We start from the raw sequence: 71,813 nt of genomic DNA, 5'->3' as shown, positions 1-71,813 counted from the left end.
TCCCCTGTATTGTACTAATGTGTGCCCTATGTACGGCGCTGCCCCGGGTAGTACACGGACACCTCCTCTGCTTCCCTACATCCCAGCTGTATTGTGTACTGAGCATTGTGCTGCTGTTACCTGTGCTGTTGTAGTGTCTCAGTCACTGTAATGTTTTGTTTCCCTTGTATTGTAGTAATGTGTGCCCTATGTATGGCGCTACCCCTGGTAGTACACGGACACCTCCTCTACTTCCCAGCTGTATTGTGTACTGAGCATTGTGCTGCTGTTACCTGTGCTGTTGTAGTGTCTCAGTCACTGTAATGTTCTGTGTCCCCTGTATTGTACTAATGTGTGCCATATGTACAGCGCTGCCCCTGGTAGTACACGGACACCTCCTCTGCTTCCCTACTTCCCAGCTGTATTGTGTACTGAGCATTGTGCTGCTGTTACCTGTGCTGTTGTAGTGTCTCAGTCACTGTAATGTTCTGTGTCCCCTGTATTGTACTAATGTGTGTCCTATGTATGGCGCTGTCCCTGGTAGTACACGGACACCTCCTCTGCTTCCCTACATTCCAGCTGTATTGTGTACTGAGCATTGTGCTGCTGTTACCTGTGCTGTTGTAGTGTCTCAGTCACTGTAAAGTTCTGTGTCCCCTGTATTGTACTAATGTGTGCCCTATGTATGGCGCTGCCCCTGGTAGTACACGGACACGTCCTCTGCTTCCCTATATCCCAGCTGTATTGTGTACTGAGCATTGTGCTGCTGTTACCTGTGCTGTTGTAGTGTCTCAGTCACTGTAATGTTCTGTGTCCCCTGTATTGTACTAATGTGTGCCATATGTACAGCGCTGCCCCTGGTAGTACACGGACACCTCCTCTGCTTCCCTACTTCCCAGCTGTATTGTGTACTAAGCATTGTGCTGCTGTTACCTGTGCTGTTGTAGTGTCTCAGTCACTGTAATGTTCTGTGTCCCCTGTATTGTACTAATGTGTGTCCTATGTATGGCGCTGTCCCTGGTAGTACACAGACACCTCCTCTGCTTCCCTACATCCCAGCTGTATTGTGTACTGAGAATTGTGCTGCTGTTACCTGTGCTGTTGTAGTGTCTCAGTCACTGTAATGTTCTGTGTCCCCTGTATTGTACTAATGTGTGTCCTATGTATGGCGCTGTCCCTGGTAGTACACAGACACCTCCTCTGCTTCCCTACATCCCAGCTGTATTGTGTACTGAGAATTGTGCTGCTGTTACCTGTGCTGTTGTAGTGTCTCAGTCACTGTAATGTTCTGTGTCCCCTGTATTGTACTAATGTGTGCCCTATGTACAGCGCTGCCCCTGGTAGTACACGGACACCTCCTCTGCTTCCCTACATCCCAGCTGTATTGTGTACTGAGCATTGTGCTGCTGTTACCTGTGCTGTTGTAGTGTCTCAGTCACTGTAATGTTCTGTGTCCCCTGTATTGTACTAATGTGTGTCCTATGTATGGCGCTGTCCCTGGTAGTACACAGACACCTCCTCTGCTTCCCTACATCCCAGCTGTATTGTGTACTGAGAATTGTGCTGCTGTTACCTGTGCTGTTGTAGTGTCTCAGTCACTGTAATGTTCTGTGTCCCCTGTATTGTACTAATGTGTGCCCTATGTACAGCGCTGCCCCTGGTAGTACACTGACACCTCCTCTACTTCCCTACATCCCAGCTGTATTGTGTACTGAGCATTGTGCTGCTGTTACCTGTGCTGTTGTAGTGCCTCAGTCACTGTAATGTTCTGTGTCCCCTGTATTGTACTAATGTGTGCCCTATGTACGGTGCTGCCCCTGGTAGTACACGGACACCTCCTCTGCTTCCCTACATCCCAGCTGTATTGTGTACTGAGCATTGTGCTGCTGTTACCTGTGCTGTTGTAGTGTATCAGTCACTGTAATGTTCTGTGTCCCTTGTATTGTAGTAATGTGTGCCCTATGTATGGCGCTGCCCCTGGTAGTACACGGACACCTCCTCTACTTCCCTACATCCCAGCTGTATTGTGTACTGAGCATTGTGCTGCTGTTACCTGTGCGGTCATAGTGTCTCAGTCACTGTAATGTTTTGTTTCCCTTGTATTGTAGTAATGTGTGCCCTTTGTACAGCACCGTCAACATGTGGCTCCTTCTACATAAAGTGTAATAACGATAATCTGGCACACAACAGAAATACATTTTTATATAAAACTTTGCCATAAGCAATTTCCTTAGAAAGTAATATATAGCAGTGGTTGCCAAACTGGGTGTTGATTGGTGATTCAGGACATAATCAAATAATTTACGTCACAAACCAGTGCGGTTAGCTGGCGATGAATCATAAGCAGAGTCCTGTCCACCACATAACTGCCCCTATGGCTCACTGGTAAACACAACTTTCTTCACTTCATCATTTGTGGTTCATTTCTCAAACCTTTGGCTGAGCAGTGCTGTAAATAAAATGCTGATTATCAGGGGTGTTGTCATGTAAGACAGATTGGGAACCACTGAAATATAGGCCACATACGGTCTCTCCAATGAATCATGTATCTTATGTCACATTAAGCATCATACTGTAGTTCATAAGAAATATGGACCCACCTCCACCGCCATAAGAGAAGGGTCCCAGGCTGCCACTGTATTTTCCACTGGGTGGGTTGTAGATCTGTCTGGAGTCCCTCTTTGGTCCAGCAATAGGCTTTTTCGGAGGGGAACTGGATGAAGTGTCTTCACTTGATCTCTTTTGTCTGAAATGAATTATTTTCACAGGTCAAAACTCGTAATGGGGTTACACAAACACTTGCACATCAGGACTTGACAAAAAAAAAAAAAAATGGTCGCCATGGCAATTAAACTTTAACCCTGGCAAACAAAATTTAAAAGGGCCGGTAACAAAGTGCACCAGTGCAGTGAGAGTAGGTCTGCCTGGCAGCCACATTCATACCGTGTGGCTCCTCCCTTTTGCCCACAAGAGGCCACCGAACGGGTTTGCTTGGAGTCCAACTCAGGCCTTTCGCCCTGCAGTTGCCAATCATGAGGCGGGTATTCCACGAGTGTCAGCAGCGAGTACACCAAATGGGCTCTTAACCCCAGTGCAGCTGGTGATTAACCATATTTATTTGTAGGGCTTCATACTATATAATCAGTTGGGGCACTCCAACCTATAACAGAACAGACGCTGCCACAGTTCAAGGTCACACTTACCCAACTTCTGTTTTCTGGACTGGCTTCCAGGACAGCGTGACCGTGCTTTTGTACGATGGAGGATTGTGAAACAAATCCTAAAAATACCAGTAAGACCGTTTTTAAAACAAGTAAAAAGGACCAGAATAATCATGGAACCCCAAAAATAAAATGCCAGTGAGAATACATATTACACACACACAGACACCTGACATTCTTTTTACTAGAATTGTGTGTCGTTACTTTTTGTTGGTCATATTGGTGGGGCACTCATTCCCTGATGATCTATTTAATGTTTTTCAATGTCTTCCCACTTTCGGAAATGGTCCAAAAAGTCGGAAAAGAAGTGGATTGGCGAATCAAGTTTTTAGGTGAGTAAGGAAGCTAATTCGCAAATTTAATGGCGGATTACGCAAAAGCGTATATATATATATTTTTAAAGAGTACCGGGAATGAATAGGTGCTGGCCAATATTTCCGAGTACCAGAAATATTGCCCAAGATTGAATACCCTCCTTAGCAGCTAAAAATGTTCCCTGTGGTCTGGAATTAATGTAGTCTGCATAACGTCACTCATCACGGCATTCTGGGAAAGTCTTCATACATTATACAACCAGATTAAACAAGGGAAAGTAAACATTGTATAAAAGGCACAGAATATAACCTAACCATTTGTAAAATGTTTAATTTGAGAGTCTGATGATTGGAAGCATAACAAAGTCTACTATCCGCAATGTGAAAGTAAGCAGGTATCAAGTCATCAGCTAAACCAGGGCTCGACAAATACCGGTCGCCAGGTCGCCACGGCGACCAGATTCTGCTTCCTGGCGACCAGATTTTTAGCAGGGAGGGAGGAAGCAGAATCTGGTCGTCGGCAGCCCGACCACCCTCCTCCTCCGTCCTGTCAGGCCAGCAGCAGCGCGAGCGCGGTCCCTGATCCACACCCCCCTCCCCGTGTTCGCAGCAGCGGCAGCACAACACAGTTTAAAGTCCTGACTCCTGCCGCAGCCAATAGAAGTCCCCAGCGCCGCTGAGACCTCTGACCTTCCTTCCCTGTATAGTGCGTCATCCTGCGCCGGGCACCGAGTCCCCACAGAGCGCTACGCCTCCTGATTCTCCCGCTGTGTGGATCAGCGAGGGAGACCGCGCTACTACCACTAAGCCAGGCAGGGGGGAGGACGCTGCCGCCGTCTGCTGCTACTGGTACCCGCCATGTGCTAGTAGCTGCTAGTGCTACTGCCGCACTGCTGTTTTGTACTGAGCGTACCTGCCGCCCTGAGATGGTGCCGACTCCCATCCCATTGCGGCTGTGCCCCCCCCCCCAGCCTCACTCAGTTTGCCCCCTGTAATTACCCCTTTCTGCTGTTCAAGTCGCCGATGACAGCAGTATTTTATACAAACTGCCAGTCCACCCCCTACTCGCACAGACATCAAGTGGCTGCGCTCCCTGCCAAACACCCGCCGCTTTGGCACATGAAGGCTGGCCCTCCCCAGCGGCTGTGTTCTTTGGCAACTCCCCAACCCCCCTGCTGAGGCACCCGGCGCATATCTTCCCACAAGCGCAGGCACCCAGGGGCCCCCCTGCACCCTTCTCATCAGTCAACTATATGCCAGGCATCCGACAGCTTTCTGTGTGTCATCATCTGTCCATGTGTTTTATATGTGTTAGCATCTATCTTGGTGTCTGTGTCAGCATTTGTGTCAGTGCCAAGTGTCAGCATTTGTGTGTCAGCTTCTATGTGTGTGTCAGTGGTATATGGCTATGTGTTAGCATCATGTGTGTGTGGGGGGGGGGGGGGGGGCAGAAACTTTTTTGGCAAGGGTGCAATATTTTTCGTTACGCCACTGGGCCCGTCGCCGTGCACTATGACCCGCGGGATGTAGCGTCATCATCCCGCAGGTCTGCAGCAGCAGCTGCTGCTAGTATTAGCCGCGGCCCGACCACTTGTTCTGTTGTGAGCCTGAGGGAGAGACAGAGACTCTCCACGTTGTGCTGCCGCTGCATGCTCTGATGTTAGAGTGAGGACCCCTGAAAAAGCATAATCTAATATATCTGGTGAGTTGGGCAATATATTATTACTGTATTTTTCTGCATGTGTGAGTCGTATAATGTGTAATGGCAGACACTGAGGTGGGTCGCATAATGTGTAATGGCCACTGTGTTGTGTTGCATAATGTGTAATGGTGGGCACTGAGGTCTGTTGCATAATGTGTAATGGCCACTGCGTTGTGTTGCGTAATGGGCATTGCATTGTGATGTGTAATGGCGGGCACTGAGGTGGGTCGCATAATGTGGGAGGGGGGGGGGGGGGGCCCATTATAAATTTTGCTATGGGGCCCACAAAGTTCTAGTTACGCCTCTGGCACCACCGCTTCTTGCTGCTGGACAAGGGCATGTTTACCCCTGGGCACAAGGGCATGTTTACCCCTGGGCACAAGGGCATGTTTACCCCTGGGCACAAGGGCATGTTTACCCCTGGGCACAAGGGCATGTTTACCCCTGGGCACAAGGGCATGTTTACCCCTGGGCACAAGGGCATGTTTACCCCTGGGCACAAGGGCATGTTTACCCCTGGGCACAAGGGCATGTTTACCCCTGGGCACAAGGGCATGTTTACCCCTGGGCACAAGGGCATGTTTGCCATGGCATCAAGCATGCAACCTGTAGCAATGAGCATGTAGGTAAGCGGCACTTATGCGACATTATATGTACTAAGCGTTACAGCGTGTGGTATTATATGTAATGGGCATGCCAGTGTTTTGTAGAATGTGTAATGGGCATGCCGGTGTTTTGTAGAATGTGTAATGGGCATTATGGCATGTGGAATAACATGTAATGGGTGTGTGACATGTGTAATAGGCATTGCATTGTAAAAAAAAATATCCACGCCTTCGGCGCGCACTGCCCCGATTTTTAGTTTGTCTGGCTCCTACACTTTCATGCTGGCTCCTAGATTTTAAAAAAATTTGTCAAGCCCTGAGCTAAACAGAGCTTCATCATGAAGAGCTGGGAATTGGAGAGGGCTCAATAAACCAAGCTCCTTATTTCAGCAGCACTAGCAGGGGCCTGGACAAGATTACACTAACATTAGGAGGTACGGTTTGTAAATAAGCCAATTAATGTTCCGGGTTCAGCATACAACAATGGCAGGGAACCATTGTGAAGACTCATGATGAGCAGTCTATACAACACAGGCAATGCCCACACCCAATTTACTTCTTCAGAACTTGTATAGTTTCTCCTTGAAAAAAAAAAAAAAAAAAAAAAAAACACTTACCTTGATCAACACATTAATATTGCTGGTTATTTTTAAGGCTACCACCTTGATTTTGTTCTGAAAGTGGGAAAAAAAAAAACCTCAGTAAAAAACAGGATACGGTGGTATTTTTTTATAAACAGTTTCTTATATAGCGCACACACATCCTGCAGCGCTGTACAGAGAATATTTGAAGACTCACATCAGTTCCTGCCCCAGTGGAGCTCACAATCTATATTCCCTACCACATGTACACGCACACAGACATTCTAGGGTTAATTTTGTTAGGAGCCAAATAACCTACCAGTATATTTTTAGATTGTGGGAGGAAACCGGAGTACCCGGAGGAAACCCACGGAAGTACAGGGAGAATATACAAACTCCGCACAGTTAGGGCCATGGTGGGATCAAACCCATGACCTCAGCGCTGTGAGGCAGTAATGCTATCCATTACACCATCTGTACTGCCCCATAGTATGGTATGTATCGCAGCAAGGGCTGATTACATATGAAGTACAAGAGGAGAACTATGACGGCACATGGCGATGAGATTTTAGGACCCACATCACCGGGCACAATTTGGCGATACGTATGAGCCTATATGCACAATATACAGAGCTGCAATGTTTAGCGTATGGATGTACTTACTTCAGTTACATAGGTGCAATTATACAGAGGAAAGTTTAATTTGAAATTAGGAGAAATTACAGTACAGCAATTGGTACAGTCAACTGTAAGGACCAACAGAAAGCCGTAACCAAGCTCTGCCTGCTAATGAAAGCTGATCTCCTATAGGCTGAGATATTACCGCTATCCAGGTCATTAAACATTACAAGGTCTGTAGCCAGCACAGCATCTTGGGCTTACCTCTTCTGTTTTTAGAGAGTCCCCAGTCTTCCCCTGCAGGGCCAGGCGTAGCTGTCTTATGTAGCCCTGCAGTCCCCTGGCAAAGTACTGTAACCTGCAGAACAGAGTTGTTAGATGTAACCCATGAAATGCACACAGAGGAGCCAATGCACTGCAGCAATGGAAGGTGCTGTCCCGCCTTCCCCAGCTCCTCCCACAGGATGCACCGCCTTCCATCTCAAGCAGGTCCTATCTTTTGCCTCACCTGATTTTGAAGTCTTTCAGCTTCTCCGCATTCACTTTACCAATGAGAAAATCTGGCAGTTTCCTACCAAGCTGGTGGAAGCTGAAGAGTAAACATTCAACGTAGCTGAACTGCAGCTTCGGCTCCTCGCTGGCCGTGTTCTCCCCATTTTCTACTTCCTCCGGTGGTAGCGGCATGTACTCCTGTAGCACAAGGAGGTTAGTTATAGACACCTTCCAATAACAAAAGGAACTTACTAACATTAGACATGGATATACCACCTAGTGTGACTAATAGATGCAGAACTATCCCAGCTCCAGAACCCAACTTTACTGAGGCAGAGACCTCCGAAACATTAACTATTTCAGTGAATCATGAAGATTTGTTATTTCGGTAACCACGATCTCTGCTAAATTCCTGTGAAACATTTACTGAACATATGCAGACAAACCTACCAAGTATCACACCTACAGTACACTATCAGTCAAACATTTTATAACATTCAATAATAAGAAACTCATGCAGTTTAATGTCTCGTATATTAACATATGTGATGAGAAACTCAAAGGGCGGCTCTCCCTTTGCGATCACCGCATGTCACTGCACTTCCAGGTCTGTGAGCAGAGAGTCCCCCTGTGACTCCGCAAAGCGATGCCGCCACCTGCAGGGCATTCTGGGAGGGATCGGTGAAGGAATTCTCTGATAGCGCTGAGGAGAGAAGCCCATAAGTTTCTATGGGGTAATACCAGCTATAGGCTGGTGCTACCCTCCGCAACGGAGACCTGCCTAGTGCATTAGGAAATGCGGTAAAAATCCCCAAAACTGGGTATTTTTCCCTATTTTATTTTGAAATTAGGGAACAGAACAAACATAAATAAAAAACAAAGAAAACTGAATCTACAGTTCTGACTAAAGGTGTGTACACACGGCAGGATATGCCGTGAGATGCGAGTCCCGACGCGATCAGATCGCATCGGGACTCGCATCTCACGGTATGCTAGAGGGGCACAATTTACACTATATAGTGTTGCTTGCCCCCTCTATCTGGCTGCCGATTTGCGCTCACACAGGAGCGCACATCGGGCACACAAGACCTAAAAAAAAAAGACATGCGATTTGGCTTCCGATGTTCCCTATACACACTATAAGATACAGGTTTTTTAGATCTCACCTAAAATGCATTGTCCTTTTAAACATTGGGCTTAAATATGACGGGAAGCGGAGAACTTCTACAAGCCCTTCTGCCAGTATTTCAGTAGAGTCACTGCCATAGCCTCACGGCCCAGGCAAGCCATTATCATTGCTGCAGAACAGATGTAAGTCCCTAATCTTTAACGTGATCCCTGAACAAACTATTTTGGTAACAAACTTTTCACTTTTTTTTTTGCCAATATCCAGTCGTGTCCTCCCTCTACTTTGCCACGATGCGCAGTAACTACATTCGAGCGCGCACAAATAGCCAAGCTTGTAATCGTATTCGGAAGTGCCCATGAAAGGGTACACTAATCACAGAACAAATCATGGGTGTGAATATGAAGGGGGAATAGATCTGTCATTTTGGGTTTGAACCTCATGCAATGTGTATGAGGGACACCCGTTCCCCAACTCCGCTGCCTGGGTGTCACTCGACTCCTCCCTCTCCTTTGCACCCCACATCCAAGCCCTGGCCTATTCTTGCCGGTTCCAGTTACGCAACATTGCTCGCATCAGGCCCTTTTTCTCACAGAGTGCAACTAAGCTGATCATCCACTCATTGGTCATCTCACGGCTCGACTACTGTAATGCTCTTCTCACCGGCCTCGCTCGATCCCAACTGGCTCCTCTCCAATCTGTCCTGAACTCTGCAGCCAGGCTTATCTTCCTCTCCCGCCACTCCCCTTCAACAAAGTCGGCACTGGCTTCCATTCCCCTACAGAATCCTCTTCAAACACCTCACACTCACATACAGGGCCATCTCTAATTCCATTGCTCCATATATCTCTAACCTCATCTCCATTCATACTCCCTCCCGTCCATACTGTCCCACCCGATTACTGCGATCTGTAGATGAAGGACTTAGCAGTACCTAGGATCTCCCGTAATTCATCTGGGGGTCGAGCTTTTAGCCATTCAGCTCCGACTTTATGGAACTCACTTCCCCGCACAGTTTGAGAGACCCCCACTCTAGAATGCTTCAAAAACAGACTCAAGACTTTCCTATTTACTTAAGCGTTTCCTTCAGTCCCTTAAGTATTGTTTCTGAAAAGCTTTTCTGTACTGTATTACATTCATTCTATATGTTAAGCGCCTTGAGTCCTATTGGAGAAAGAGCGCTATATAAATAAAATTATTATTATTGACTGTCGTCTCTCCTCCACCCAGATCACTGCTTCCCATGCTAGAGTACAGGACTTTGCCTGTGCTGCACCCCTTCAGTGGAACGCACTCCCTCGCTCCATTAGACTCTACCGGACCTTGCAAAGCTTCAAACGGGCACTGAAAACTCACCTATTCATTAAAGTGTACCCTTCCGCTGCATAAACTAGCTGGTTCTCCGACCCCCCTTGTCTGTTTATATCCTTCTATCAAGCCACCACCCACTTGCTTGCACCTCTTGTAATCTGTCTGTCTCCCCTTCCTACTAGATTGTAAGCTCCTCCGAGCAGGTCCCTCTTCCCTCCTGTTGTCAAAGCCCACTTCTCTTCACATGTCACTCACAGCTCTCCTATACTCACTCAGTGACTATCTTCGTCCACATACTCATCTCCATCATTGGCCTCAAGCCTCTAGTTGTATGTTGATTGAGTCCTCACTACTTATGTTTAAGCTGTAATGTGTATTGAACTGTGGCGCTCTTTATTTGTACTCTATTTTTGTTATTTATTCAATGTTATGCCAAGTTTTGTCTCCCTGTATTGTTCCTTTGTACGGTGTTGCGAAACACTTGTGGCGCCTAATAAATAAAATAATAATGTGTACTGCTGACCTTTGTACCATCTCAGGTTATTTCGGAGCATTTTGGATAAGGGTTACTCAACCTGTAACAATTTTATTTATATAGCACTCTCTCTCCAATAGGACCCAAGGCGCTTTACAGATAGAATGAATGTAATAAAGCTTTTCATAAATAATACTTAAGAGAATGAAGGAAACGCTTGAGTAAACCGGAAAGTCTGGAGTCTGTTTTTGAAGCATTCTAGAGTGGGGGACTCGCACTGTGCAGGGGGAAATTACTTCCAGAGTCTGAGCTGAATGGCTAAAAGCTCGACCCCCAGATGTATTACGGGAGAGCATAGGTGCTGCTTAAAGTCCTTCATCTACAGATCGCAGTAATCGGCTGGGACAGTATGGAATCGGAAGCTGCTTCAGGTACCTTGGGCCTCGGAACTCAGTAAGTTGATTTTCCAAGAAGATTTGCCATTTTATGGGCAGCCAGCGAGTAGAGAATGGGAGTTATGTGGCTAGAACGGGGCTGGTTGGGTATCAGCTTGGCAGCTTTGTTTTGTACCAGCTGTAATGGGTGCAGTTATTTTGCTGGAAGACCACGGCAGAGGGCATTGCAGTAATCTAGCCGCCATGATACAAATGCATGTATGACTTTTGGCAGATCTTCAGAGGGGAATAAGTGTTCGATTCTGGCTGTTCCACAGATGAAAGAATGAGGATTTGATTGTGGCTGATATCTGATATGTAAGTGTCAGGCCACAATCCAGCACCACGCCAAGATTCCGCACATGATTTTTGTAATTTTGTACCACCGACTGCATTTACTATAGGTACTAGCTGCATACAAATGCCTGACAATCGGAGTATTTAACGTACATACCAGTAACTTATCGAATAGCTTGTTCAGGTTAGATTCTAGTTTATCCATGTCCCCACAGAATGAGCTCATCTCAGCCAACAGCTTCAGTACCTGAAATATAACATTCCGCAGTCACATCCGAGGCCCGTAAGTCACAGTATGACAGAGCAGACTCCTATCATCTATACAACATATTGATTACTTTATAATCACGCAGAAAATAATTACTTAAACTTCCCCAAACAGATACTTACCTCCAACTGGACATCAATGCTCTCAGCTGGACTGGTCAGGGTGCTCAGGATAGGAAGAACGTGCTCACAGAAGTAGGTCACAAATTTAGTGGAGTGGACGTTTTTCTGAAAGCCAAGAGACAGTAGCACTGAAGTCACTGTATTGGTGATGGGAGCAATATCTAGTTCTGTGCAATATGTAGTTACTGAACTTTATAAAAGGCAGACATGTCCAGCTGTTGTGAAACTACAAGTCCCATCATGCCTTGCCACAATTTTTCTATTAGGGAATGCCAAAACTATAGCAAGGCATGTTGGTATGTGTAGTTTCAAAACAGCTGGAGGGCCACAGTTTGGAGGACATGCCTGTTATAAGGGCACACAAGCAGCAAACACTTACCGAAAAGAGGGGCACTGCCTGACGCATGCATTGGAGCAGACGGTCCACCGAGTCGGGGTCTGCTGGGTTCAGCGTTTGATGCAGTCCTGCTTGCTCAGACACTAGATCCACCAGCTGCTGTCGTCCACTAACTGTCTGCAAGGTCTTCAGTGAAGACAGGATCTTCATAAACAGGACAAACTCCTCTCCAGTTACGTCATACAGAACCTAAGGAATACAACAGTAAAGGACTCAGCACAAAATGATTAAATCATGATGGTAATTCATGTCATTTGCCAATTGTTTAATTAATGCACATATTTTATCACCGGTGTCACACAGAGGGTTCTCTGATCAAATCTAAGTGAGAAAGTGATATTTGTATACTGCCCATTTGGCTACCATTCAGTTATATCGATTGATTTGTATTCGAAGTTGTACACAAGTTCGACAACTACGTTTAATTAGCTGGTGGGCTACCAGCTTGATCAGTTTCATCGCCTCAACTGGTTTCCCATTTTGTACTATTGATACCCCTGATGAAGTCTAATGTGGAGACGAAACGCCCAAGATGAAAGAATCTAGTTGAATTGCAGCACACTTTTATTATGAGCGAAAAATAGAACCTCAGGATTGGAAAATTGTAGCATATATGTATTATATTTATAAATTAAAATTTTCTTTTGCGTAATATATTGTATATTTTTGATATCTTGTGACCATGGGCCTAGACATATGCATACACATGTCTAGAACCCATTGATAGATTAGTTACTAAAGGCACCATGTTGGATTAAGCATAAAAAATGTAACTCTTTCTATTACTTATCTTTAAAAGGAAAACCGTCCTGTATTTGTGCCCTTGCAGTGTAAGTTTTGGATATGTATCTATCAGCCCTGACCCAACGGCCCACAGCCTCTGGGACAGTGGTTCTCAAACGCGGTCCTCAGGACCCCACACAGTTCATGTTTCCCAGGTCACCCGGCAGGTGCACTCATTACTCCTTTACACATTTTAAAATATCCACAGGTGGAACTAATTATTTTACTTGATTCTGTGAGACCTGTAAAGCATGCACTGTGTGTGGTCCTGAGGACCGAGTTTGAGAACCTGTGCTCTAGGATATTACATCAGCTCTAAAGGCCCAGGAAGGGGGGGGGGGGGGGGGACCTGATTGACATAGTTACTACACACATCTGCAATATATACGGGAGTAGATGCATGTGTGTGTGTGTGTGTGTATATAGGTTACCTTCTTAGATTCAGTGAAGATTAAGTCCTCTACCTCCTTTGTCATTACATCTTCTGGAAGAGTTTTCAGCTTGGCAGAGAGGAATTTGATGGCTCTCTCACGGACAATATCTTCTCCCTGTATAATCTGGCTGAACAAGCCCCCTAATGTACCTGCACAAAACAATCCAGATTAGGATCATATTCCTTACCCGGAAGAAGTCCTACAGATGTGTCCATGTACATCAAGTCTCAATTCGTGTTGAACAGCCCTTCTAGACTTGGGTGTCTTGTGTAACGGGGTAAATGCAAAGCACAAGCAGCCACTGCTGATTAAAAGGATATGCAAAATGTCTATATGCAGTGAGTGACTGCAACTATCTGCATACCAAATGCTAGGTTACACCATGTTTATGCGGATACAGCGGCAGTCACACAATGTAACCATGCTGCATATTTTAATCAGCAAAAGCCGCTTGTGCGTCCTACTTTTAAATAAGATGCCCAGAACTACAGAGTAACATGGAGCTCAAGCATTATGTATAACACAACTTGTATCGCATGGAGGATAGATGTATGTGGACACACTTGTACAGCATTATCACAGACTGACAATGCAGCCACACGGACAATCAATTCAGACACTTCTAGCGCAGACTAAACAGAAAAAAAGAAAACACTGATTTGCAATTGGTGGAGTGTTGTAGGTGGGAGGAGACCAAATGAAATGCTTATTTAGTTTAATGCAGTGTACTTACTCCAATAGCACCTCTACATCCCGTTTAGCAGTACATTATTCTGTATGAAAGTAGCACACTTGCAATTTTACCATAAATATTCATTCAAATCCAATAACATTGTACACTTTACCATTGTTGCATTATTACAGAGACTATGTAAATTCTGGTCAGGTCACTATAACACAGGGAAATGCAGGTGCAAGTTTCAATATAATCTATATGGCGTCTAGACGCTTGGGTTCATCTTTGCAGTTACCTTTTGCATCCATTTTGAATATGCTCAGCAAAGCATTGTTCACCAAGTTAAACTCAGCGGAATCATCTAGAAGGAAAGCATTTATGGACAGTCACAACCAAGCCAAGGACACACTGCATAGCAAACCTGAGATCATGAAATGCAATGCTTTCCTCATTCTGAACAACAAAATAGATGGTTTGATATTTATACTGAGCTTTCCCTTAGGACATATAAGGATGTGGCACCATTTCTTATCTAGGAACCTTATTCACAGGCACTTAGGACAGTCTGGCAGTTATCTTCAGAATTATAGTGTAATCCAGGGCTGGCCAAATCGGTTCTCAAGATCTACCAACATGTCATGTTTCGCAGACCACCTATCTGGTGCACAGGTGCAGTCATTGCTGTCATTTATTTTATTTATTACCAGTTTCTTATATAGGGCACACATATTACGCAGCGCTGTAAAGAGTATAGTTGAACATTCACATCAGTCCTTGCCCCAGCAGAGCTTACAATCTATATTCCCTACCACATGTACACACACAGACATTCTAGGGTTCATTTTTTTTTTGTTGAGCCAATTAACCTACCAGTATATTTTTGGATTGTGGGAGGAAACCGGAGTACCTGAAGGAAACCCACGCAAGTATGGGTAGAAGGTAGAATATACAAACTCCGCACAGTTAGGGTCATGGTGGGAATCAATTATATGACCTCCGTGCTGTCGAGGCAGTAATGATAACCATTACACCGTCCGTACTACTCCGTTCCTGGACCACCTAACTGGCGCACAGGTGTAGTCATTACTGTCACAATTCCCAGACTACCTAGCTGGTGCACAGGTGCAGTCATTACTGTCATCTCCCAGACCACCTAGCTGGAACACAGGTGGAGTCGTTAATGACACATTTAACCAAGTGCTGCATTCACCTTTAACAGACATCCTACAGATCCACAGGTGGCCAGGAAAACATGAGCCGTTGGTAGAGCTCAAGGACCAATCCCACCCACTCCCCTCTCTGTGTATAGTGTCCATTTTAGTATCTTACACCTTTTAAAACCAATAAGTGACCAAAAACACAAACTGTGACAATTTCCATGGGTGACGTGTTGGGAGGCATGTGGGTGCTTTCAAATTAACAGTTTACAATCCAGCTGCTCTACCCTACGTAGCTTTGGTTATTCCCTACCAATACCCCAATAGGACAGAGGTTTAGTATAATTGCTGTACCTGTAACAGGAGGCATTTATGCACATTTACTTAGGACTGATGCACGATCTTACATGGACATACTTTTTTTCTATCTTTGCAAATATTGTGTCCCAGAGTTCAGCAGTTTATTTAACACTATTCCTGCTACTCTCCCCGCTTTCTGTACCTGTGTCCCCCAAAACATATGAAAAAGGATAACAAGCCAATGGTTAACATCACACTTCCTACAAGGATAATTTCGTTTTGTGAGGGGGTGACTGATTCACTGCTCCTAGCTAAGGCTAGATTGCCACCATGTCATGATATATCGTATACCGCACCTGACTGCAGAAGCTGTGTGAGAATGTCAGCCACACGGGGGAGGTTCTCTCCTGCAGCAAACTGGGACAGCTCTTTAATAGCCTGCCGACGAATCTAGCAAAAGGGAAAAGAAAATGAATGATGCAGCTCATCGGCCTACACAACACTAAGTCGCAGTCAAAGAATGATTGTACTGTGCCAGGAAATCTGCCGGATACCGAAGGGAAAGTCTGTAACGGACAGGTCTAGGGAACTGCTAGTCATGGCTGAGCTCCTGCACGACGCTGAACCTGACACCTATGCAGTTCACTATCCTGTATGCCTGGGGTAGCCAACCCTAGTCCTCGAGAGCTAGCAACAGTGCATGTTTTGCAGGTCACCTCACAGAATCACAAGTGAGCTATTTAGCTCCATCTGTGGATCTTTTAAAATGTGTCAGTGATTAATATGTGCAGCAGCTAGGTTGTCTGGAACATGTGAACTGTTGGTAGCTCTCGAGGGCTAGGGTTGGCTACCACTGCTGTATGCTCATCATTAGCCTAAAAGCAGGGAGCCAGTTTATACATCCAAAACAAGGGCTCAGTGCAATACATGTATTATAGCTCCGCCATGGGCCAACATGAATAATACCAGAATGCACAAAGTACTCCCGAACCATAAGGAACACCACAAACGGAGTTTGGGAACAGAAGGAGAGATTTATCAAAGCTTGGAGAGAGTTAAAATAGTAATCTGCATCTGCCCGGTTTTTAAAGGGCAAAATGTGCGCCGCTAAAAGAGCCTGCCTCTGCCGTTACCTGAATAGATGTCATGCACACAGCATCTATTCACATTAATCAGAGAGCTTCAGGGATGCCCGGTGCCTCCGTAGGTGCCGTGCACAGCATATAACGATGCCGGCTGGGCCGCCTCGCCCTGATCCTAATGGATAACTAGCTTATGAAATTTTTAGACCAAGGCCCGTCACATTACAGACATTAGCTGATTGGTTAGTAAGTTTTCTCTTCAAGCTTTGATAAATGAAGCTGGAATACACAGTCAGATAATAAGATGCCCGACAGACCAAACAAATCATCTGAACCCCATCAGATATCTGGGGCATATCCAGCAAGATACATCACAGTATATATGCTATATCTAGGTTACTACTGGGGGAAGCAATTTCCCCATCCCTCCACTGTGGAGTGACAGAGGAAATGCCAGTCTGACCTATGGATGGCAATAATGCAACCAGGCATTGATAGTAAAATACTATGTGATGGGTGACCATCGATAAGTAAAACTATCTATGGTCAACCATTTTCTTTGACTGGCCCATGGGCCAATCAGAATGTGGGGCTGTGCTTCAGGAGTGTAGGGGGCGGAGTTATGCTCCATGTCCCTGGTACCTTGAAAAAAATAATGTTTTTTTCTGTGCCATTGATGGAGGGAAACCATTTGGTTATTCCCCATCTTTGGCAAAAGTATTCAACATCAGCCATAAACCATTGATGATCTCGAATAATCGATGGCCATCCCTAGTCAGACCCCCATGGCAGGGCATATTCTGCCTGATGAGGCGAACGTGCAAAATCAACATATCGCATTAGACAAACATACTGAACAATCCCAGAGGTCAGATCGGTAGAACAAACACTTGGAGGATCCACCGAAATCTGATGGATTGTACAGATAATTCTGTAGGGAATATGTCTTGCATTACTGACACAAATTAGGAAATGGGACATAATTCCATACCGAAACATCCTCATCCTCACACAGATCCAGCTGGGCATTAAGTGCAGCATCCGACAGCTCTGGGAAATGCTTGAAGAATTTGGGTATAAACTGAGCGGCCAGTCTCTTCTCCTTTGCGCCTCCTTTCACGCCATCCAGGATAACCTGATATGCAGCTTTGTGCTGCAAAAAGAAGAATGTGATATTAGAGGGATAGTTCTACTTCTAAACCACGGATGTTGTGGATACGGTTAAAGCAGGGCAGAATGAGTAGGCACTAATTTATACCTCATCAGACCCAAAAACATGCTGGGTACACACTTAGCGATTCCTGGCAATGCTAATATTAACTGCAGCGGTAGAATCATATAGCACAGTTATGATGTCTCCATAAATGCAGACACTGACTAAATTGTCAGATTAAGCTGTACTTAATGATATGCTGAGTATGCCGATTATGTGGTGTAGACATATGGGTGGGGAATTAAAAGTACAGCGCCAACGCTAGAGAGGAGGGGTATACAAGTACAATGCTGAGGCTATACTTGTGTGGGTAAAGAAACCGTGCCAAAGCTATAGATGTTGGAGGTTGTACAACACCGAGGCAGTTAAAGGTACAGCACCATAACTATACATTGGAAAAGGGATATGTAACAGTACAGCACCGAGAATACGGGGAGGTGGGGGTAAGAGTAGAGTACCAAGGATATGGGGGGGGGGGGAGAGTAAGAGTGCAGCACTGAGTATATGAGTGGGGGTGTAAAAGTACAGCACCGAGGATACGGGGAGGTGGGGAAAACAGTACAGCACCGAGGATATGGGGGAGGGGTAAGAGTACAGCACCGTGGAAATGAGTGGGTACAGGACTTGATACTGGGAGGATGTATACAATAATACAGGGGGGGGGGGGGCGGTGGCAGACACCGCGATGAAGGGGTTAATACAGCGATGGGGGAAGGGCCCTGTGTGTACGACGGTCTCGATAGACTCTGCGGGGACTGAGGCCCGGGTCCCTCACAGGACACGCTCCTACCTGGGTGACATCGTCCTTGGCGTCGGCCAGGATGCCGTAGTTACGGTACAGCTCCTCCACGGTCGGCATCTCCGGCTCTGTCAGGTCTCAGTGTCCCGGGTTCAGTGTGTGCGCAGCGCAGAACACCAGCAAGCGAGAGGAGGCGGGAACAGGTCAAAGAGACGGAGCACAGAGACACCCAGCGGCTCCTGCTCACACTGCGCTGCTGCAGACTCTACCGCCAGTACTACTGCTTAGAGACCACAGCGACACTCAGCGGCTCCAGCTCACACTGCAGTCTCAACCGCCAGTACCACTGCTCGGAGACCACAGCGACTCCTGCTCACACTGCGCTACTGCATACTCTACCGACAGTACTACTGCTTATAGACCACAGCGACACTCAGCGGCTCCTGCTCACACTGCAGTCTCAACCGCCAGTACCACTGCTCGGAGACCACAGCGACTCCTGCTCACACTGCGCTACTGCATACTCTACCGACAGTACTACTGCTTATAGACCACAGCGACACTCAGTGTGGCTCCAGTCTCACACTACACTGCAGACTCAACTGCTAGTACCACTGCTTACTCAACAGCACTCAACGCATAGGTGCCGAGTCTGTTGGTGCTCAAGGGCCCGAGCACCCACAGAAATTGATGAGCACCCACGGGTCCGAGTCCCGCTGCTGGGCCGCCATATTAACTTGCTAATTTGCGGCTGCAGCACCCACTTTGCCTGACCCACCACCTGGGAAACAGTATGCCGGAAGAGTGTATTCTGTCCGTGGAGTACCTGCACTGTGGGGGCATTTATGTATGTGGAACTCTGTTGCCGTAATTTGAATATTGGAGACAACTGTGCTCCATAATATAAATTGGTATTATTTTGTGGCCACACCCGTTTCCCATGAAGCCACTCCTCTAAATTTTTGGCATGAGCACCCACCAGCAAAAACATAAATCGGCACCTATGACTCAACCTACTCAATGGCTCCTGCGTCACACCCCGCTACTGCAGCCTCCACCGCCAGTACCACTGCTTACAGACCACAGTGACACCCAGCGGCTCCTGCCTCACACCGCACTACTGCAGCCTCCACTGCCAGTAGCACTGCAGTGCTTAGAGACCACAGGGGCAACCTGTTGCTCCTGTCTCACACTGCACTGCAGACTCCACCGCTAGTACCACTGCTTACAGACCACAGCGGCTCCTGCTTCACACCGCACTACTGCAGCCTCCACCTCCAGTACCACTGTTTAGAGACCACAGTGACTCCTGCTCACACTGCGCTACTGCAGACTCTATCGACAGTACTACTGCTTAGAGACCACAGCGACACCAAGCGGCTCCTGCTCACACTGCACTGCAGCCTCCACTGCCAGTACTACTGCTCAGATACCTCGCGGGGCTCGCTACGCTTACCACAGGTTTATATCCAACTCCATGCCCACTTGGATAGTGGGGAAAGGAAAAGGACCCCTTTTTCCCATTGAATTCTATGTTAAAATGGACTCAGACCATTTTAACATTGAATCCTATGGAAAAATTGGGACCATCGCATCGCATACGATTTGGTCGCATGTGATGCGATGCGATGTGCCCGATCCGACCCGATTTCTAAATCGGGCGCCCAGATACTACATAAGTACCGGCAATGGGACATAAATGACCCCCAGCAAAAGCAGGCGGTAAATGCTATACAACACACATTAGCTTATAATGTACAATGTGATGCATTCACCAGAACATAGCATACCTCCCAACTGTCACGATTACAGCGGGACAGTCCCGATTTTCGGGTCCTGTCCCGCTGTCCCACCCACGTCAGGCATTGTCCCGCTGCGGGGGTGGCAGTTGGGAGACCCCCCAATCTAATAGAATAGATGCTGTGCGCATGCGCACAGCGTCTATTCTAGTATGAAAATGAGGTAGTGGCTAATAAGCATAAGCCGCACCCTCATTTGCATACGTCCCGCCCCCTTTGCGAGTGTCCCTATTTCATCAGCACAGAAGTTGGGAGGTATGACATAGGCCTTTATTCTGGTTCACTCGCAAAGCCAAATTCCTTCTCAAATGGACACAACCATGTGCACCGCAGGGGGGAGATGTAAAATGTGCAGAGAGAATTAGATTTGGGTGAGTTATTTTGTTTCTGTGCAGGGAAAATACTGACTGCTTCTTTATTTTTACACTGCAATATAGATCTCACTTTGAAGTAAAACCGCACCCAAATCTAATTCTCTGCACAAGTTACGCGATTTGCGTCATTTTAGCCCCGCCCCTCTCTGCAGACCCGTGAAAACTGGCATTTTGTGCAGCAATGAAGGGGGCTGCCTGGGCAATGCGAGAGGATTACCCACCTTCCTGGGGGGCCGGGAGGGAGGCCTGATTTTCGGGAGCCTCCTGGCAATTCCGGGAGGGTAGGCAAGCCTGAATCAATGCCAAATTCAACAGAAGCCATAAATCATGGATGATTTGCAATCATCAGTTGTCGATGTCAGTGGTGGCTCCAGCTAATGGTTTGTTGACCTGACTGGCATGGTAATAATACTGCCATGAGAAGCATTGTTATTGCCTCGACTTTGCATCTTTAATTGCAATGCCTTCACATTGTGTGACTGCCACCTAGCAGTAACGCCATATAGGCCCTTATTCAGATCTGATCTCAATACACAATTGTCCTCAAAATGGGCAAAACCATGTTACATCTGCCCCACCTGCGGTGCACATGGTTTTGTCCATTTTGAGAACAACTTTGTACTGCGATCAAATCTGAATAAGGGCCATAATCTGCACACAACACTTAGGGGAAAGGAACACAAGACAATGGCCCTTATTCTGGTTCACTCAAAAAGACAAATTCCTTCTCACGTGGACAAAACCATGTGCACTGCAGGTGGGGCAGATGTAACGTGCAGAGAGAATTAGATTTGGGTGGGGTTTTACGTCAAAGTGAGATCTATATTGCAGTGTACAAATAAAGCAGTCAGTATTTACCCTGCATAGAACCAAAATAACGCATCCAAATGTAACTCTCTCTACACATGTTACATCTGCCCCACCTGCAGTGCACATGGTTTTGTCAATTTGAGAAGGAACCAGAATAAGGTCCAATAAGGAAGATGGGTACGGACTGATCGGTGCGGCCGGATGGTGAAATAACTGCTCACTAGGGATAATCACAAGGAGATATCCCTATATCCAGCAGCAGAACTGAACCCTCTGTACACGTCGTACACATTTATTTACCCCAAGGTCTTCCAGGGAGCTGTCACACACTGGACATGGAATGGATCCCATTACCGTTATCAACCAGTGACCTTGGGAGCTGGCAGCAGACCCGGGTATTGGTATATAGCGGAGCAACCCAGATGGAGACAGGTAGATTCCTTCTCGGCGAGTGTCCACGCCGTTGTAGATCCTCCAGGATGATGCACGCACCACACAGATTCCTCGTCTGGCTTCTACTGGTTTCACTGACGGCTGCTGTTCCTGTAAGTACAGATCCGGGAACCCGTTCGCCACGTTACGCTGGAATTTAGCCACAGATTTATTGCTAGGATTTTACAAAGCATTATGGGGAATACTTATTACTTTTACTAAAATAATGTGAAAAGGGTGTTTTCACATTTTTTTTTAAATGTCATCTAAATGTATTACAGGGTTTTTGAACAACTGCTCCAAACCCTTTAATTCACATTTTGTAGTAAGCAGATCACATTTCCTATACATATAAAAGGTGAAATGCGATCTGAGCAAATTTAGTAAAAAAATACAACAGTGACTGAAATAATAACACCAGCTTCACCTGGCAAATCACAGGTCTCACTGCAAAGTGTGGGGCTAGTGTGACCGGCTTTGTGCATTCAATGGACCTAGCCAGTGTGACCAGCTGTATGTGTCCGAGGGATCCGGGCAGTGTGACCAGCTGTGTGTCCCTGAGGGACCCGGCCAGTGTGACCAGCTGTGTGTGTCCGAGGGACCCGGCCAGTGCATACCTCCCAAGTGTCACGATTTCAGCGGGACAGTCCCGATTTTCGGGTCCTGTCCCGCTGTCCCACTGTTCCGCTGCTCGGGTGGCAGTTGGGAGCCCCCCAAGCTGATTGCGCACAGCGTCTATTCGAGGCCGAAAATGGGGTCGCGGCTAATTTGCATAAGTCGCACCCTCATTTGCATAGGCCCCGTCCCTTTCCGAGTGTCCCTATTCCTGCAGCCAAGAAGTTGGGAGGTATGCCAGTGTGATCAGCTGTGTGTGTCTGATGGACCAGGCCAGTGTGACCAGCTGTGTGTGTCCGAGGGACCCGGGCAGTGTGACCAGCTGTGTGTGTCCGAGGGACCCGGCCAGTGTGACCAGCTGTGTGTGTCTGATGGACCTGGCCAGTGTGATCAGCTGTGTGTGTGTGTGTGACTTATGGACCCATCCAGTGTGATCAGTTGTGTGTGTGTGTCCGATGGACCCGGCCAGTGTGATCAGCTGTGTGTGTCCGAGGGACCAGACCAGTGTGATCAGCTGTGTGTGTCTGATGGACCTGGCCAGTGTGATCATCTGTGTGTGTGTGTCCGATGGACCCAGCCAGTGTGGTCAGCTGAAGCAGTGTAATTAAGGGCTAACTGCAGCGCTGGTGAGTATATGTCCCAGATTTTCTGTAGGGTATGCAGAGGAATATTAAACAGTTCTTGAGGAAAAAATATATATGATCCTTGCACTTTTCTTAAAACAGCCAATACTTTATTTTCACCAACGAAATCAGAGAAAAAATTTCCTCTTATAAATAATAAAAAAGCAAAAATTGCAATACACATTTAAAAACAGTTATTTCCACTTGAACAAATAGAGTTTTACTTTGAGCTCACCGGACCTCCAGGGGAAGCAATTTTTCTCTCCTCTCCACTTGTGTGTGTCTGATGGACCCATCCAGTGTGATCAGCTGTGTGTGTGTGTGTGTGTGTCTGATGGACCCGGCCAGTGTAATCAGCTGTGTGTGTGTGTGTGTGTCCGATGGACCCGGCCAGTGTAATCAGCTGTGTGTGTGTGTGTGTCCGATGGACCCGGCCAGTGTAATCAGCTGTGTGTGTGTGTGTGTCCGATGGACCCGGCCAGTGTAATCAGCTGTGTGTGTGTGTGTGTGTGTGTCCGATGGACCCAGCCGGTGTGATCAGCTGTGTGTGTCTGATGGACCCAGCCAGTGTGATCAGCGTTGTGTATCTGATGGACCAGGCCAGTGTGATCAGATGTGTGTGTGTGTGTGTCCGATGGACCCGGCTGGTGTGATCAGCTGTGTGTGTCTGATGGACCCAGCCAGTGTGACCAGCTGTGTGTATCTGATGGACCAGGCCAGTGTGATCAGATGTGTGTGTGTGTGTGTCCGATGGACCCGGCTGGTGTGATCAGCTGTGTGTGTCTGATGGACCCAGCCAGTGTGATCAGCTGTGTGTATCTGATGGACCCGGCCAGTGTAATCTGCTGTGTGTGTGTGTCCGATGGACCCAGCCGGTGTGATCAGCTGTGTGTATCTGATGGACCAGGCCAGTGTGATCAGATGTGTGTGTGTGTGTCCGATGGACCCGGCTGGTGTGATCAGCTGTGTGTGTCTGATGGACCAGGCCAGTGTGATCAGATGTGTGTGTGTGTCTGATGGACCCGGCCGGTGTGATCAGCTGTGTGTATCTGATGGACCAGGCCAGTGTGATCAGATGTGTGTGTGTGTCCGATGGACCCGGCTGGTGTGATCAGCTGTGTGTATCTGATGGACCCGGCCAGTGTGGTCAGCTGTGTGTGTCTGATGGACCCAGCCAGTGTGATCAGCGTTGTGTATCTGATGGACCAGGCCAGTGTGATCAGATGTGTGTGTGTGTGTGTCCGATGGACCCGGCTGGTGTGATCAGCTGTGTGTATCTGATGGACCAGGCCAGTGTGATCAGATGTGTGTGTGTGTCCGATGGACCCGGCTGGTGTGATCAGCTGTGTGTGTCTGATGGACCCAGCCAGTGTGATCAGCTGTGTGTGTCTGATGGACCCAGCCAGTGTGGTCAGCTGTGTGTGTCCGATGGACCCGGTCAGTGTGATCCGCTGTGTGTTTCCGATGGACCCGGCCAGTGTGATCAGCTGTGTGTGTCCGATGGGCCCAGCCAGTGTGATCAGCTGTGTGTGTGTGATGGACCCAGTCAGTGTGATCAGCTGTGTGTGTCCGATGGACCCGGTCAGTGTGATCCGCTGTGTGTCCCCGATGGACCAGGCCAGTGTGATCAGATGTGTGTGTGTGTCCGATGGACCCGGCTGGTGTGATCAGCTGTGTGTGTCTGATGGACCCAGCCAGTGTGATCAGCTGTGTGTATCTGATGGACCAGGCCAGTGTGATTAGATGTGTGTGTGTGTGTCCCCGATGGACCCGGCTGGTGTGATCAGCTGTGTGTATCTGATGGACCCGGCCAGTGTGGTCAGCTGTGTGTGTCCGATGAACACACAAGTTACTCAATGTGTAAAAAATATAAAATAGAGTGTCAGCTCACTTTACAGTGCCGGAGGTCACAGCAGCAGGTATCCGATCCCCATGTGCTGGTATGTATGTGAGGTTTTTGCGACACGGAGGGGGTGCTGTCGGTAGAGTTAGTGGTGCATTGGTGGTGGCACATGCACGGCCGATGATCAGGGAATTTTTCATGAAAAATATCCGAATATAGCTGCAGACAGCCATCGCAGAGACATTGTGATCAGCTGTGAGATCGGGCCCATATTATCACAGCACATCTGCATCTGAGATGTTGATGGTGTTAAATCCACCCATGAATATACTAAGGCCCCATTTATCAATGAACTGTGATGTCCTCACGATAACATTGCTGCACATTGCATTAGCATCGCATTGCGGTGTTCTGCTACATCACCTGAATGTATGAAAGAAAGTGGCCAGGGAAAACGGGTGCATAAAAATCTTTTGGGTCATTATCCCCTTGATAAATGCGGCTCTATGTACCTACTGTATAATAAGTCATCAAACCATCCAGAATGTTACTACATCTACATTTTATTATTGTAAATATTGTTGTATCTCAGTAGCAAATTGTTTTCTTATTAAGCTCTAAATTGACTTTCTTTCTAAGGTGCGAAACAAGATCCCCAGTGATGGTAAGTTTTGTAGCTGCTGCTGTACCTCCTGTGGTCACCAGGTGGCAGTATATGTGTGGATCAAGTGCAAGAACCATGCTCTGTTTGACAGGCTGGTTACTAGTACATAAATGAAGATTCTCCCAGATGTACAGTAAGAAAAGAGAATAATATGTCATTTATCAATATTCTGGTATATATATATATATATATATATATATATATATATATATATATATATATATATATATATATATATATATATATATATAATTACTGTATTTCTATTTGTCAGTTCCTGGAATTGTGGAGTCTTTAATGGACAAAACCATGCTGCACTGCAGGTTGGGCAGATGTAACAGGTGCAGAGAGAGTTACATTTGGGGGAGTTATATTGTTTCTGTGCAGGGTAAATACTGGCTGCTTTATTCTTACACTGCAATTTAGCTATAAGTTTGAACACACCCCATCCAAATGTAACTCTATCTGCACCTGTTACATCTGCCCCATCTGCAGTGCAGCATGGTTTGTCCATTATAGAAGGAGTTTGCTTTTGCAAACCAACCACCCCTCAAGTTGGAAATGCATATCCCGGAATAAGTAATTAATTATTTTTTAAAGCCTTATCTACAATGAGTGCTGGTGAGAAGAGGGTGGCGGCGTGGGAGCCTCGATATGGACAACAGGGCATTGCTGCACCCTCACCTGTCTGCCATAGTTTCGTAGTATTTCTGCCAGAGTACTCTCCCAGTGACCCTGTCAGCAATCACTGGAAGCAGTGGTTCCCAAACTGGGATCCAAGCGGAACATGCAGGGGTGCTGACGGCAGAGAACCAAATTACATAATTCATGGCCAATGTGATCGGCAAGACCAGTGCTGGTGGCTGCCAATCATATAATGTGGTGATAAACAGAGGTGTGACACTGTCCGCCCCCCCCCCCCCCCCCCCGCAGGAGTTACCCCGTGAATGTCAGCACAATGTATTTAATTGAATACTTGTTGCATATGGGTGTAATATGGGACAGCAGCCACATAATGTATAATCGTATCTGTAATCCTACATGCATTGTATTTACAGACCCTCCAAACAACCCTGAGGATGACGACAGCGAGGATGTTTTCTCCCGTATACTAAGGTCCAACGAAGGTGACAATCCTTCTGTATTCCGAGCACATGGGGCTGTAGGGATGACCCGTTATATTCGTCAATGTTCTTCTATCCCCCTTTCAGGATCCACAGTGAAGCTCTACCATGGGGACATTGTCTTGGGCACAACCTACAGTGCTACCCAATGCTCCGGCTGCCTCTGGCCCAAATCTGAGGACGGGACAGTGAAGGTCCCTTACAGGCTGTCATCAAGCTACAGTAAGTGTGGAAGCAGGAACAGGTGGCAGCAATCTGGGTCCCCAAGGCCGAAACCTCAACAGTGACAGACGGCAGCAAGGACTTGGCCTGGGAACAGAACTGTCACAATTCACGGACAAATTCTGCTATTTAAAGACAGGTTTAGGGCGAGGCGATGGGTTATCACTAAGCTGGAGAACGTCACCAAGAACAACATCTACTGATTGCTTTATAATTGTTTTCTCCTACGGCCATAGGGTCCGATTCAGGCCAGAATGGAGGGCTGTGAATTCACAACCCTGCCGATTATCGTCCACACGGTGCATTGTGCGTATTCTTGTGCCATTGCTTGCTGCTGCTGGTGATTGACACCCTGCATACGTTTGGAGGCGTTTACCTGCCGTTGGGAGGGAGGGCCACTGACGTCAGTAGGAAAATCCTTCTATGGTGAGCGACTGCGAATGGTATGTCCTCCCCTCATGTGCGTAGCCATGTACATGGGCGGGAATTTGCTGAGGTGGCGTTTTCCTGATCGCCAGTCTCAGAAGATTCGCAGCCCATCAATCAGGTCTGAATCAGACCCATGGGCCCTTATTCTGGTTCACTGAGAAAGGCAAATTCCTTCTCAAATGGACAAAATCATGTGCACTGCAGGTGGGGTAGATGTAACATCAGGGCCGGCGCCACCACTAGGCAAATCTAGGCATTTGCCTAGGGCGCCGGCCACTGGAGGGCGGCATTTTGTGCCGCCCGGGTACCTGTCCTACGGCGCTGTGTATTTAAATCTGGCGGCGGAGGCAGCGGGGGTCCCTGCAGTCCATTAGAAATCACGAGCGCTATCCACCGGGCTATGCGGAAGCGCTTCTAGTGTGAAAACTCTGGCAGCACGGCGCACGCTGATCTCAGCCAATCAGCGTGCTGCCAGTGTTTTCACACTAGAAGCGCTTCCGCATAGCCCGGCGGATAGCGCTCGTGATTTCTAATGGACTGCAGGGACCCCCGCTGCCTCCGCCGCCAGATTGAAATACACAGCGCCGCAGGACAGGTACCCCCCCCCCTCCCCGGCACCGGGGCGCCCCCACCCCGACTCGCCTGGGGCGCTCCGGTGCCTTGCATCGGCCCTGCGTAACATGTGCAGAGAGAATTAGATTTGGGTGGGGTTTTACTTCAAAGTGAGATCTATATTGCAGTGTAAAAATAAAGCAGCCAGTATTTTCCCTGCACAGAAACAAAATAACTCACCCAAATCTAATTCTCTCTGCACAAGTTACATCTGCCCCACATGGTTTTGTCCATTTGAGAAGGAATTTGCCTTTGCGAGTGATGCAGAATAAGGGCCATAGTGTAAATGTCCCAAAAAATCTGAGCCACCACTATAGAAGTAATTTTTTTCTTAATTATTGACTAAGATGAATTAAAAGTGCGCAGTCGCCAACACACAGTACAGACAGACGTTCGCTAGAATGAGGTGATAGCTGAAACAGGAGCTATTAATGTATAGGTTGTACCCCACTGTCAAAATAAAAAGGATTTAATGTCTGTTGTCCTTATTACTGTCATATACTGTATAATATAAATGTTCTCCCTGTGCTCTCAGGTGATCTAGAGAAAGCGATAATCACCGAAGCCTTCCAGACCATCACAACAACTACCTGCATCCAGCTCATGGAAAGATCTACAGAACAGGACTATCTAAATATCCACTCTGGAAGTGGGTATGTTATACGGCAAATCTAGTGGTTAGACACCTTGTTGCATCTAAACCCCTAAATGTCAGCACCCTAAATGGTGTATGGCTGCAGCCATCCACCAGTAAGCACGATGATAACCACTCACTGCCTGGCTGCAGGCTGGAGAGCAGGTAGAACATGCGGCACTCTGATTGGCAGATAGCACTACCCATAAACCAATCCGCATGCTGACAGCCACTCACTGTCTGGCTGCAGGCTTGGAGGCAGGTGGACAATTCTGCACTTTGATTGGTGTATAGCTCCAGCCAGCCACCAATTAGCACAATGAAAACCATTCACTGTCTGGCTTCAGGCTGGAAGACAGAAAAAGAATGATGAACTCTGATTGGAAGATGTCTCCAGCCAGCCACAAATCAGAACACTGTCAGCCAATCACTGTCTGGTTGCAGCCTGGGAGGCAGGTTGTGAATGCTGCACTCTGATTGGCAGATATATCCAGCCATCCAAAATCAGTACGCTGACAGCCACAAACTGGCTGCAGGCTGGGAGGCAGACAGGGAATGCTGCCTGGTCGCTCTGATTGTGTAACTCTCATGCACCTAAATTTGAAGGCCCTTGGAAATGTGTGGCCCTTGCCAGCTGCTCAATATGCCTATACACTATACACCTGAGCTAAGCGTATACAACTGCGTACCATACAATGCTGTATGCCACTGTTTACAGCTGCGGGAGCGTTACTGGGATTGCAAGGACATATCGAGGGCTTGCCAATGTGCCATACACGCAGAGTTGTATGAGCACCAACATGCCCATTTTGAGATGACTGTCTTTCGCCAAGCAATAGGGCCATGATAATGATGATGATGGCTATGAAGCCAAGTGTACAGTACATCTCTGCACACTGGCAAATGTCCACATTTACTTCCATGTTTGCAGTACAGGGGACATCCCAACCAGACACCCCCTCAAAGAGTGTGTCACACGTAGCCGCGACGGAGCGCGGCGGGTACAGTACTCACCCGTCCGCGCCCGCCGCCGGCTAGCGTGTGCAGGCTCCGGTCTGCGGTGTGCGGGTAGCGGCAGCTCTGGGTAGGGATGGCAGCAGTAGTGTGCCGGGAGGCCGGCGTCGCCATCTTGGTTGAGGGCAGGAGACAGATTGGCCCAGAGTGGAGGTTCCCTCCTCATCCTGTACTGACAGCCAATGGCAGCCATCCCCTGGGGATATAGGGGATCTGCCTAGGCTGTTCAGTGTCAGTGCAATGAGTCTTTGGAGTCATTCACAACTCCTAGCTGATTCCCGGATCCTGGCTCTTTCTCTCCTGACTCTGGTGCCTTGCTCCCTGCATCTTGCTACAAGGAAGTTTTCTCCTGACACCAATGCTGCAAGTCCTACCTAGTGCTTGTTCCTGCTTGTGTCCCAGAATTACCCTGCACAGCTTCCCGCTGTCCTCCTTCATACAACTCATTCATTCCATCATCTTTCAGTCATCCGGATCCATTTCTTCTGTCATCAAATCAACCTCCTTCCGGATCCTCATCTATGTACTCTGGCTCACCAAGTATACGTTTCCAGATTTCCCTGCCCGTTATTAGTATTGTGCTGGACTCTATTTAATTTATTCCAACTGTCACTTAAAGAAGTATTTGAGTGAAGTTTATCATTTATGAAATCCGTTATTAAACCTGCACGTTTCAATCCTACTCCTCCTGGTCCGTCTCCGGTTCCTGTGCACCACACGACTCCATCCAGCCCTTTAGCCGTGACAGTTTGCACTGACCCGATGGAATCGGGTGAAGCACAGGCCTCCATGACGGATGTTCTTCAAGGCATCATGGCTCGATTGGAACAAGTAGAGACTACCCAGCGTCAAGTGGCTCAATTTCTCCAGACCTTGTCATCACCTCAGGCGGCTCCCTCAGTTTCAGCAGCACCAACCTCCGGAGCTTCGGCCCCTGCTGCTCCCCCTGGGCCAGCTGCTCCTCACCAGCTACACCTGTCAACCCCCAGTAAATATGACGGGTCCCCGAGGGGGTGTCGAGGATTCCTGAATCAATGTGACGTCCATTTTACCCTCCAGCCTTCCAATTTCCCCTCTCCCAAGACTCGGGTGGCTTATATCGTGTCCCTACTGGCGGGCCCAGCCCTGGAGTGGGTGTCCCCCCTTTGGGAGCGTGCGGATCCCATCCTCAATAACTATGAAGAATTTGTGGCCTCCTTCCGTCGCATCTTCGACGAGCCTGGCAGAGTGTCCTCCGCAGCCACGGAGATCCTAAGGATTCGTCAGGGCAGTCGCCCAGTGGGACAATATGTCGTACAATTTCAAACCCTGGCTTCCGAACTCAGATGGAACGAAGAGGCTCTTGTTTCTGCCTTCTGGAACGGCCTAGCCGGGCGCATCAAGGACGAGTTAGCAACTCGCGATTCTCCTTCCACCCTGGCTGAACTCATTTCATTATGTAACAAAGTCGATCTGCGACTCCAAGAACGCCAACTTGAGAGGAATCGCTCTGATCGCCTTCGCCCTCGATTTCCTTCCAATGTCGCACCAGCCTCCAAACCAACCCCGCCTCCTGCGGTGTCAACAGATGAGCCCATGCAAATCAACCGCTCCCGTCTCTCTCTCGAAGAGAAGTCCCGAAGACGGCGAGAGAATCTATGCATGTACTGTGGCTCCTCAGCTCACTTATTGGCTTCCTGCCCGCTGCGGCCGGGAAACGACCGCTCCTAATCTCCCCGAGGGAGGTCCGATTAGGAGTCTTGCTTCCATCTCCCTCTTCTTCTGATTCCACCATTCCGGTTACCCTTGTGTGTCCCCAAGGGAGAAAAAGAGTTCAGGCCCTATTGGACTCTGGAGCAGCGGGAAACTTCCTTTCTTCTTCTTTTGTTACCCAACATGCCCTGCCTGTGCAACCCCTGGATCACTCGCTGGTCCTCACTGCAGTGGATGGGAGTCGAATTCGTAGTGGACAAATCACCCATCAGACCACCCCGGTGACACTGCTCATAGGAGCTCTACTTCAAGAGACCCTCGAATTCTTCATTCTTCCACAGTCCTCACACCAAATGGTCCTGGGCCTTCCCTGGCTCTCCAAACATAACCCACACATCGATTGGACCAATATGGAGGTCAAGGCCTGGGGAACAGATTGCCAGTCTACTTGCATTCCTCAGATCCTTCCGGTCTACCAGACCCATCCACAACGTGAGGGTAACTGTCCTTCATCCTCTTCAGCTCCACCCTTGTCGATACCCGCACCATATCGTTCATTTACAGATGTATTCAGTAAAGGTGGTGCCGACACCCTGCCTCCTCACCGTCCTTGGGACTGCCCGATAGAGCTGGTGGCCGGGAAATTCCCTCCTCGTGGCCGCATCTATCCCCTGTCGCTACCTGAGACTGAGGCCATGTCCTCGTACATTCAAGAGAACTTAAACAAAGGTTTCATTCGACCATCTACTTCTCCGGCCGGGGCCGGGTTTTTCTTTGTGAAAAAGAAAGATGGCGGTCTTCGGCCATGTATCGACTATAGGGGCCTGAACGACATCACCATTAAAAACCGCTATCCCTTACCCCTTATCGCAGAACTATTCGACAAGATCAGAGGGGCAGCAATCTTTACTAAATTGGACCTGCGAGGGGCCTACAATTTGATCCGGATCCGTCCAGGTGACGAGTGGAAGACGGCTTTTAACACGCGCGACGGCCACTATGAATACCTGGTGATGCCCTTCGGCCTTTGTAACGCCCCCGCTGTCTTCCAACAGTTTGTAAATGATATCTTTCGGGATTTGCTGTACCACTCCATCGTAGTCTATCTAGACGATATACTCATCTTCTCTCCAAATCTCCAACTTCACAGACAGACAGTGTCCGAAGTCCTACGACGTCTTCGCCAAAATCAACTGTTCTGCAAGTTGGAAAAGTGCGTTTTTGAGGTCACGTCCATTCCATTCTTGGGTCACATTCTCTCCGCCACTGGGATAGAAATGGACCCAGAGAAGGTGAGAGCCATCCAAGACTGGGCAGCCCCCACAACACTCAAAGGAATTCAGAGATTCCTAGGGTTCTCAAACTATTACCGGCGATTTATCCGGAACTTCTCTACTATCGCTGCTCCCCTCACTGCTCTCACTTGCAAGGGAGCTGATCCAAGCCGATGGTCGCCAGAAGCATCCTCTGCCTTCCAGCAGTTAAAGAGAGCATTCATGACGGCACCAATCCTCCTCCAACCAGACCTCGACAGGCCCTTCATTCTCGAGGTGGACGCATCCTCGGAAGGGATCGGGGCCATCTTGTCACAAAAAGGTGAGGATCAAGAATTACACCCTTGTGCCTTCCTCTCCAAAAAATTCCTCCCAGCAGAGAAGAATTACCCCATCGGGGAACAGGAGTTGCTTGCAGTCAAAACTGCGTTAGAGGAGTGGCGATACCTTCTGGAGGGGGCACGACATAAGATCACCGTGTATTCAGACCACAAAAATCTGTCCTTTCTTAAACAGGCTCAGTGCCTTACTGCCCGCCAAGCCCGTTGGGCCATGTTTTTTGAACGCTTTGATTTCCAAATTAAATTCCGACCTGGAACCACGAATACTAAGGCAGACGCTCTATCCCGCTCCTTTGAGACGACCTCTGACCTAGAGACACCTCCTCGTCCAATCCTCGATCCGCTGGTCTTCGCCCAAGTAACCGTACAGCCATCTCCTCCTCCAGGTAAAACGTTCGTTCCCCCCGAACTTCGCAAGAAAATATTGTCATGGGCACATTCTTCCCGCTTCGCAGGGCACGCAGGAGCACAAAAGACCTTGATGTTCCTGTCACGTTCTTATTGGTGGCCAACCATCCGCCACGACGTAACCAACTTCGTTGCCTCTTGTGTAAGATGTGCTCAGCATAAAGTGCCCAGAACAACTCCCGCTGGTCCTCTCCGCCCTCTAACCATTCCCACAGAACCATGGACCCATCTGTCAATGGACTTCATTTGCGAACTACCTCCCTCAAAAGGTCATACCGCAATCTGGGTAGTGGTCGACCGATTCTCGAAAATGGTCCATTTTTTCCCACTAAAAGGTCTCCCCTCTGCTCCAGTACTGGCTCAGCTATTCATCTCAACCATTTTTAAACTTCACGGACTGCCCAAAGAGATTGTATCCGACCGCGGAGTACAGTTCGTTGCAAAGTTCTGGAGAGCTCTCTGTGCCGCGGTACAGGTCAAACTCAAGTTTTCCACTGCCTTTCATCCCCAGACCAACGGCCAGACAGAACGGGTGAATCAAGACTTGGAGGCCTTTATCCGACTGTTTGTCTCGTCTTCCCAAGATGACTGGGTGGATCTTCTCCCGTGGGCAGAATATATGCATAACAACTCCTATCACTCTTCCTCCGGAACCACCCCCTTCTTTACAGTATTTGGCAAACATCCACGATCTCCGGATTTCTCAGAATTATCCTCTTCCGAAGTTCCTGCAGCAACCACTTCATTACAACGCTTTGCTAAAATCTGGTCGGATGTCCACACCGCTCTTCTTAAATCTTCCGCCCGATACAAGAGGATGGCAGACAGGAAAAGAAGGGCAGCGCCCAGATTGAAAGTCGGAGACCGGGTATGGCTGTCTACCCGCCATATACGCCTCCGTCTGCCCTCTATGAAGCTGGCTCCCCGGTTCATTGGGCCATACCCTATCATCCAAGTCATTAATCCTGTCGCTTATAGACTTCAACTTCCTCCTTCCCTAAGGATTTCGAATTCCTTCCATGTGTCCCTCCTCAAGCCTTTAAGGTTGAACTCTTATCAAAAGAAGATTCCCAAACCGCCCAAGATTAACTCCGAAAGTGGGGCTGAATTCGAGGTAAGACGCATTATAGACTCTCGTTGCCGCAATTCTCGTACCCAGTATCTGGTGGAATGGGTTGGGTTTGGTCCCGAAGAGAACTCTTGGGTGGATTCCATTGATTTGCACGCTCCAAAACTGGTAAAGCAATTTCTCCAGAGAAATCCGCACAAGGCCCATAGGCGCCCTGGGGTCACCCTGAAAAGGGGGGGTACTGTCACACGTAGCCGCGACGGAGCGCGGCGGGTACAGTACTCACCCGTCCGCGCCCGCCGCCGGCTAGCGTGTGCAGGCTCCGGTCTGCGGTGTGCGGGTAGCGGCAGCTCTGGGTAGGGATGGCAGCAGTAGTGTGCCGGGAGGCCGGCGTCGCCATCTTGGTTGAGGGCAGGAGACAGATTGGCCCAGAGTGGAGGTTCCCTCCTCATCCTGTACTGACAGCCAATGGCAGCCATCCCCTGGGGATATAGGGGATCTGCCTAGGCTGTTCAGTGTCAGTGCAATGAGTCTTTGGAGTCATTCACAACTCCTAGCTGATTCCCGGATCCTGGCTCTTTCTCTCCTGACTCTGGTGCCTTGCTCCCTGCATCTTGCTACAAGGAAGTTTTCTCCTGACACCAATGCTGCAAGTCCTACCTAGTGCTTGTTCCTGCTTGTGTCCCAGAATTACCCTGCACAGCTTCCCGCTGTCCTCCTTCATACAACTCATTCATTCCATCATCTTTCAGTCATCCGGATCCATTTCTTCTGTCATCAAATCAACCTCCTTCCGGATCCTCATCTATGTACTCTGGCTCACCAAGTATACGTTTCCAGATTTCCCTGCCCGTTATTAGTATTGTGCTGGACTCTATTTAATTTATTCCAACTGTCACTTAAAGAAGTATTTGAGTGAAGTTTATCATTTATGAAATCCGTTATTAAACCTGCACGTTTCAATCCTACTCCTCCTGGTCCGTCTCCGGTTCCTGTGCACCACACGACTCCATCCAGCCCTTTAGCCGTGACAGAGTGCTTGGTGGCGGCGCAGATCAAAAACATAGTAGCAGTATGGCTCTCTCATTTTTGGAAAATAACCCCATTACTATTTCTGTCTCCAGGTGCTGGTCTTTTGTTGGCAAGTTTGGGGGCGCTCAGGACTTATCATTGATGAACACCGGCTGCCTAGCGCGAGGCGTGATACAGCATGAGATCCAGCATGCTCTGGGGTTTTACCACGAACAGAGCCGCAGTGACCGAGATGAGCACGTTGCCGTCATGTGGCAAAACATTAACCAAGGTGCGGACAATATATATATATATATAGGTTTGTTATGTCAACTTTTTACCTGTTGACCCTGTTGACTTTTTTTATGCTGATGACCGTCGACAAGGTCTAGGTCGGAACCAAAAGGTCAACAGTGAAAAACAGTTGATACAAGCAAAAGGTCAAAAGAGCCCCCAAATCCAGCACTGGCCCTTCTGCGTGGAGGTGCTCATGTTCCGCTCTCTAGACATGACACAATTGTATCCAATTATCTGTGTCCATGGAAACCAACTTTTAAAATGATTGGTGTTCTTAAGTTAAATCCGCCATGTGACTCAAACATTCTACGCACAGACGTGACTGTGGGTAGCACAAATATTGGGGGTAAATAAAACAGGGGTAAGGATATATTCAAGCGCTGTCTGTATGTGTTTTCTTTACTTCTCCCGTTCTCATAGGTCGATCAATAACTCACAATTGGCAGGAATTTTCAAAGCACATCTGGGTTTCTTTAGCTTGAAAAAATTGTTTTTATTGTCAAACACAAAAATAAAAATACACTCTGACCATAGGTACACTGTAAAAAAATCCAAAGGTGGGTGATAGATGTTGGATGGAACTCACACTAGGTATACACCAAAAAACCTTCTGGATAAGTTTAGAGATGTCGGTGAGTAAACACCCGGTACCTTTGTTTCAATGTCCAGCATAAACACAGAATGGTCCAAAGTTTAAAAAGAGGTTGTGCAGATCCAGAAAGCCATCCAACGCGTTTCGATTTAAAATCTTTTTCAAGGCTTGAAAAAGATTTTAAATCGAAACGCGTTGGCTGGCTTTCTGGATCCAACATCTATCACCCACCTTTTGGATTTTTTTACAGTGTACCTATGGTCAGAGTGTATTTTAATTTTTGTGTTTGACAATAAAAACAATTTTTTCAAGCTAAAGAAACCCAGATGTGCTTTGAAAATTCCTGCCAATTGTGAGTTATTGATCGACCCATGAGAACGGGAGAAGTAAAGAAAACACATACAGACAGCGCTTGAATATATCCTTACCCCTGTTTTATTTACTATTGTCTTACTTGTTTTGGTTGAACAAGTTTTTTGGTTATATTGAGCTGCTCTTCTGTTTCTTTTGCGCCTTGGAAACCTCCAGTATTTTATACTAAATATTGGGGGTGCTTGAGCTAGCTAATAGCTTTGTGTAGTACCCCAAACGACTCTAATACTAATTAGCCAGCTAGAAAAAAAAACTACAAATTAAATTAGTGCAAAGGATTCAGTCAAAATCATCTGCTGCTGGGATTGCCTGAGAGTCGTTATTACTAGAAATATAAATGTTAATCACATAAGTCAAAATGCGTCATAATGTTACATGTAGGTGTGTTTTATACTTAAAAGTTATGTTTTTAAATGCAGGTGATTGGGGTACATTTGAATTAGTTGACACGAACAACATGGACCTTCCATACGACTACTCCTCAGTAATGCACTATGGAAGGTGAGAGAGAATTGTGCACCTGAGCAGTGTTCCCTTGTGTATTAGTTACTGTGGGGCAGATTTATTAAGCTCGGTGAAGTGATAAACTGTTTGGTTTTTATCACCGGCCAATCAGCTCCTACCTGTGAAGCTACAGGCTTGGTTTGAAAAATGACAGGTAGGAGCTGATTGGCCGGTGATAAAAAACAGAAAATGTATCACTTCACCGAGTTTAATAAATCTACCCCTGTATTTATGGAGGTCAGAACTAGGGGTCTTACACTGCGTTATGGGTTTGACTGTTTGCAAATGTTTCACACTATATCCCACCACTTCATCTGATGAAGCTGCCGGTCACTCCACAATGAAACGCATCAGAGGGTTATTCTGTAAGGATCTCAAAACAAAATATTTTTCTAATGGGAAAAACCATGCTGCGCTGCTGGTGGGGCAGATGTAACATGTGCAGAGAGAGTTATAGTGTGTACACACGGTGCTGAACAAAAGTATGTCCAGAAGAAGAGAGGATCACACTACTGGAGCTTTGGGTGGATGCAACAAATCATGGAAACACCAGACTGAACATAGGCAAAACTTTGGGGGTTATTCTGGTTCACTCCGTCTGGTAAATTCCTTCTCAAATGGAAAAAACCATGTGCACTGCAGGTGGGGTAGATGTTACTTGTGCAGAGAGAGTTAGATTTGGGTGGGGTTTTACTTCAAAGTGAGATCTATATTGCAGTCTAAAAATAAAGCAGCCAGTATTTTCCCTGCACAGAAACAGAATATCTCACCCAAATCTAACTCTCTCTGCACATGTTACATCTGCCCCACCTGCAGTGCAGCATGGTTTTGTCCATTCGAGAAGGAATTTGCCAGAAGGAGTGAACCAGAATAACCCCCATAGTATTTTACCTTATGGTACTGGTCTCTATAAAACACAACTCATTTTTCCCTCTTCTCAGCGGCGTAAGTTCGTCTTAATTGCCCGGAGGCAAGATAACTATTGGTGCCCCCCCCCCCCCAACCCACCTTATATAAATATATGTATGTATCCGTGTATGTATGGATGTATATTATGTTTAAACTAAATAACGCGTAACGTCTATGGTCTTAGGAGGGGAGTCAGCCACAGAAGCAATATCTATGGCTTTCATTTACCTGATTCAAACTTGCAGGGGAGGAGAGGTGCCCCCTTTGGAGCAGGAGCCGGGCGGCAGATTACTCCATTGTCTCCCAGAGTTCCACCTCTGGCTTTATTTGTTGAATCTTGTTCATTTGAAAGGAAGAATATTTCTCCTTTTCTGTAACGTAACTTGTTTCAGTGATTGACATCTGACAGTAGCTCCTATATGGTTGCAGGTACTCCTATTCCAACACATCGGGACAGCCGAGCCTCACACCCAAACCGGACCAGTCTGTAGAGATTGGCCAGAGATATGGACTCAGCCCATTAGATGTTTCTAAGATTAAGGAGCTCTACAAATGCAGTATGTGACCATGTGTATATGTGCTCTGTGCATCTCACATTTATACGTCACTGCGTTCAGTGACTGCCCTTGTTCCTGAGCTAGTTCTTAGTAAATGTTCTCCTTCCAGATACTTGCAGCTTTCTGCTGACCGGGCTGCAGGGGACGATTGATGTCCAGTCCTCCATCTCATCCTATTCAGATGCTACAGACTGCATTTGGCTTGTCAGCGTCAACAGAAATAAGGTAATTCCAGGTCTGGTACAAGGCTGAAATAGTGTACACACTGTGGACCTTATTGTAATCCAATCGGTCCCCCGCGCATTCGCACAGGGAACCGATGTTTTGTGTAAGCGAATTTCTGCACATGTTCAGACATGGGGTGCGAGCGGGCATGGCGAACTACATGTTCGCCATCCCACTCAAACCTAGCAATAAGGGCAGGGTTCGGCGGCAGCGGGGGCACAGCCCATGGTAATGGCCCAGTGATGCAGTGTGGGGGGGGGCAGCTGAAGTCAGCAGCTGTCAGATGCCCGCCGGCTTCCCGCACAGGGTGCTTGCAGATCACAGATACCATAGAGGTGTTGAAGAAATCATTCGATGGTTGCTGACCATCGAATGATTTCTCCCCCTCTACCCAAGGCTGTGAATGGATGATAATGTGGTAGGGGCGGGTGGCCATCCGGGCGGTGTCTGGGGGACTCGCAAGCCTTGTGAGTCAACCAGAATAATGACCTATGGGCCTAATTCAGCCTTGATCGCAGGGCAATTTTTTCCCCAAAATGGGTCATGCTGCAATGCAGGTGGGGCAGATTTAACATGTGCAGAGAGAGTTGGGATACAACCGAACGGCGAGCCTTCGAGCATGTGAGTTGCGGTGGATGCACATGCGCAGTAGTGCGTGTGAACATTGTCAAAAAGTGATTTTCGCACTTCTTACTGAATCAGGCCCAATGTTAGAAACTTTACCGGGTACTTGTTTCCTAGCAGGGCGCCCATCGGGTCCCATCGCATACCTTAATTATTATAATTGCATGCGATGCGACGCGACCAACCCGATTTTTACATTGAACCCAATGTTAAAAGGGTCCCTGAGACCCGATTTTACATTGGACACTGGACATTTACATTGGATGGTTAATTATGTGAAATGCCCCCCCCACGCTCAACGTCAACCCGAAGCGTGGCGAGCGCAGCGAGCCAGCGAGGGGCGGCGGTACGCGTCCACCAACCTTTTCATACCCCCACTATCCACGTCGGCGTGGAGTTGAATTTATATAGTGTGGCGAGCGCAGCGAGCCCGAAGCGTGGAGAGGGGACGCATAATACGTCTGAAGTAATGCGGGGCTCGCTGCGCTCGCCACGCTTCGGGCTCGCTGCGCTTGCCACACTATATAAAATCAACTACACGCCGACGTGGATAGTCGGGGTATGAAAAGGTCGCAGGACGCGTACCGCTGCCCCTCGCGGGCTCACTGCGCTCGCCACGCTCCGGGTTGACGTTGATCGTGGTGTCGCGTTAACAATGGGGGGCCATACAATAAAAAATGAGGTCTGGGGGGCATTTAACATTGGGGCCAATGTAAAATCGGGTCTCATGGACCATTTAACATTGGTTCCAATGCAAAAATCGGGTGCTTTGCATCGCATGCGATTTGGTTGCATGCGATGCGACCGATTTTTCCGACCCAATGACATACAATTATAATCGGTGGCGCCGTGCTAGGAAACAAGTACCCTTTACTGCTGAGCTATAAACCAGTGTTTAAGTATCTGAAAATAGACTTCGTGTTTTACAGGCTGTCTTGCAGTTTGATATATTTGATATTCCGCATTCTTCTGGATGTACTACTAATTACATTACAGTATATGATGGGCCAAGCAAAAAGTCCCCCTTGCTGTTAGATACAGTTTGTGGAAGTCAAGAGCTCCCTCTTCTGGTTGCCTCCGGAAGCACCATGCTGCTTGAATTTGCTGGTGAAAAGACGATTGCATCCTCGGCTAACCTAAAGGCCTCCTACGGTCTAGGTATGACGCACAATTACACCCATTACTGGATAGCATTATGGACCCCACATTAGTTGGTAGAATACTATAGTTCTCTGCAGCACTGGAGAAAATAAATGCAATGCGAATAAATTTAAATAAAATAACTTACTCTACTATGGTCCCGCGTCATCTCTCTGCATGCTTCCATACAGTGAAGGTCTGTAACCACACTGATTGGGGAGATATACCCAGCCATCCACCAGTCAGCATGCTGACAGTCATTCACTGAGAGGCTGGTAGGGAATGCTGCTCTCTGATTGGTGCATAGCTGCAGCCATCCACCAATCACCATGCTGACAGCCATTCACTGTCTGGCTGCAGACTGTGAGGCCGGTAGAGAATGCTGCTCTCTGATTGGTGCATAGCTGCAGCCATCCACCAATCAGCATGCTGACAGCCATTCACTGTCTGGCTGCAGACTGTGAGGCCGGTAGAGAATGCTGCTCCCTGATTGGTGCATAGCTGCAGCCATCCACCAATCAGCATGCTGACAGCCATTCACTGTCTGGCTGTAGACTGGGAGGCCCCTAGAATCAAGTGCCCCTTGGAATTTGCTTAGGAAGACTGAAGGGCCCAGAGCGCATTGGGCTGTGAATTATAGGTTGGGGTACATAGATCTATTCTTTATGGTAGGAGTATTGTTTATTTCAGTGCTAGAGTTCTGCTGTTACCAACTGCTTGTCCACAGTTTCATGATCAGTTTGATATAATTGTCTAAATAAAACTGTTTCCAGCTGTATGCAGGTTTTACATTTGTAAGCAGGTGTTGTAATTTGTAGTGTTGGCACACACCAGCAGATGACTCACACTATGTGCAGTACGGTTACTTAGCTCGCAGTGTAGGTATACACAGCTACAGTCGTACTCACTGTTGCATACACACTGTTCTCATGGATGGTATCAATAGAGTAGTGGGATCTATACAGCCTACCAGCAGATAAGTCGCACTATGCGCAGGACAGTTACTTAGCTAGCGGTGTAGGTTAATTGAAGTAGAACAGCTACAACCGTTCTCACTGTTGCATACATGGATCGTATCAAAAGAGGGTATTGGGGTCTATACAGCCCACCAGCAGATGAGTCGTACTATGCGCAGGACAGTTACTTAGTTAGCGGTGTAGGTTTATTGAGGTAGAACAGCTACAGCCGTACTCCCTGTTGCATACATGGATGGTATCAAGGGTATTGAGGTCTATACAGCCCACCAGCAGATGAGTCACACTATGCGCAGGACAGTTACTTAGCTAGCGGTGTAGGTTTATTGAAGTAGAACAGCTACAGCCGTACTCCCTGTTGCTTACATGGATGGTTTCAAGGGTATTGGGGTCTATACAGCCCACCAGCAGATGAGTCGCACTATGCGCAGGATAGTTACTTAGCTAGCGGTGTAGGTTTATTGAGGTATAACAGCTACAGTCGTACTCACTGTTGCATACATGGATCGTATGAATAGAGTAGTGGGGTCTATACAGCTCATCAGATAGTGAATGTATGCTGAAAACATGTAGTGGCTCAGGATGCTGGAGGTAATCTATGGGGTCTCTCTGGAGCTAACTGGGAGACTGTGTCCCCACCATGTCACTTGTCGTCACACGCAGTTAGACTCTATAAAATGGCCACAGACACACAGCTTTCTAACCTAAATAATGTGGTTTCTCTAGTGGACTGCGGTGAGATGTACACAAGTGACAACGGCACGATCACGTCCCCTGGTTACCCGGATCTCTACCCAAACCTGTCCAATTGCATCTCCACCATATGGGCTCCTGAGGGGTATCAGGTAAGATAGTCTTTATTTGTCATGCGCCGGCCTAGGGCATTCACCGCAGGAGTTATAACCACCGGCAATGTCTTCATCAGGTTGTCCTGAACTTCACAACCTTCGATCTGGAGTTTTCCAGCACGTGTCTCTACGATTACCTAATAATTCACGATGGGGGTAGAATGGATTCACCGGAGTTGGGCAGATACTGCTGCAGTGTCCACATCCCGACCATCATCTCCACTGGCAACGCTCTCCTGCTGCAGTTCCACAGTGACGGTTGGTTCAACAAGAACGGTTACACTGCTTTCTACTATTTCGGTAAGCAGCCATGTTTATTTGGAATGGGATCATTGAGTCGAAATAAAGATGTTCAACAGTCATTAGGTTGACACAGCGAAAAACTCTATGTCGACCTTTTCACTGTCGAACTAGACCATGTCGACCTAACGCTTGTGTCGACCTAAGCACCTGTCGACCTTGTCCCATGTCGACCTAGACATCTGTCGACTTTGCCGTATGTCTTCCCAATGGTGTCGACCCACTGACTGTCAACCAGGTTTAGGTGGACCAACCAATCGTATCCCGTTTATTTATTTCTCGCGGATACCTTTGTGTGGTTAATGTATGTTAAAGCCAACAGGGCAAAGCAATAAGGCAAATAACAGGTGTAACATTAGATTGTATGGGTTACGAGTCCTGGGATGTCCCGTGTGAGGCAGGAACCTGAGAGTGGTGGTTATTTATGCTGACGTTCCGTAGGTCTCTGATGTTGCCATCACCTGACTGTGCTGCGTTCTGTTGCTCATTCTATGATTATTGTTTTACAGTGCAATCGTCATAAACACAGTACGACCGCTGTCTCTTCATTCGTACCCTGGTGTGGGGCAATATGCAGATACAGTCTGATACAGATGGATATTCCCGACTCATTTACAGATCAGCAATGATACCCGGCTGCGTGCACAGAACGCTGTAAAGTGATTGTCATTTGTAATATACCTGTACATGATAAACGTGCAATAAACAGGGAATAAAGAAAACGCAATTGTAAACCTTGTAGGACATGCAGTGGGTCTGATACACAGGGGGGATGTACTAAGATGGGAGTTAAATTTCCCATGGGATGTTGCTGTGGGCAACCAATCAGATCTACTTCTTATTTATTTGCACCTTCAAGAAGATAAAAGATAGTATCTGATTGGTTTCCCATAGCAACATCCAATGGGAAACAGTACTCCCATCTTAGTAAATGTCCCACACTGTGCCGCTGAATGGTGTAAGACGGCCATATTTATCAATTATTTGACCAAATAATAAAAATTCTTATTGTCGCCTGTCGCTGGTGTGTAATAAACCACAGATCCTGGGGTAAGGCCCCCGTGATTACAGCTCTTTCTCAAAATGTTTTCTGTATCATTATCAGTGTGCAAACCTGAATCCCCAGGATTTGCACACACATTCACCAGTTTATTTAATATGGAAATGCAGCCAAAATCCAGGCTTTGGCCGCATTTTCCATATGCACTAAGCCCCGCATCTTAATACAGCGCTGGCAGCGCAGTGGCAAAAATCACTGGAAATATGGCCTCCATGGCCTTTATTCCGGTGATTCGTGCATGCGCAATAGAGGTGTCATAGGGATTGTGGCGTGGGTGCCATGTTCCTGGAGAACAGAAGTCCTGGGGCCAGATGCATTAAGCTTCAAAAGTGATAAAATGGAGTGTGATAAACAACCAACCAATCAGCTCCTGCTTGAGATTTTTCAAACACAGTCTGTGACATGGCAGGTAGGAGCTGATTGGCTGGCTGGTTATCACTCTCCATTTTATCACTTCTGAAGCTTAGTGCATGCTGAGCCAGACAAATGAACACATATCCAGGTGACCAATTGTATGGGCGATCCACTTAAATACCCGTATTTATTACCCCAAAACAACTCTTACTACCAGAGGCAGGGCCATTTCAGGCCAGTTATCAACTGATTGAGACCGTAGCATCGGCTGGGTGCCCTTCTCTTTCGGCTTAGAGGAAAGAATCGCACACTTTCCACCCTGTTTTACTACAACGTTATTCTATAAAGCTGATACCCCTGAGGAATCCCCTTGTTGGACGAAATGCGTCGGGTGAAAACAGCACACTTTGTCTTAAAAGACTTTTAATAAACAGAATAACACTGTTATGGACTTTGTTTAATATATTATGGACTGAAGTTGAGAAGTGCGCCATTCCACACTTGTTCTCGTATCTTTTCTAACTCCCCTTAGCCAACAGGGGTATTGTGGAAACAGGCAGCAAACTAATAATCTTTTAGAATTTAGCGTGAAAAAGAAGGGGTTTGGTTGAGATATATATATATATATATATTTCTTAGAAAAAATTTGATTACTGGACTTTCTGGGACACCTGAGCTGACACCCCAGCAGTTGTTATTGGTCAAAGGCAGGGCTGTAAGTATGGCGGTACGGGGTGGTACGGTGTAACGGTAAAACATATTGTGCCGGTACCCCGTACCGCCATAACAAATCCCCTGCAAAGTGCTTAATGCGCATGCGCGCATATCTAAGTGGCGGGGGGCGTGGCCTCCGCCGCCCCGCCACAGCTGATTCCTCGCCGCCACTGGAGCTGAGGGGAGGGGAGCACATCGCGCATCTCTCCTTCCCCTCCCTGTGTCACTGTAACTGGGCCCTCAGCCAATCTTAGTTCGCGGGCCGGCAGCCAATCAGGAGCCAGCCCGCGAGGTATGATTGGCTAGCGGCCCGGACACAGTGAAGCCGGGGAAGGAGAGACGCACGATGCGCTCCCCTGTCCCCGTAAGAAGCAGTGGGTGAGGAGAGGAGACCCAGACACCAGAAGGGTGAGTTACTTGGCACTGTGGGCTGTGGGGCATATGTGTGGAACTGTGGGGGCATGTGTGGCATTATGGGGGCGTATCTGGCATATCTGGCACTGGGGGCATAACTAGCACTGTGGGGCATATGTGTGGCATTATGGGGCATAACTAGCACTTTGGTGCATGTGTGTGGCATTATGGGGCATATCTGGCAATGCGGGGCATATATGTGTGGCACTGGAGGCATACCTAGCACTGTGGGGGGGCATATCTGGCACTGGGGGCATAAAGTTTTGTCATGTAGCCACTCCCTCTTGTGTCATGTGACCACGCCCCTGACCACGACCAAGGCGAGTGTGATCCAAACTTTGGGATATATATATATATATATATATATATATGCCACATGCAGCCTTGGAGTGTCACATTCACTTGGATACTTTTCTTGCGATACTCTGATAAATTGGACAGGACCTACCAACAAATTCCTCTCTGTTTTTTGTAAATTTTTTAATTATTCATTATTGCAGTTGACACCAGCGAGTATATCCTTTAGTTTGTTCAGGAACCGGAGCCCTAATTGAATTATCAATGCATTTTACCCCTGATGAAGTCTGAGTGACGAAACGCGTCGGTTTATTATGAGGACTTCTATATGACTCTTCATGAAATTTTGGATCAAATTATGCTGCAATCTTACATGATTGCCTATTCTTAAAGAATTTTAATAAAAATGTCTGTATAATTTTACTCTAACTGATTACGTGAGAAATACTTATCATTGAATACTGTGGTGGTGGTGATATATTAACAGGCGCGCTCTAGATTCCTCCTGTGCATTTCTCTTTTTCCCCCCACTAACAGGGGGGACTCATAGAGTTGCTGCCCTAAAACACGCCTTCAGCGCAGTGAAAGGGTTATTTCCAGGGCTATTTTTCCGCAAGCTCCAGCAGGAACTGAGGCCCTTATTCTAGTTCACTCTTTCTGACAAAATATTTCTTAGATGGACAAAACCATGTGCACTGCAGGTGAGGCAGGTGTTACTTGTGCAGAGATAATTAGATTTGGGTGGGGCTTTACACCTGCTTCACCTGCAGTGCACATGGTTTTGTCCATCTAAGAAATATTTTGTCAGAAAGAGTGAACTAGAATAAGGGCCTCAGTTCCTGCTGGAGCCTGCTGAAAAATAGCCCTGGTTATTTCTATCTATATATACACACACACACACACACACACACATTTCTCTTTTGCATCCCTGAAAATGATAGAATCTGACTGGTTGCTATGGGCAACTTCACCTCATTTTTAGAAGCTTTAGTAAGTTTACCCCAGGAAAGCAGAAAGACGCTAATTACCCAGATGGTGCCGATCAGTATATACATTCCTGTACTCCACAATGTCAGATAAATGAGTTATACAGCAAATATCCATCTGATGGATGACACATCTGGTGTTCTCCATACAATCTCAATTTACCCCTGTTAATGAAGACACGGTTTCCCTGGCAACAGGCATTAGAGTGTTTTACTAGGCCTCAGCCCCCTCGCTGTCTCATTTATTTGCCCGCCTATTGTCTCCCTGTTGTATCTTACCACTCGGTTACTCAGAGACTGGCCATACACGCCGGTATTATGTCTGCACGGCGCAGGCTATTGTCCCTCGAGTTTAGTTAATTAATTAGGTTTTCAATGGGCTGCAGTGTTTGTGCGGCACATGTGTAAGAGACAGATAAATGTCTATAAAACTCGTTTCAGTGCTACTTCAGGATGACTGGACGTGCTCCTTTGTCAGGACAGGCCAATAATGGAAGACAGGGCTGTCTGTTTGTTCTTCCTGCTGCGAGGCAGCCTTAGTCCTGGATTTATGTGTTATAAACTCCAAGGGCCTCATCTATGAAGCGCACTGTACAGCGACTTGGCTGTGCACCAGCTGGCCGCACCGCGTGTATCGAAATGCCATCTTGTTCCTTTCCCTGGAGGTGCCTGTGCAAACAGGGGAAATAGAATCAACTGAGATTTGTCGAAAATCCGTTTTTTTGGAGTTGCCAAACCGGACCGGTGTCACCTCTTCTTTTAAAAAATTGCCGATTTAAAATCCTAGAGTAAAAATCACCAATAATGAGCAATTTGCCCCCCACCTTTACCCTGTCAGCAGCATGAACTGGTGGCATGGTCAGGTTGCACCGACCTAAACCCACATTTTGAATATCAACATGGTTACAGACAGGGCTATTTTTCAGCAGGCTCCTGCAGGAGCTGAGGCCCTTATTTTAGTTCACTCTTTCTGACAAAATATTTCTAATGCTGTGTACACACGGGGGAGATAGGTGCTATAATCGCTGGGAATATGGTCGCAGGCGACCATATTGCCAGTGATTGGGAGTGTGCCCCGGCGATAAATCTCCGGGTGCGCGCTCCCGTTTTCTGCCCCATTGTAATCGCTGGTCGCAGGAGCTTGCTCCTGCGACCAGCTAATTACCTCTGCGGCACCCCCAGCAGAGGTTCGTTTTCAACAGCGACCATCTCTGGTCGCTTGTTGAAAAAGAGACACTGAGCAATATATTGCTCAGCAATATATTGCAAGCAATATATTGCTAGCAATATATCTCCCCCCGTGTGTACGCACCTTTAGATGGACAAAACCATGTGCACTGCAGGTGAGGCAGGTGTAAAACCCCACCCAAATCTAATTATCTCTGCACAAGTAACACCTGCCTCACCTGCAGTGCACATGGTTTTGTCCATCTAAGAAATATTTTGTCAGAAATAGTGAACTAGAATAAGGGCCACAGTTCCTGCTGGAGCCTGCTGAAAAATAGCCCTGGTTACTGTTGAGGATATGACTGGATACCTTTGCAGATGAGTCCTTTTGTATATTTCCTTGCGCTGTGGCATGTTCTGTGAAAAACAGGCCCAGTTGTGGTCATGTACGTGGCATTCGCACCCAAGATCCCATAGGATTGCATGCGCACAGCGTCTCTTCCCCGCTGACAAGAGGGTGGCAGAGGGGAATAACTGCCCCCCCCCCCCACCCCCACTGCTGGCCCCGGGCAGGCTGTGGGAACATCCCTGAAAACTGGGACGTTCCCGCGATAAACGGGACAGTTGGGAGCTATGCGGAAGTCGTCATACTGTATGTTTGTTAATCTATTTAATACATTATTCCAGTGACTCCTCTATTAAGGAGGCACTGAGGCGTACCTCAAACACATAATGGACTGGGCAGATTAGGGTTGCTTAAACGTCACAGACCCTTCCTCGAAACGCGTGAGGATGCTGCGATTTAGCTGACACACCCAGAAAATGACCAGTTACTACCCCCCAAATGCCGGCTGCCTGTCAGTCAAGCTCCAGCCACTTTGCATTTACGATCCATATGCATGTTCAGTCCTCATTCGGGCTCGCACATGTGCGCTATGAACTGTACACATGCAGAGTAATTCGATAATTGCTTCATCTGAGATGAGCCGCGATCAACTCTGAATCGGGCCATTTATATTTACCCACATGCAGGGCTGTATGCATTTCAGGTTGTGGCCGCAGTTGCATGCAGAGCACATGTGCCTGGTTTGCGTTGGATCAGAATGTGGGATGCTCCAAAGTGAAAGTAGACTCTGGGACTGCGCTACAGTTCTCTAGTGCCCAGAGTCTGCAGCGCTGCCCGCTACAGAGGAGAAGGCCCAGGTGTCTGCACACGGGCCACTATTGAAGCCCTATGGCGCAGGGAGCCGTGCCTCAGCAAAATAATTGATGGGCCCCTAATCCTTTTGGGGCCCCTAGGCTTCAGGTGTGGTATAGCAGGTTGACAATGAACAGTGTCTAGGTTGACCCCTAAAAGTCATCAGGCGGAAGGTTGAAATGCATAAAAGGTCAACACAAGCAATAAGTTCACATGGGAAAAGGTCAATATTGGGTGCAAGCGGCTGATGTTTCCAGTCTGCTCGTGCGTCCAGGTTGTCAAGGATGACATCAAGGTAGATAGATTATGGTAGGTGTTTCCACCAACAGGGGGATGCCACTGGACTGATTACCGGGGGTGCAAGGCTTGTTGGGGGGCCTGGTGGGGGCCTATATCAGCATCTGAGGAGGAAGTTCTAGGGTCGAAGGTTCCGGGAGCCCTAAGGCAGGAGAGAGGGGGGGGTGATCCAGATGTATTCAGTGAATGTGTCCAAAGACGCACTTGCACTGACACCAGTGACCATGCTCGGGTGATAAACATTGCACCTGCCAGTACACACCACAACAGCATACGGCCATCTTAGTCAACTTAAAATCAGATAAAGACTTTGACGCAGCAGCGTGAAAATTTGCATCTGCGTCTGCAACTGCGGCCACCTCTGATAAGGGTTCTGCGTGTGCATAAAGCAAACACTGGGAAGAGGAGCAAGGGCGTAACTACCATAGGTGCAGGGGGTACAGCTGCTATGGGGCCCAGAGCTGAGAGGGGCCCACTTTGCCTGTCAAAGTATCATGTGCTGTATACATTTTTCAGCATTAGGTGATAAATAGGTATCCGGACTATTTGTCTACAGCAAATTAGGTCGACACCATTAGTTAGACAAGCAAATAGGTCGACATGCAAAAAGGTCGACATGCCAAAAGGTCGACGCTGTCATTAGGTCGACAGTGTCTAGGTCGACAGTCAAAAGGTCGACATGGGGTTTTCCACTGCTTTTTGAGCCGACATGTGCCGACAGGCGGTATTTCATGCCCTACCATCCACTAGGGCAGTGGTTTCCAACCTGGGGTAATAGTACCCCTGGGGGTACTCTGCAGACCAGTTGGGGGTACTTGAAAATAATATTGGTAATGGCGGAAGATGAAAAAGTCTTTTGATGGCGGAAGAAGACCCATTGCTATGGAGAAGAGCCATGTTGTGTCACTTATGGTTCTGTCTTCAGCGTCATCAGCGTCTCATTGTGCTTTTGCCTGACCAGCAATCCAATGAGAGCTTCCCACGCTGCCCTCAGACATCAGCGATCTGCCCTGCACTGACACACAGGTGGAGGAAGCAGCGGCATTAATCCTACAGGTGTAAGTGGGAACCCTGGAGACAATACACAACCAGCGGCCAGACACAGAAGGGCGCGATTCCTGTCCGCTACTCCTTAATATAAGGACATGCATAAGGACACGCATACCGCTCACTTCCACTCCACTCGTAAGTACTGTCTATATTTTAAATTGAGAGGAGGGGGTACTCATCAATGAAAAGCCTAATCAAGGGTTACGGGAGAGAAAAAGGTTGGGAACCACTGCACTAGGGCGAGGTGTGAGAATAAAATAGTGTGCCCGAAGCATTGTGAGCGAAGCGAGCGATGCGAGGGGCTGCGGTTCACTGCAAACTGTGTCAATGTCGACTGTGTCGACATTTGGGTAAAAAAACTGTAAAAAAAACCCATGTCGACCTTTTGACTGTCAACCTAGACACCCGACCTATTTGCTTGTCTAACTAATGGTGTCGACCTAATGGTTGTCTATCTTTTTGCTGTAGACAAATGGTCCACCTTCCGATAAATAGGGGCCCTTACAAACTTTTGCTATGGGGCCCACATGTATCTAGTTACATCACTGGGAGCGATACTATGTCGCGTGACTCTTGCTAAATAACCTCCTGCGCCTGGCTGGAATGCCGCGTCTCTACGATCTAGTACGCGGGTAGATAGCCTGTTATTGCAGTGTGATGTACTGGTGCCCATATACTTATGCGATTGGATGCGATGCAACATCACAATCATACCTGCCTACTTTTGAAAACTAGTTTCAGGGAGATTAGAGCGGTTGTTAGTAACATTTTGCACAGAGCCCCATTGGGGGGCATGTCATGCTCCACCCAAAGGGCGTGTCAAGTTCTATATATGGAGAGACCTAGACACGTGGGTGTGTACTGCTATATCTAAGAGGAATCTTTTAAAATGACTTATATACAAATCAGTGGCGTAACTAGAAATTTTGCTCCCCCCAGCCAAAAAAATTCTGGCGCCTTGCCCCCCCCCCCCCTCCCATTTTTGTTAAAACAAACAAAAGATTGTTTCTTGGCAATTAGGTCCCCAGCATAAATAATACAAAATATGCCCCCCCCCCCCCCCAAATTAATAAAAACACAAATAATTTATGAAGAACCAATGCTTATTAGACAATATGCCACACACACTGTAATGCACATTACAGAATATGCCACACACTGTGAGCTTGCGAGCAGGGCCCTCCTACCTCCATGTAGGTTTGTATCTACCCAGTTTGTTTTATCACTGTTGTCTCCATTGTAAAGCACAATGGAATATGCTGTGCTACAGTATATAAGAAACTGTAAGTAAATAAATAAATTATACCACACACCATAATGACCCTTACACATTATGCCCCATACCATAATGCCCATTACACATTATGCCACATACTGTAATTTCCATAACACATTATGCCACACACAGTTATGCCACAAAGTAATACCCATTGCACATTATACCACACACCTTAATGGCAGATACACATTATGCCACATGGCGTAATGCCCATTACAGAATATACCACAGACCATAATGTCCATTACACATTATATATATATATATATATATATATATATATATAATTGCAGATGGGTCTATAATAGACCAGGCCGGCACTCCAGAGACTGACGCAATGAAATAATGTAGACTACACCATGTCGGCTGCGGTCAACGTTTCTGAGGTCACTTTAATACCTCTTTCGTCAGGACATACAACAACAGTGTAAAAAAAAAACAGTTTAAATAGCAAACATACCATGTCTCCTCCCTCGTGCGGCAGCGCCGATCCCGGCGGTCGTCAGGCTGACGTCATCAAAGTGCAGCACGTTGTTGCGCCTCAGCTGACTGCCCCGGTAGGCGTGTTTGCCAGCACCTTCTGGTTCCTATGGTTACCAATAACAAAAACAATGCGTGAATACATAGAAATACAAAGACGATCAAACGGTAAAGTGCAAATGGGGACATAACAGCAACTTGTCCTAACGCTAGAATAGATAAAATCCTGTAAACGAAATGATTTTGTTAGACAGAATTAGAGAAAACAGCGCAGGCTCAGCATTTCATTCATACCCCCTGGGGCGACAGTTTGAAGTCTGTCTATCCCCCCCCCTTATATATATATATATATATATATATATATATATATAACATTTGTGAAGAAGTAGGCACTCACCCACACTGAGAAAGTGCAAAGCAAATACTTTTATTTCAGGAGCTCATCAGGACATCAGAAATGGTCAAAGTTTCGGCCCTTGCAGGGGCCTTTGTCAAGGATACATCAGCAAGCAGAATATATATATATATATATATATATATATATATGCAGCATTGAAAAGGGACTAGGAACACAATGACACTTGTAAAATATATTAAAAGGGTACCAGCGTCAGAGAGAGGGGGAGGAGACAGCGTCAGAGAGAGGGGGAGGAGACAGCATCAGAGAGAGGGGAAGGAGACAGCGTCAGAGAGAGGGGAAGGAGACAGCGTCAGAGAGAGGGGGAGGAGACAGCGTCAGAGAGAGGTGGGAGGAGACAGCGTCAGAGAGAGGGGAAGGAGACAGCGTCAGAGAGAGGTGGGAGGAGACAGCTTCAGAGAGAGGTGGGAGGAGACAGCGTCAGAGAGAGGGGAAGGAGACAGCGTCAGAGAGAGGTGGGAGGAGACAGCGTCAGAGAGAGGTGGGAGGAGACAGCGTCAGAGAGAGGTGGGAGGAGACAGCGTCAGAGAGAGGGGGAGGAGACAGCATCAGTGAGAGGGGAAGGAGACAGCGTGAGAGAGAGGGGAAAGGAGACAGCGTCAGAGAGAGGGGGGAGAAGGCAGCGTTAGAGAGAGGGGAAGGAGACAGCGTCAGAGAGTGGGTGGAGGAGACATCGTTAGAGAGAGGGGGAGGAGACAGCGTCAGAGAGAGGAGGAGGAGACAGTGTGAGAGAGAGGGGGAGGAGACAGCGTGAGAGAGAGGGGAAAGGAGACAGCGTCAGAGAGAGGGGTGAGGAGACAGCGTCAGAGAGAGGTGGGTGGAGACAGCGTCAGAGAGAGGGGTGAGGAGGCAGCGTCAGAGAGAGGTGGGAGGAGACAGCGTCAGAGAGAGGGGGGGGAGGCAGCGTTAGAGAGAGGGGAAGGAGACAGCGTCAGAGAGAGGGGGGAGGAGACATCGTTAGAGAGAGGGGAAGGAGACAGCATCAGAGAGAGATGGAGGAGACAGCGTCAGAGAGTGGGTGGAGGAGACATCGTTAGAGAGAGGGGAAGGAGACCACGTCAGAGAGAGGGGAAGGAGACAGCATCAGAGAGAGGGGGAGGAGACAGTGTCAGAGAGAGGTGGAGGAGACAGCGTCAGAGAGAGGGGAAGGAGACAGCGTCAGAGAGAGGGGGAGGAGACAGTGTCAGAGAGAGGGGGAGGAGACAGCGTCAGAGAGAGGGGGGAGAAGACAGCGTCAGTGAGAGGGGAAGGAGACTGTGTCAGAGAGAGGGGAAGGAGACAGCGTCAGAGGGGGGGATAGTCAAAGATAGGGGGAGGGGACATCATCAGGAGGACTGACAGGTGCAGGGGGAATGGTGGGCATGGAGGAAGGGGGAGCTCTATGGCTGTCTGTGAGAGGACGCTCAGTGACCCGTCATGGGGCAGGTCACTGAGCGTCCTCACACAGACAGCCAGAGGTGGAGCAGTACACATATTGGCTGCTGCAGCAGAGGACAGCTTGTACAGAAAGCCGGTCTCCAGCTCCGATAGCGCCGTGAGTCGTGACCCTGCTGCGCCCAGGTGGCGCCGGCTCCCCCCGCCACTGTTGGGGCTCCGGAGCACTAGTTACGCCACTGATACAAATGAGCCCCAAAGCAGTTAGTTACAGCTACTATACTTGCTAAAGAAAGGTCACTGATCATACCTCCCAACTGTCACGCTTACCGCGGGAACGTCCCGATATTCGGGGACGTTCCCGCGTCCCGCCCGGGGCCGCCATTGTCCCACGGTGGGGGGGACAGTTGGGAGCCCCCCCAGCTTGCCGAGAATAGACGCTGTGCGCATGCGCACAGCGTCTATTCAGCGCAGACGAGCGGCGAAAATGGGGGCGTGGCCGAAGTGCGCGTCACCACGTGAGACCACGCCCCCTTTTCTCGAGGCCGCGCCCCCTTTTCGGGAGAGCGCGCGAACGTCCCGACCTCCCAACTACAAAAGTTGGGAGGTATGCACTGATACGTGTCAGGGATTGTTCATCTATTGTATTTTACACGTGTTCCATATAATTGGCCACAAGACATGCATGTAGCCATAGGGATCATTGTGTTTTATCACCAACGCTGGGAAATAATGCTGATTTTTTTCCCAAAAATGTAACAGCTACATATTGTGGGCTAGGTGACACGAGGGAGATTGCTAGACTAATGAGGGAGAGAGGGAGATTGCTGCTATTTCAGGGAGTCTCCTGCAGAATGCAGGATGGTAGGCAACTATGATCGCAATGCAATGTCCCATCGCATTCGATCATATTTTATGGTGCCTAAAGTGCCCTCTTCCAGCACCAGCTGTCGCATGCCATCTGCGATGCCACATCGGGTGCTGGAAGAGGGCTGGTGGCAGAATAGTGTAACGATGTGAAGGAGCTCTGGAAGTGGCGGAGGACAGTGGCAGTGGCAGAATTTGAAAAAACTGTTTAAAACACTGGGTGGCCCTATGATTGGCTGAGCCACCCAGTGTTTTAAACAGTTTTTTCAAATTCTGCCACCACCGCTGTCCCCGGCTGCTGCCAGTGCTCCTTCACAGTGTTACGCTACACAGACGGACGGCGCCAGTGCTCCTTCCGGCCCCCTCTCCCGACACCAACCAAAAGTGCTCCCTCCACTCACCGCCGGCCAATTGCATTCGAGCAATCACATATGGTTAAAAACCACATACGATAGCTCCTGCGATTTGGTAGATTTAATGTGTAGCGCATAGCATCTATCGATGCAACATTCGACCAGCGGGGACACACAGTGTGCATACAATCATTCGATTTATTGAACAGATGTGGTAGAAATTGAATGTGCATGGGCAGCATAACTGTCAGATGTCTGCAGCCCAAATACAGATGCAGCTTCAGTTCCAGCCCTGCACAGTGCATGCTCCACCTACTCACTACACACTGACAACAACATACTACACAGCAAACAAAGGACTCAGCATAGTGTAACGCTGGCCCCGCCCACAAACATGCATCATAGTGTAGGGCGGAGTCCACAGAAGCATCGTAAGTCCTAGGCTACGGTACAGAAGCTTATATCACAGTCTGTGCTGTAACCAGGGGTGCGCAGCCGTTGGTTATGCGGTTGATAGGTATGCAGTGTCTAAACAGACAGTCAATAGGTCAACACCAAAATGGTTGACAATGAAAAAATGTTGACATAGCCATGGTTGACGCATGAAAATGTCAAATGATAAATGGGCCCGTGAAACCTAGAACATCGCATTTCCCATTATAGGTACAGACTATGCGACACGCATTAAAAAAAAATGAAAATTTCAGGACATGCAGGAAATTATTCTGAAAACTCCCGAAAAGCCCTTTAATGCATTTCAGGGATACTAACATAATGATATAAGGGAGTGCAAATACATTATTGTAGCAGAATATTCCTGGTCAGTAACAGCACCAGGTAGCAGCTGTCACCAGTATGGATGCTGCATACCACAGGCTGCAGCGCACAGAGCATTACACAACACCAAGTCACCGAGTTCCTTAGCTGGCGACTGCTCTAGGACCCAGTGGCCGCAGCCACGCCTCTATGTGCATTCTAGGGTGCGGTCCCTCCCCGATAGGTCGCCTTGCTGATAGATTGACAGCTATCGGGTCCAATCTAGCCTGCCGCCGCCTCACATGCTTCGGCGTCCAATAGGGCATCGCGGTGGGCGGTTGCTGCACGGTTGTTGTGGGCGGGGCGTGTAGCGGGCTGAGGGCGGGGTTTAGATGTGTGTAGAACTAGACAGCGATTGTACGGAGCTGCCGCGGCCGCCGCAGTGCTAGGTATCGGGGACGTGAGAGTCAGGAGCGGGGACGGGAGAGCTGGCCGGAGCGGATATGTGCAATGTGCAGCAGGCGGAGGGGGGCCACAGGCTGGGCCCCACGGTGTGCAGGAACCTCTTCGGGCCGGTGGATCACGCCGAGCTGAGCCGGGAGCTGCGCAGCCGGCTGCGGGAGATGCGGGAGGAGAGCAGCCGCAGGTGGGACTTTGACTTCCAGAGGGGGGTCCCGCTACCCAGCAGCCGCTATGTCTGGGAGGAGAGCCGGCTGGAGGCTGTGCCCGCCTTCTACAGGGAGCCCCCCAGCCCGTGCCCCCGGGGCGAGACCCTCAGCCCGAGCCTAACGCTGTGCCCCCGGGGGGAGACTCCTAGTCGCCCACAGTCTCCGGAGCCCCTGCAGCCTGATCACGGCACAGAGTCCAAGAAGAGGTCCCAGCCCGCAGCTCCAATCACAGGTACGTCTGTGGCCCCCTACCCCATGCTACACTGTTACCCTGTGACCCCCTACCCCATGCTACACTGTTACCCCCTACCCCATGCTACACTGTTACCCTGTGACCCCCTACCCCATGCTACACTGTTACCCCCTACCCCATGCTACACTGTTACCCTGTGACCCCCTACCCCATGCTACACTGTTAGCCTGTGCCCCCATGCTACACTGTTAGCCTGTGCCCCCATGCTACACTGTTAGCCTGTTGCCCTGGCGGTGCCCCCCCCCCCCCCCCTTGTTCTCCATGCTGCACTGTTGTTGCCCCGGCGGTGCCCCCCCCCATGCCCTCCATGCTGCACTGTTGTTGCCCCGGCGGTGCCCCCCCCCATGCCCTCCATGCTGCACTGTTGTTGCCCCGGCGCTCCCCCCCCCCCCTGGCCACCATGCTGCACTGTTGTTGCCCCGGCGGCGCTCCCCTTCCTCCGGCTGTACTGTTGCCCCAGCTGCGCCACCTCTGGTGTTGCTACATTGTTACCCTAGCAGCTAAGTGATTACATGGATTGTACTATTGTTGCCCCAGCTGTTATGTTGCTGCTCTGTTTTGATGTTGTCCTGGCTGCTACATTGTATCTGTGCTCAGTCTGTCACACAGATACACAGCTGCTGTCACTGAGTTGTAGGGGGTTGCACACTTACACTGATTTGTTGTTGTTGAGTCACTACACCATACTTAGGGGCCCATTTATTAAACCATTTTTTCGGCTATCGGGGTTTTGCGCATAACCTAAGAGGGGTCGGCGGAGGTCAGTGCATAACCGCGCATGCGCTGACCCTTTCGGAGCCCTGTCCCTGTGCCCTTAATATTGATACATTGCCCGATATGATCGCATTTTACAATGCGATCCTGGGCAGTAATATTCCGCCCAGATCGCATGATAAATGTGCCCCTTAGGGCGGGATGTACTAAAGGGAAAATGCGGTAAAACGCCCATTTTACCGCATTTACCTATGTACTATTACCCGGCCGCACGGATTTCGCCGGGCAGAGTATAGCCACCCAAAGGTACCCTTTAGAAGCCTATGGGCTTTTTTTCGCCACCCGCCGCCTCGCCGACCCTCCCTTGGGCTTACCTTCTTGCAGGTCCTCCTGGACCCCGCAAGGTAAGCCCTTCCTCCCCCTAGCAACGCATCCGGACGTCCTTCCGGCTGCAGGGGGAGGAGGAGGCGCCGGGGACAGCCTGCTTAGCTGTCCCCGGCGTGTAGGCAGCAGGAGGCGGCAGGGAGGAGACGGAGACCCCCCGCAGACCACAGTACAGGTATCGCGGGGGGTTTCCGTTACCGCACCGCGATGCCAGCCGCATATGTTAGTACATATGCGCTGGCATCGCGGCGGACAGCTGGCGAAGGGCGGCGATGTATATTAATACATCCCGCCCTTACACTGATTAGTTGTTGTGTGGCTGCACTTGTGTTTACGCTGGTATGTAGTAGTTGTGTGGCTGCCATATTTGCCTACCTGATCCTCTCCATGCGGGAGAAAATGCTCTGTTTATGGACTTTCCTGGTAATGTATGATTGCCATCACCTGTGGGGAGCTAGGTAAAGGTGTTTCACCACAGGTGGTGGCAATCCTACATTACCAGGGAAGTCCAGGAGCAGAGCATTTTCTCCCGGGTGGAGAGGGTCAGGTAGGCAAGTAAGGTGGCTGCACTTGTGTGTACGCTGGTGTGTAGTGGTTGTATGGCTGCACATGTGTGTAGTGGTTGTGTGGCTTCACTTGTGTTTACGCTGGTGTGTAGTAGTTGTGTGGCTGCACTTGTCACCCTGATTGCTCCCTCCTCCCGCCTGTTGCATCATCCGGGGAAGCCCGGCCCTCAGACTGTAAGAGCCAGAATAATCCTATTCCTAGGGAACACAATGTACCGTGCACGTAGTTACTACATGCTGTGTACAGGGCTGCACGCCTATAAGGCCTGGCAGCATGGAAGGGGTTAATAAGCATTGCTGACCCGCACCCAGTAAATAACATTGTAGCCTTGTCCCCTGAGTGTGGGGTAATTTGCAGCCTGCTAGATCCTCTCCATGTCCCCTGACTGACTGTAGCCGGCTGCCCTTGCTCCCCCCACTGCTTCCTCTAGCGCCCCCCCCCCCCCTCTCCCCAGTACAATAGAATTGCTGCCACAGCACTTTGTGCTGCTGATTCCAGCTGAGCCCGGCCTGTCTCACTGGTGAGGAGCTGTCAAGTCCGGAGAGAAGATTTAGTGGATTTGCAGCACAAATAAAATGACATTTAATTAACTTTTCCTGCAGGCTCGGCGCCTTGCACCAGCCACAGATGCGCTATTGCTCCCTAATATCTGTCCCCCTCCCGGTTCCCTAACACTTGGGCCCATTTGTTTTATGTCCCATCTGTGCTGCTCTCCTTACCCTCTGCGGGTCGGTCCTTACTGGATGCTTCCCTCTAAAAGGCTCTAATTAAGTAAGAGCATAATATGGGCATTACATTGGCTGTAGCCGGGTGTGGAACTCGCTGCTGTCTCATTAGGTTCAGTGGTTCATTTCCAGAGGTCTCGCTGTAATCTCTGGTTCCATCTCCTTCCCAGCTGCCACAACCTGATCCGACCTACACCTGCAATTCCACCACCTCCTTCCCGCACACCACACATTGGGCCTGATTCAAGGCAGGGCAAAAAGTACACAAATGGGCAAAACCATGTTGCACTGCAGGTGGGGCTGATGTAAACTGTGAAGAGTGCTTAAAACTGAAATCCAAATTGCGATGCGATAGGACCCCATAAACTGCTCCGATTTGACCACTTTTCACCCGATTACGAAGTATTGGGTGAAAAGTGCCAAATTGGATGTTTCTGTTCTGATGCGATACAAACATGCATCGGATTGGCTGTCATGTCTGACCTCCGACCCGCTCCCGGCAGCGGGAAACAGGGTTGCATGCGATAAATCATATCTCAAATCACCGTATGTGATGTATCAGAGGCAAGCCTGCCACCCAAGAAGGTCCTGGTGGCTCAAGGGGGTTCAAATGGCCACACCCTGCTGCGAGAAGTCACAGCACTGTATGGCCACCTTAGCACCTGTGGGCTACATGCAGAATAAGTAAGTATTTACCCTGCACGGAAACAATATATTTGTTGCCTCTGCATTGCAACGTGGCTTGTTCTTGTAAACTTTCTGTTTTGCTTTATTGAATCTGGCCCATTGTGTATTTAACCCTTTGTAGGTCACAAGTGGCTAGGTTTATGACACAAAGGTGTTGTCTAGTTTGGCAATAAAGGGCAAGACATAGGGCCTTATTCTAGTTCACTCTTTCTGACAAAATCCTTTTTAGATGGACAAAACCATGTGCACTGCAGGGGGGCAGATGTAAAATGTGCAGAGAGAATTAGATTTGGGTGAGTTATTTTGTTTCAGTGCAGGGTAAATACTGGCTGCTTTATTTTTACACTGCAATGTAGATCTCACTTTGAAGTAAAACCCCACCCAATTCTAATTCTCTCTGCACAAGTTACATCTGCCCCACCTGCAGTGCACATGGTTTTGTCCATCTAAGAAGGAATTTGTCAGAAAGAGTGAACTAGAATAAGGCCCATAGTGTGATTTGTGCTTGGGTAAATGTCCAGGTTGCCGCCGTAAACAGAGGGTTCCTATGTATCATTCATGAAAAGGCATTTGGGGGTTAGTTTACACACATCAAACATGATCATACATAAATATTCTGTGGCCTAAGGACACGGCTCGTAGTCATCTGAGATCCGGCATGACAGCGGATAGTACGCCTTTATTATACGTTCCTCAATGTGTCCGTTGTATATTCCTATATGTGATCCCTGGCCGGTAACCTTACAATGGTACCCACAGTCCCCTGCATATCCTACTGTAACCGTAGCAGAGGGTTCCTCGCAGAGATGCCTGTTCTGCTGTGCTGGATATATACCTGGACTCATACCCGAACTTCCCTGTAGTAGCCAGTCTGGTGCGTTGTAACTTATGGTGGTGTATGCTGTCACACCGTTTGTGCATACAATAATAATAACGCTGCTTCTTATTTGTCTGCAGACTTTTCCCCAGTGCGAAAAAAGCCGAAAGCAGTTCAAGCGCTTTGTGAGAAGTTGCGCTCAGCGTCCCCCATCCCCACAGAGCACACGCCTCGCAAGATGTGTCGATGAACAAGGTACTGACATCCGGACCTCAGCTGGCTCTCCATACGTTCTAACGGCATCACTGTGCTTCCTCTGTATGTTTGTAGTAGCAAACGGATCAGTCCCCCCCCCCCCCCATTGGCAAACATAAGAGGGGTTTCCAGTTGCCTGAAACCCCCCTCCGCCTCCACACACTCCCATCCAGCGCATACATATTAGCAACTGTATATATGATTGTACTGGAGATGTAGGTTTTAGGAATCTCTTCAGTATCCCAAATAAATTGGCACCACCTGTGAATCTTTCTTAATGTGGCAATCAGTAATGAGTACACCTGTGCCCCCTAGTTGTCGGGTCTTTATTACACCGAGCACTGCCCCTTTCTAGACGTACAGGGGAGATGTATTCAGCCATGAGGGTTTATCTGCTTTGGACATTGGTGTAGCGCAATTATGAAATGATCACTAAAAGTTAATTGGTTGCTATGGCAAACACTACTCGCCAAGGCTTGATACAATCCCCCTTATAATTTCAACCTCGGTCCTCAGGACCCCCACACAGTGCACGTTTTGCAGGTCTCCATACAGAATCGCAGGTGAAATAATTAGCTCCACCTGTGATCTTTTAAAAAGTGTCGGTGAGTAATGAGTGCACCTGCCGGGTGACCTGGAAAACATGCACTGTGTGGGGGTCATTTCAGAATCATGGTGTCCTAGACACTGTATGTTTTGATTGGCTGAGGCAGCACTACTTGGTAAATGTTGACCATGTGCCCACTGCCGCCCCCCCGCCCCTCTCTCCCCCCCCCTCTGATGTTGACACTGTCCGCTGAGCAGATAAATCCTCTCCGGAGATGAGATCATGGACCCGCTGTAGTGTGAGATTTGACCAGTGAACCAGTCTAGCACATAATGGGCTGGTGATGTGCAGTGATGGAGGCCGTACAATGAATTCATCACATTCAGCGTTTATAGATACAGCCGGCTCCGCTCCTTACCTTCATTATAAATGTAATTTTATTTAACAAGCTCTATACCATTTATAGTGTAGTATACTTGGAAGCACCATGTTGCGGTGGGGAGGGGGGGTGGCAAATGCCGGTGTTGCATGCAGGAAAAATACTGTCTGCTTTTGCATGCTCACAAATGCTGGACCGCTCTTCCCTAATGCTGGGTTCACACTGTCCACCACCTGCCCCACCTGCACTACAGCATGCTGCTACCCAGACACTTGTTCTTTTCATGCTCTGCTCCCAGCTGAGAATACGCCCCATACCTGGCTTTGTGATGCGCTCTCCCTATAAGTGGCGCTATGGGTGTGCCGCTCTGACATTTTCCAGTGTAACGCCGCTCGCCGTTGCCCTGTTAACCTGTTTTCCAACAACACCGACCAATAATTTCCCTTTTCTTTTAATCTCGGCAGATTTGCACTTAGAAAAACTGGCGGAACCTCCGTGAACATGCAGACTGGGATGCGCCGGATGATATCGCTGAGCCGAGAAAATAAAACTTCCTATTTTTTTTTCTTTTATATTCTGTGGACAAACTGAGAGGGAGAGAGGGGACCTCTGACATTAAGCAGCCCTGCGAGGGGGCGTCTGTGTTGCTTAAACGTTTGCTCTTTCATTATCATTTTCTGTATACCCATTTAATGTGTATTGTGTTCAGGAGTGTGTATTTTGCACATGTGTGCAATGTAAGAATACACTGTTGTGTGTGTGTGTGTGTGTGTGTGGGGGTGGGTGGGGGGGGGGGGGGTTGTTTATATTGTCTCTTTATGTTTTTGAAAGGTTTTACTAACTTATCTATTTATATAAGTGTGAATGAGCTTGTTGTATTTCCCCAGCATGGGGAAGGCACTATATTTACTGATGTGCAAAGTTTGACTTTTTATTTTATGAAAACATTGAACTGTCTTTGTATCTGCCACATCTCTTGTGCATTTATTGTGGAACATTTAGCAGCCTGTGAAACGCTGCATATAAATGACATGGCCTTAAACAGCCAGGAGGTGGCGCAAGCGCTCACTATGCAAAAACAGTTTGGAGAGTGGGGATATGGTCATTAGGTCGACATGGGTCTAGGTTGACATGTCATTATTTTGACACAAGCATTAGGTCGACATGGGCTAGGTCGACATTCAAAATGTCGACATGGGGGTTTTCACTGGTTTTTGAGCCGACATGTGCCGACAGGTGGTATTTCATGCCCTACCATCCACTAGGGCATGGTGGGAGAATAAAATAGTGCCAAGCGTAGCGATGCACTGTGCCCGAAGCATCGCGAGCAATGCGGTGCGCTTCAAACTGTGTCCATGTCGACATTCAGGTCAAAATACAGTGAAAAACCCCATGTCGACCGAATGCTTGTGTAGACCTAGGCCTGTCGACCTAGTTGTTGTAGACCAAACGATCCACGCCCAGAGAGTGAACGCTTTCCCTGTAGAACCTGAGAATTTGTAGGGTCTATTACGGTTTCTCAATCCAGCAGCCAAAGCCATAATCGGGTAATTATTTGCAGCTTTGCTTTTATGTCTTCAAGACGGGATTGTACAACTCTACAAAGGCATGGGCTTTTTTGTGTGTTTATAGCGCCTAATTCAAACCTGGTAGCAAGGCTGCAATTTTTGCAGATGGATGCTGCACTGCAGGTGGGGCAGATGTAACAGAGTTAGATTTGGATGAGTTCTTTTGTTTCTGTGCAGGGTAAATACCGGCTGCTTTACTCTGAAACTACAGATTTCAGTTTGGAAAAACCCCCACCCAAATCTAACTCTTTGCACCTGTTACATCTGCCCCACCTGCAGCACAGAATGATTTGGACCATCAGCAAGCATTGCATCCTTGCTCACAGGTGTGAAGCAGGCCCATAGTCCTTTGTGTACTATGTATTAAGAATAAAGGTCTCCAGTGTCGCCTCATGGCTCACATGCAGCATCTCCTAGACTGGCGGTATCTGTGCTCTGCATCAGTGGCACAGTCTGGTATAGCGGAAGCGCCTGCTGCGGAACCGGTAATGTACGGTATGCTGTGACTACCAACTCTCGCGGAAGCTGTCCTGGTAGGGACCCCAGCGAATGGGATTGCCCCTCTATAGAAATCTGCTCATTGCATATGGGGGTGCTACATAAGGCTGTGTAACAGGGATGAGCCCTCCAGCTGTTATTGAACTACACATCCCAGCATGCCCTGCAACACTTTTAGCATTGCCAAATAGCAAAACTGTAGCAGGGCATGCTGGGATGTGTAATTAAACAACAGCTGAAGGGCCGAAGGTTCCCCCATACCTGCTATATAACATAAGGATATATGCTGCTCCCCTTCAGCCGCTTTACTACTACACATCCCAGCATGCTCTGCCACAGTTTTGTCAATAGGGCTTGCTATGATTTGTTGTTCCATAGCAGCTGGTTGAATACCACTGTTATATAATGTTATGACAATTTGGAAGGATGGTGCTTAGACGCCTTGTGTTCAGTAACCAAAAAATTGTTCTATTATTGGGAATTACGTAGCAATGTATGCCTGACCAATGCGGTCATCGACCACTCCAGCTGAGCATCCCCCATATGTACGGTCGCGGTGATCCCCGGTGGCAGGGAGTGCTGCTTGCGCCTTGGTATATGTATTATGTAATGTGGCAGTTTCCAGGTGTGCTGTGCTCTGTCACCTACAGTCATGTGACACTTACTGACTCCTCCCCTCCTGCTCCCACTATTTGCCATTTTATTTTTACATTAAAACACAGAGAGCTGTGTGAGAATGATAGTGATATGTGCTGAGACTAATTTATTCATATGTATTGTGGGAAAATACTCCCTGGGAAACGTGGGTTATGAAACTGTACTTAATATGTGCAAAATTCAGGTACTTCAGAAACTAGTATTAATATTTACCACCCAGTGCCCCCACCGCTGATGGGCATTTTGTGGGCGAAACTAGTGTTCTTATGGATGAGAAATGAGGCTCCTGCCATCTGTAGGTTGATGGATTCCCCAAATGAGATTGATCTTTAAGTAGATATAATAATTACAGGGGGGTGAGGGTGGTGCTACTATTCTAAAAATGTATCTGGGAAGAGCACCACCTGCAGGTAATAAAATGGCACTGCAGCGTTAATGAGCGTCCGTATGCGAGTCCTCAGGACTACACACAGCTGATTAGTTGCTATTGACATCTGTTCTACTTCAGCCATGTTATTAAGCAAGCCTTTATGTGCCAGAGGATGGAATAAAAGGAGCCGGCGGAGCCGTACAGAAGACAAAGGGCCTATTCAATGCTAATGCGTGACGTGGGCTTCGCGTGCTGAGTCTGCAGGAACAGTGCGGTCTGTGTCAGATGTACAAATGCACATCACAAAAGAGCTTTTCTTCCATACTTGTCACCCTATAAATAATATGTATATTTCATGTCTTTATCATTTGTCATGCCAGCTAATCGCTGCCCACAGGTTGCAATAAAGTAGAAGCCATTTCTGTGTCTGGTGTCTCCAGCTTTCTGGGGCGTCCTTATCGCCGTGGTGACCAGTCTCACGTCGCCTGTTTAAGCCTCCGGCCCGTGTAGCAGCGCCTTTATGGCGTAGAGCTGAATTGTCTTTACACTGGCAAAGCACATTTGGTTTGCTCATGGACAAAACCATGCTACACTGCAGATGGGGCAGATGTAACAGGTGCAGAGAGAGTTAGATTTGGGTGTTTTATTGTTGCTGTGCAGGGTAAATACTGGCTGATTTATTTTTACACTGCAATATAGAGATTTGAAGTACAAACCTCACCCAAATCTAACTCACATGTTACATCTGCATGGTTTCGTACGTTAGCAAAGCAAATAGGATTTGCCAGTGAACCTGAATCACCTCCTAAATTATCATTGTCTATCACTTGCAGCGGGACAGCCAGGACACAGATTGGCATCAAACTGTGATTGAGGAAGGACAGTCTGGTGCCATTTTCAGAGTGGCAATGGGTTTCGTTTGGAAAAACAGGTGTTTCGCCACTGTTTAGGGCATGCGAAGAGGTCAGTGGTCCATTCACCATTTGACTGACAGGATAACAGAATTTCTGGGAGAAAATATGTTGTTTTCCGGGCGCGTACGCAGGCGTATTTAAGGTGGGTCTGTGATGTCAGCGCTGACCACTTCCAGCCAGTCTCTGTCACAGATTAGTGGCAGCATCAGAACTACTCACATTTGCTCAGACAGAAGTTACTCTTGCACGGCGACGTGCAATATTACACGGATCGTTTCTACTTTGAGCATTGGCTTTTTGCGCGCAGTCACCTGCTTTTTCTCTATTAAGCAATCTAACCTGAATTAGCCCCACAGGGCCTGAATTAGCCCCACACTAAGCATGGAGGGGAGATTCTCTAAAGCAGAAATGCGGTAAAAACCCCGTTATCGAGGTTTTTACCGCATTTCTGTATGCTGTACTGTGCGGCTGGAATCAAAAGCTGGCGATTCCCTGCAGAAGCCTATGGGCTTCTTACCGCAGCGCTTTTTGAGGGATCCATCACGGATCCCTCCCAGCATGCCCTGCGGCCGGCACCGTCACTCTGCGCATGCGCAGATGGACTGCCGGGTCACAGACCCGGAAGTCCAGTGCCGGCACCGCATCGCAAGGGACAGCTCTTATCGCAAGAGCTGTCTCTTGCGTTAATATCTGCATAGGTTAGAACATATGCCGTTATTAATAATGTGATGCCCGGCGATACTGGGCAGCGGATATTACAGCATCCCGCCCGGAGACAGATAAAACACCAACCAATCAGCTTCTAATGCTCATTTTATTACCTTTGCCAGGAGGTGATTGGTTATTGCTTTTTTCTTTAAATACCCTCATAATCTATGACTACTGTTCCCCACCTTGGATCGTATGGATGCTTAAAATCCCCTTTCCCTTCTGTGACCTTTATAAAGGTAACTGGTAAAAAAAAAAAAGGTACTTGTGTATTATAGCGGCGCCCATCGCATCGCATACCATAAGGCATGCGATGCGATGCGATGCGATATTGTACAATGCCATACAATGCGATGCGATTAAAAATTGTATAAGCACCCTAATGGGTGCTTACAATGTGAAATGCACCCCCACGCCACCCCCCCACTATAAACGTGAACCCGAAGCGTGGCGAGCGGCGGCGGTACGCGTCCTCCGACCATTTCATACCCCCACTATCCACGTCGGCGAGGAGTTGAGAATAGAAAGTGTGGCGAGCGCAGCGAGCCACCGAGCCGGAAGCGTGGCGAGCGGACGCGGATATCTTCACAGGTATCGGCGTCCCCTTGCGCCTTCACAGGTATCCGCGTCCCCTCGCCACGCTACGGGCTCGCTGCGCTCGCCACACTTTCTATTCTCAACTCCATGGCGACGTGGATAGTGGGGGTATGAAATGGTCGGAGGACGCGTACCGCCGCCCCTCGCGGGCTCGCTGCGCTCGCCACGTTTCGGGTTCACGTTTATAGTGGGGGGATGGCGTGGGGGTGCATTTAACATTGTAAGCACCCTTTAGGGTGCTTATACAATGTTTCATCGCATAGGGGGCAAAAATCGCGTCGCATCGCATGCCATCTGGTGCATGACATCACGCGATGTACATCGGGGGCGCCACTTTAATACACAAGTACCAAAAAAAATCTACATGCAAACAATGTGGCAATCTGGGCCTTGCCCACTGGGCCCCACCTTCATTGCCCACCGGGCCCTGGACAGTAGCCTATTGGGGCAATGTGCCTCATGTTTTTTTAAGTAGAATATGACGTGTCTCCTCTGTGTTGGGATGGGAGAGGCTTTGTGTCGACCATTATTAGGTGGACATGAACCATGTCAACGCACTCAAAAGTCCATCAGAGCTAAAAGGTAGACACCTAAAATAGGTCAACAGGCACAAATGTGAAAGGTTGACTGCAATGATCGACACAAAAAAGTCAACATTTTGACTTTGTCGTAGTCCACGTGGATGGGAAAAAATGCTTGTGTTAACTTTGCGTGTTGATCATTGTCATGTCGACTATTTAAACCGTTTGTACCTGTCAACCTTAAGCACTGTTGGGCTTTTACATGTTGACCTATTGACTGTGTCAACCTCTTATATTTGTCAACCTAATACATGTCGTCGACAATATCGGTTGACCTATTGACTTTTGACCACCCACACATTTTGGTGTGGATAGGCGAGTGACTTGGCTCCTTCTGCAAGATGGCTGCCATGGCAGTGTAGGTGCCTTTATGTTCTCTTTGGATGCTACCGGTTCAGTCAGCGCTGTGTTCTCTCTGGGAACACAATAGTGTAAATGTTTGGTGACAATGAGTGTATCTAGAGACGCCTGTGGGGGATAATTATACAGTGTGGGCAGGGATAACGTACATCCAGCACATGCATATATAAATGTAGGCCGAGCGCAGCGGATTCCTCATGGTACAACAAGCTGCCCTCCCACATTATGTATGACGCACACTGTGGATGTGTCCCACAGAACAATCACACGTCTCTGCCAACTGCTATACAATCCTCAGACGTTATTATGGGATCTGCCACAGAAATATGCGATAAATGTGTGCTAATATCCACAGCATATGGCAGAGCAGCTGTAAGGAGAGAGAGAGCAGCCCCCCCCCCCCCCCCCCCCCCCCTGCGGCTTCCTGCACTCAGCTGCCTCCCCAACATATAGGGGGACATTTACTAAGATGGGAATAAGACTTCACATGTGATGTTGCTATAGGCAACCAATCAGGGTATACTTCTTAATTGTTTAGCACCCCTATAGTAGACAGGATCTGATTGGTTGCCTATAGCAGCATCATAGTAATCTTAGTAAATTTCCCGGTACTTATATGTTCATTGGGCGCCCACTATAGTTCAGGGTTGCCGACCCTCCTGAAATTTCCGGGAGTCTCCCGAAAATCGGGGCTCCCTCCCGGCCCCCCGGAAGGGTGGGCAACCCTCCCGGATTCAGGGGGGACCCCATTAAAATGCCGCAATCCTCGGGTCTCAGAGGAGGGGGCGGAGCTAAAATGACACAATTGCGTCATTTTAGCCCCGCCCCCTCCACAGAGATAACTGAATTTGCTGGTTTAACAGCAAGGGGCGGGGCTTAGTGATGTCACGCTTAAGCCCCGCCCCCTGAGTGGCTATTGAATCTCGCTTCTCCCGGAGAGGAGAAAAAGAAAGTCGGCAACCCTGCTATAGTTAGTACGCTCATACCCCCACTATCCATGTCGGCATGGAGTTGATTTTATACAGTGTGACGAGCGCAGTGAGCCACCGAGCCCAAAGCGTAGCGAGTCCCGCGAGGGGACGCGGAAAACAAAGCAAATATCTTAGTGGGCGTCCAACTAACATATAAGTAGCAATTTCCCCTATAGTTCCTGATCTGTCTGTCTGTCTAGGTATCTCTTATCTATCATATAACGCAGCCTACACCATCTCCTGTCACACACAGCATCTCTCCCGGTGCCGCCATATAACGCAGCCTACAGTGTCTCCTGTCACTGTCACACAGCATCTCTCCCGGTGCCACCATATAACGCAGCCTATACCGTCTCCTGTCACACACAGCATCTCTCCCGGTGCCGCCATATAACGCAGCCTACACCGTCTCCTGTCACACACAGCATCTCTCCCGGTGCCGCCATATAACGCAGCCTACACCGTCTCCTGTCACACACAGCATCTCTCCCGGTGCCGCCATATAACGCAGCCTACACCGTCTTCTGTCACACACATCATCACTTGGAGAATTAGAAGTGTGTTTGGCATCTATTATTGATACACATAGAAGGACTTATTAAGAGCAGGCAATGGGGGTTATTCTGGTTCACTCCGAAAGGCAAATTCCTTCTAAAATGGAGCATGCAGGTGGGGCAGATGTAACGTGCAGAGAGAGTTAGATCTGGGTGAGTTATTTTGTTTCTGTGCAGGGAAAATACTGACTGCTTTATTTTTACACTGCAATTTAGATCTCACTTTGAATTAAAACCCCACCCAAATCTAATTCTCTCTTCACAAGTTACATCTGCCCCACCTGCAGTGCACATGGTTTTGTCCATTTGAGAAGAAATTTGCCTTTACGAGTGAACTAGAATAAGGGCCAGTGTGTGTCTATGGGAGCCATATGTCCCCTGGAGCTGCTGGTGGCTACTGCCACATTTGTCATAGAGGGCAGATGTCCATCCTGAGCCCGCAGGAAGTGTCCGTCATTAAATATTAACATATAGTGTGTGATGCCGGCCATTGTCAGCGGCCTCCCAGGCTCTCTGTGAGCACAGGCAAATCCCTTCTCCAAACAAATGCTGGATTATTATCGGAAGCCTGACTGCCGCGTTTATCTAGGACAAATCCTATTGCTACTGTATGGCTGCTGACAAAGAGCTGGGATCTCCAGCTATTCTAGAACTGTAAGTCCCACAATGCCATGTGACATTGGTACTGTCTACAAGTCTGTACCTGAAGAACACAAGCCAAGGGTCATACTGTATCTGATTATACCCCACCACCCGGGCACCACAATGTTTTGCTATAACCTGTACTATTGTATACATTGGGAGACCTGGATAGTAACCAGCCAGCAGAACATATGAGGCACATGACCAGGAGCGCTGGAATCGTGGTCAGATCCTTCCTGAGCGTGTTCATCTGCCACCTGTGCATCCACCGCGCATGCGCTGGTCTGAGGGGGGACTCTACTGAGGAGGGCAGAACTTGGGCCATGCCGCCACTTCTACTGTAGCCATCGCCTATTAGCTACTCGATGGTCTGAATAATGATTGTATCATTATTTCACGTTATTTATAAGACACCACAAATGGTCTCTGTATGCCCAAATTATGGCCCTTATTCAGATCTGATCGCAGTGCAAATTTGTTCGTAAAAATGGGCAAAACCATGTGCACTGCAGGTGGGGCAGTGTAACATGTGCAGAGAGAGTTACATTTGGGTGGGGTGTGTTGAAACTGAAATCTTAATTGCAGTGTAAAAATAATGCAGCAAGTATTTACCCTGCACAGAAACAGAATAACTCACACAAATCTAACTCTATAGATGTTACATCTGCCCCACCTGCAGTGCACATGGTTTTGCCCATTTTCCAAACAAATTTGTACTGCGATCAGATGTGAATAAGGGCCTATATCTGGACAGTCCTCGGAGTGAGGACAGCCCGCCATCGGATAGAAGGGCGAAATGGTAGCATCAAATGGGAAAAGCATTTCCATTGGATCTGAAATATTGATGAGTGCCACCCATTACTTTCCGATGGGCGCCCCTACAAATTAGCAGCATGTGGGTGGTGGTGGTGAAGGAGACACAGCAACCCCTCCTCCCCCCCCCCCCAAAAAAAAATCAAAATCCATGCCTCCATTCATGTTGTGATTCTTGGCTTGATATAGGGCCTTATTCTAGTTCACTCTTAGATGCAAATTCCTTCTCAGATGGACAAAACCATGTGCACTGCAGGGGGGCAGATGTAACAGGTGCAGTGAGAATTAGATTTGGGTGGGCTATTTTGATTCTGTGCAGGGAAAATACTGACTGCTTTATTTTTACACTACAATATAAATCTCACTTTGAAGAAAAACCCCACCCAAATCTAACTCTCTCTGCACAAGTTACATCTGCCCCACCTGCAGGTCACATGGTTTTGTCCATCTTTGTATATCTATCTATCTATCTAATTATCCACCAATATCCATTTATTATCTCTGTCTCCTATTTAATTATCCAAATATATATTATCTATCTATCTATCTATCTATCTATCTATCTATCTATCTATCTATCTATCTATCTATCTATCTATCTAATTATCCACCTATATATCCATTTATCTGTCTCATATCTAACTAGCTTTCCCATATCTCATTTTCTATTTATCTACAGTATCTCTCTATCTATCTCTCTATCTATCTATCAATCTGTCTGTCTGTCTATCCATTCATCTAGTTATTCTTTGTGTGACAGCATCATATCCCTGCCTTGTGGGATTGCTGATACCTGTAGTCCCCCCAGGGTAAATCTGCCCCCCATTGTCAGTGTGCTGGTCTCTGGCCTGTCGCTGTATTA

General features: G+C 48.1%; 3 protein-coding genes across 4 annotated transcripts in view; 2 read left to right on the top strand and 1 right to left on the bottom strand.

Moving 5' to 3' along the window:
* Positions 1 to 18,585, bottom strand: part of API5 (apoptosis inhibitor 5) — a 21,538-nt gene extending 2,953 nt beyond the window's left edge. Inside the window, exons 1-13 of one of the 2 annotated variants that reach the window (XM_083163895.1) lie at positions 18,378 to 18,585; positions 17,366 to 17,527; positions 15,649 to 15,742; positions 14,131 to 14,196; positions 13,157 to 13,308; positions 11,925 to 12,131; positions 11,546 to 11,650; positions 11,313 to 11,402; positions 7,529 to 7,710; positions 7,285 to 7,378; positions 6,439 to 6,495; positions 3,183 to 3,259; positions 2,580 to 2,725 (exon numbers count right to left, since the gene is read on the bottom strand). In XM_083163895.1, the coding sequence (XP_083020021.1) occupies positions 2,580 to 2,725; positions 3,183 to 3,259; positions 6,439 to 6,495; positions 7,285 to 7,378; positions 7,529 to 7,710; positions 11,313 to 11,402; positions 11,546 to 11,650; positions 11,925 to 12,131; positions 13,157 to 13,308; positions 14,131 to 14,196; positions 15,649 to 15,742; positions 17,366 to 17,527; positions 18,378 to 18,446 (1,501 nt within the window). In that variant the 5' untranslated portion in view covers positions 18,447 to 18,585. The remainder of the gene's footprint in view (positions 1 to 2,579; positions 2,726 to 3,182; positions 3,260 to 6,438; positions 6,496 to 7,284; positions 7,379 to 7,528; positions 7,711 to 11,312; positions 11,403 to 11,545; positions 11,651 to 11,924; positions 12,132 to 13,156; positions 13,309 to 14,130; positions 14,197 to 15,648; positions 15,743 to 17,365; positions 17,528 to 18,377) is intronic. The other variant, XM_083163896.1, reaches the window with a different exon arrangement.
* A 2,594-nt stretch (positions 18,586 to 21,179) lies between these two features.
* On the top strand, positions 21,180 to 43,510 carry LOC146045207 (astacin-like metalloendopeptidase). Its single transcript, XM_083163918.1, has 13 exons — positions 21,180 to 21,854; positions 25,462 to 25,486; positions 26,545 to 26,613; positions 26,698 to 26,832; positions 28,409 to 28,526; positions 35,430 to 35,608; positions 36,997 to 37,078; positions 38,420 to 38,547; positions 38,657 to 38,772; positions 40,326 to 40,554; positions 42,237 to 42,355; positions 42,436 to 42,658; positions 43,168 to 43,510. The coding sequence occupies exons 1-13, from the start codon at positions 21,645 to 21,647 to the stop codon at positions 43,179 to 43,181; spliced, it is 1,647 nt and encodes a 548-aa protein (XP_083020044.1). The 5' UTR covers positions 21,180 to 21,644; the 3' UTR covers positions 43,182 to 43,510.
* Positions 43,511 to 56,087: 12,577 nt separating this feature from the next.
* Positions 56,088 to 62,686, top strand: CDKN1C (cyclin dependent kinase inhibitor 1C). The gene is made up of 3 exons (XM_083163894.1): positions 56,088 to 56,622; positions 60,678 to 60,792; positions 62,183 to 62,686. Exons 1-2 carry the CDS (start codon positions 56,226 to 56,228, stop codon positions 60,785 to 60,787), a joined length of 507 nt encoding a protein of 168 aa, XP_083020020.1. The 5' UTR covers positions 56,088 to 56,225; the 3' UTR covers positions 60,788 to 60,792; positions 62,183 to 62,686.
* Positions 62,687 to 71,813: the final 9,127 nt, after the last annotated feature.

The sequence above is a fragment of the Crinia signifera genome, chromosome 11 (genome assembly GCF_055691185.1).
Source record: "Crinia signifera chromosome 11, ASM5569118v1, whole genome shotgun sequence".
In the NCBI taxonomy this organism is placed as follows: domain Eukaryota; kingdom Metazoa; phylum Chordata; class Amphibia; order Anura; family Myobatrachidae; genus Crinia; species Crinia signifera.
The sequence above is the reverse complement of the archived record's forward strand: the minus strand, read 5'-3'. Positions and strand labels throughout refer to the sequence as shown.

Coding starts and splice junctions, on each gene's coding strand:
- LOC146045207 (XM_083163918.1), top strand. CDS start 21,645: ATGGAATGGATCCCATTACCGTTATCAACCAGTGACCTTGGGAGCTGG. Junction 25,487..26,544: donor AAACAAGATCCCCAGTGATG/GTAAGTTTTGTA, acceptor TTGTATTTACAG/ACCCTCCAAACAACCCTGAG. Junction 37,079..38,419: donor TCAGTAATGCACTATGGAAG/GTGAGAGAGAAT, acceptor ATATGGTTGCAG/GTACTCCTATTCCAACACAT.
- CDKN1C (XM_083163894.1), top strand. CDS start 56,226: ATGTGCAATGTGCAGCAGGCGGAGGGGGGCCACAGGCTGGGCCCCACG. Junction 56,623..60,677: donor GCCCGCAGCTCCAATCACAG/GTACGTCTGTGG, acceptor ATTTGTCTGCAG/ACTTTTCCCCAGTGCGAAAA.